Below are 71,665 nucleotides of genomic sequence, written 5' to 3' on the forward strand. Positions count from 1 at the left end.
AGCAAACACTGAAAAGTTGATTCCAGGACAACCTCTCCTTCCAAAACCAAATGGTAATAACTCATTTGGATTTTTCCAATATTTTGGGTCTTTTCCCTAGCATTTTTGCATTGACAAAGACCCTAGTCTTGGATGGACTTTTGTACCCTTCAATTTCACAGCTCTCTATGTTTTCTCTTGGAACTACTTGTGGGTGGAATATAAACCCTTCTTTGATTACCAACTTCAAGTAATCCAGTTTTGGAAGATATCATTTCCCTCCACGTTCCCTTTTCCCTTGGAAACTACTTGTCTTTCCTCATCCATCTTATACTTTTCTCATTGCTGTTGGATTCTTCATTAACTTTGCCATTATCCATTCTAGACTCGATGCTGCCGTATCAGTCCCGGCTATAATAAACATGTCTTGCAACAACCACTTAACAATAATAAAAAATAAAAAAAGGGAAAAACACATTTTGACCTCATAGTCACCCATGTTTTGATATCATGTTGAGTAGTCAACTATACCAAAAGTTTAAGCTAATTATAGCAATAACATTTTTAATTGATAGGCTCATCCTAGGTAATCGACACTAATTAAAATGATTAACTTATATTAATTATTATTGTTTTGCTATCTTAATCAGAAGTATCGATACATATATATATATATATATATGTCATTAATATGATTCATCATGAAATATCATATAGTCGGCATACATCATTTTGAGCCACAAGAAATACCAAATATTGTAGGCCGATATCATTTTGATCCGTCTGTGTGGCTCTTTAATAATACTGAAGTCCATGTTCATGAAATTATTGCTAGGTTGAGGTAAATTGAAAAGAAAGTTCAGTAAACCTAGAATTAGTTAGATTGATAAATATAGAGAAACGCCATAAGATGATGATAAGACCCATGAGTACTTGGGGGTGGGGGATGCATGGGCATTAGGCGTGAACGTGCACTAGGAGTACAAGAGTACTAGCAAACACCCAATAGGCATAGCTAAAACAAAACGGTCTATCGAGTACAATAGGAGTACTAGAAATTTGCTTGTTTTAATTAAAGGTGTACAATTATTTGAACTTTAAGAGTACATTGTAAAACATGTTCAAACCCATCCTTCAAGGCTTGGTTACCCTGTAAAACTTTAAGGCAAGCTCTTAATTAATTTACAAACGCCCCAATCAACAAAAAGAGAAAATAATTTTTTTTTTTTTTTTTGTTTTTTTTGCAATTAGAAACTATAAAACCCTATACTTAATTCTTAGCCTTAATAAATATGTGGGTTTATGATAAGTGAGCTTTAGCTCACTTATTTAGTTTTTTATAGTTTGATTATTTAATGAAAATTGAAGAACATATTGTTATTTTGATATGCTTTATGTACTTGTGTAGGTGAACTCTAAAGTGAAATTAAGATTAATTTACATGGGTTTTAAAGCTTTGGGGATTATCTTGGAAAGGAAGAAGGCTTACCATATCTAAACTAAGTCAAACATGCTATCTGTTATTCATGATTTTAAAAATGTTGATTCTCCATGCCATAATCTCTAATTTTGAGTTTCATTAACTTTCATCAACTTAAGCGAAGTCATGTGAAAGACATGTGCTTTTAATGTAGATATTTGCATATACAAATTATGTAACCTCATTTAAAATAGGAATGTTAGAGTTATGTGCACCTATAAAACTCTTTGATTTTAATTTAAAAATTGGATTTAACCTAAAAGGGTAAGGTTTTGGAGATTATTTTATGAAGTTTTATTTAAATAGCCTATATATATATATTAAAAAGGGAGGAGTAGTGATCATTGTAGATAGTTTGGAGAAGAACTAGAGAGCAACACACCCAATTTAGAGAGAGAGAGAGCTTAGGCTTGAAAGAAGATTGAAGATTGAAGGGATTCCTCTACAAAATTCCTTCTCCTTTGAGTTTTCTCTATCTTTTATCGCTCTCTAAATTATATTTGGATATATTTATATGTGTATATATATATATATATATATATTTTGTATTTGACATGAATTTAATAAGAAATATATATTCCATTTTGGATTAGCATGGATTACTAGATTTATTATCTAGGGTGTTAATGGAACTTTTATTTGGACTATAATTAAACATTGGGTTGATTATTTTTTTGAAATTATATTCTTTTCTTGTGTGTTTCTTGGATTTAATGTTATAATATGCCTAATTATTGTGTATTGGTTAGATCTATAAATTTTTCCTTAAGAAATGGTTATTTAATGGATTCGCCACTAGAATTACACAACTTTATTTTAATTAGAGTTGGAAAGCTTAACCAGGATGTGGGTAACCTAGAACAGGGAAATTAATGAATGGATTCTTAGGTTAATTTAGGAAGGAATTTTTGAATTTCTACTAATTATCCATAGATTCTAATTCTTTTAGGATAGAGAATTGGATTAATTAGAAACTGTTTGGTTAGAGTTAAGAATAGAAATCCAATAGTGATCACCCAAATTAAGTTCAATTATAGGAAGAATAGGAGAAAAATCAATATCCTATAGCTTTAGATCATAATTTTTATCATTTGCATTACTTGTGTGTGTTGTTTCACTTGATTTTTTATCTCATCCCTTTAGTTTAGTGTTATATTAGTTCTAATTTATGTTTATATTAGTTTTAGTCAAATTGAATGCCTAAATAAAAAGAATTAATCAATAATTTTGTTATTTAGTAAAGCTTCAAATATCAATTCTTGAGAAATGATACTCATTCATCACTTCATTACTTGTGTGAGCCATATACTTGCGGAAATAATGCATCAATTTACTAAAATAATTTTGTATATAACATACTTCTTCTATACCAAGCTATGAAATTTCACAGTCCAAATAACATGGTCCTAGCAATACAGCAATTAGTTCATTCATAGTTTATTGAATTGAAAAAATTGAGACAAATTGTCCATATAGCTAAACCATGCTGGTAAATAGGCTCGATATATATTAATTGTTTGACTTATTTTCTAGTAGCTATAGCTTTTGGGATAGACAACAACTTAACATGATATCAAATCTTTGGTAACAGACCATACTATAATAGACTTGCAACCTAATAATGTATATAAATCTTTTTTTTTTTTAATTTTTAATTTTTATGAATATATAGCTATGTAAATGGTTTTTCCTTCTTCTTTTTCTTTTCTTGGTAATCACTATGTAAATGGTGTTGCACATAGGCAAAGAGGGACTTTCTTATGCATTGTGATCCCAAATGCTTCTTCCATATCAAGATCTTCTCTTTTCATCCCATGAGGAAGCTCCCAATCAAAACAATACAAAAGACTAGCCAATACAAGCTCAATATGCAACACTGAAAAGTTGATTCCAGGACAACCTCGCCTTCCAAAACCAAATGGCAATAACTCAAAGTTGTGTCCTCTAAAATCCATTGAGCTATCCATGAATCTCTCAGGTTGGAACTCATTTGGATTTTCCCAATATTTTGGGTCTTTCCCTATCATTATTGCATTCACAAAGACCCTAGTCTTGGACGGAATGTTGTACACTTCAATTTCAAAGCTCTCTGTGGTTTCTCTTGGAACTAGTAATGGTGCTGGTGGGTGGAGTCTAAACCTTTCTTTGATCACGAACTTTAAGTAAACTAGTTTTGAAAGATCATTTTCCTCCACTTTCCCTTTTCTTTCCTTGGAAACTACTTGTCTTACCTCATCTTGTGCTTTCTTCATGACTACTGAATTCTTCATCAGCTCTGCCATTATCCATTCTAGACTTGCAGCTGATGTATCTATCCATGCAATGAACATGTCCTGCATGAACAGCCCAAGGAATTAAGAAAAAACATATTACTACATGTTGGATCATTTGAACTTTAATTAGACCCCACAATAAGTTAATTTATCAACTTCACACATTAATAGACAGCGTGGGGACAGATCAGTGGCTCGTCCGTTATTTCCTTAATCAATAATCCCGAGTTTGAATCTCACTTACCCAATATCTATGACTAATATATATATATATATATAATAAAATAAAATAAATATCAAAGAAAACAAAATTTTGCAGAATGGAGTATAAAATGGTGATTACATACAGTTAGAACAGCCTTGATTTGGTTATTGCTAAGGGCCATTGTGACAGCCCAGACCACCTGCATATAGATATTGTCCGCTTTGGGCCTGAGGAATCCTCTTACAATCCAATCCTCACGGGTTTAAAACGTGTCTACAAGGGAAAGGTATCCATATACTTATAAGCTATGGTTCGTTCCCCTTTCCAATCGATGTGGGACTTCATGATCTTCCCCCCTGGGGACCCAGCGTTCTTGCCAGCACACTGATCCGGGTCTGCCTCTGATACCATCTGTGATAGCCCAGACCACCCGCATGTAGATATTGTCCGCTTTGGACCTGAGAAATTCTCTTACAACCCAGTCCTCACAGGTTTAAAACGTGTCTACAAGGGAAAGGTATCCACACGGTTATAAGCCATGCTTCGTTCCCCTTTCCAACCGATGTGGGACTTCACAGCCATGGTGTAAGAGTCGCATACACCTCCGCATTTTGATTGTAAATACCAAGCCAAGATCATCCAGGGTCATTAGTTAAGCCCATGGTCACTTGCTTGTATTTCTAGCTTTTGTTATACGAAATAGAGCCATTATGATTCCTCAAATATTTTGTTATATATTCCTGTCAGAATGAAAATGGCTCAATAAGCTCTTTAGAGCGGGGTGGCTAATCGGCGAGTTGTTGGGCTAGACCACTGGCATAGGTGAGAACTCTTGATAGCATGCTTGTAAATCTCTCTGCTGTTTTCTCCATCGAGAGCAAATAAAATGAATGCATTTCCATTTCATTGTGTTGTTGCCTTGTTTACTGACCATTTTTAACGATTGTGATTGCATGCTTTATTTTATTGCTTGCTTAGTGCTTGCACAATACTAATATTGTGTGGGTTATTTGCTTGCGAGGGACACTAACGGTTGGCTTACTACCCGTGAGGGGCGAGTAAGCATCGCACGACCCTGTTGTACACTTAGAACGGTGGGACCATGACAGTTGGTATTAGAGAGGGGTTGGGAGTCACTCGCACAGGATGCCGAAGCTGACAAACGAAATGCGGTTCAATACCATCGACCAGCAGCTCGGGGAGCTTGCTAGCGTTGTTGATGCACATATCAAAGGCCACAACTGGCAAGAGATCTTTGAAAAGATGAAGACAATCGATGACATAGCCAGTCGAGTGAGCGCACTCGAGAGGAAAGAAACCCCGTGGGGGAATACTGGACCTTCGAGCTCTACTGCAGGATAGCAAGATGGAGTCGTGGAAGAAGCCATAGAGAGATTGATGTCTACGGTCAACAAACTGATGGAGGACTTTCGAGCCACCGTGGAAGCATTAAAGATGGAAATGGGGCAAATAAATACCAAGCTTGCCATCACCATGCGAGCGGTAGAAAATTGAACCTGTTGTCCCAATGGGCGGGGACTATAGGCGAATGAAAGTGCCTGAGCCCTGAGCGCATGGAGGGGCACGAGATGCGAAAGAACTCAAAAACTTTTTGGTTGACATAGAACAATATTTTCGAGCGATACAACCAGATTCGGAGGAAACGAAGGTGACCATGGCTACAATGTACCTAACCAATGACGCAAAGATGTGGTGGCGATCTAAATATAAAGATATCAAAAATAACTGATGCATCATTGACACATGGGACCAACTACAGAAGGAACTCAAAAACCAATTCCTTCCCGAGAACATGGACTACATTGCCCGGCGACATTTGAGAGAGCTGAGACAGACCGGTAATGTGAAGGACTACGTAAAAGGTTTCTCGGCACTCATGCTCGATATACGTGATATGTCTGAGAATAATAAGCTTTTTTATTTCCTAGAAGGGCTAAAACCTTGGGCCAGGATAAAACTTCAACGATAGAGAGTACAAGACTTAGCCTCAACGCTAGAGGCAGCAGAGCGCCTAATGAACTACTCAACAGAGAGCCCCATCAATAGAAGGCCCCAACCACCTCCTTCGAATGCCAATAGTGGTAGACCCTTCAGGCCTACCAATCTCACAAGACCTGGGGGAGGCGACAATAAGAAACTTTCGAGCACGAGAGAGCCTCCACTGCGGAACCCTAATGCATTCGGATTTAGACCTCGACCTATGACATATTTCCTATGTAAGGGTCCCCACAGAGTGTCCGAATGCCCCCATAAGACCACTCTTAGTGCTCTACAAGCATCTACTCACTCCCAAAAGCATGAGGGAGGGCGAGAGGAGGCAATAGAAGAAGGAGAAGACGGCAAACAAGTGGGAGTGCTGAGATTCTTGAATGCCTTTAATGGACAGGTCGTTCAGGCCAGGAAGACCAACGAATAAGGTCTTATGTTCAAGGATGCGGCGATAAATGGAAAGGCCACAAAGAGTGTGATGGTGGACACAGGTGCCATCCACAGCTTTTGTTCTGAGATTGAAGCTCAAAGGTTAGGCCTACGCTTACAAAAGGACGCGGGGCAAATGAAAGCAGTAAATTCCAAAGCCTTACCTACGGTGGGTCTGGCGAAATAAGTGCCTCTCAAGTTGGGAACTTGGGAGGATCGGGTGGATTTGATTGTAGTACCAATGGATGACTTTGATGTAATCTTGGGAATGGACTTCCTAGTGAAGAAGAAGGCAATCCCTATTCCCGCTGCTAACAGCTTGTTGATCATGGGGGAACAAACGGGAGTAGTTCCTATACAGAGGAAGCAACTGAACAACCCCAAACTTCTATCAACTCTCCAATTCAAGAAAGGGGTAAGACGCAAAGAACCCTCTTACATAGCATTGGTGGTAGCAAGGGAAGGTGAAAATGATGAAACTACCATTCCTATAGTGCTAGATGCGTTGAAATCATTCGACGATGTGATGTCAAATAACTTACCGAGGAACGTACCTCTATGGCGTGATATTGACCACAAAATTGAACTGATACCGGGAGTGAAACCTCCAGCAAAAGCACCTTATCGAATGACCCTTCCTGAGCTGGCAGAACTATGGAAGCAACTCAGGGAACTTTTGGAAGCAGGGTTTCTGAGACCCTCGAAGGCACCTTATGGCGCTCCAGTATTATTCCAGAAGAAGAAAGATGGAACTTTGTGCCTATGCGTAGATTACTGAGCACTGAACAAGGTCACGGTGCGAAACAAATACCCAATCCCTTTAATAGCTGACTTGTTTGACCAGTTAAGTGGAGCCAAATTTTTCACTAAATTGGATTTGAGATCGGGATACTACCAGGTGAGAATTGCTGAAGGAGACAAAGAGAAAACCACCTGCATTACATGATACGGAGCCTTCGAATTCCTGGTGATGCCTTTTGGGTTGACGAATGCACCAGCAACATTTTGCACTCTCATGAACCAGGTATTTCGAGACTTCCTTGACAAATTTGTGATGGTGTACCTTGAAGTCATTGTAATCTTGAGCCCTACCTTGGAAGAACATGTTGAACACATTCGAATGGTATTCTAAAGACTTCGAGAAAATCAATTATTTGTGAAGAAGGAAAAATATGCAGTTGGTAAGAGAAGAATCAAGTTTCTGGGACACATCATTGAGGAGGGGAACATCTGTATGGACATGGAAAAGGTAAAAGCCATCCAAGAGTGGAAAACTCCCGCCAATGTGAAAGAACTTAGATCATTTCTGGGATTGGCAAATTACTACCATCGTTTCGTAAGAGGGTACTCGAAGAAAGCAACTTCCCTAGCAGAATTGCTAAAGAAGGAGGTGCCTTGGGAGTGGAGCAAGGAATGCAAGGGCGTATTTGAGGATCTAAAGGAAGCTATGATGAAAGACCTGGTGTTGGCCCTACCGAACATCACAAGACCCTTCGAAGTCCAAACTGATGCATCTGACTTCGCTTTAGGTGGAGTCCTACTCCAAGATAGTCATCCTGTCGCATACGAAAGCAGGAAGTTGTCAATAGCAGAAAGAAACTATACGGCTTAATAAAAGGCGATGCTTGCCGTAATTCATTGTTTAAGAAGCTGGAGGCACTACTTATTGGGGTCAAGCTTTGTAGTAAAGACTAATAACTCAGCCGTCAGTCACTTCCTTACACAACCAAAACTAACCCCAAAACAAGCTCGTTGGTAGGAATTCATTGTGAAGTTTGACATTCATTTCGAGCACAAAGCGGGGACCAAAAACCAGGCGGCGGATGCCCTAAGTCGTAAGACAGAGCTTGCGGCACTAAGGGTGTTGGCTAACATGGCTGCGAGTACTATCGTGACTTCAATGCGAGAGCTGATAAAGCAGCATCTAGGAGGAGATCAATGTGCACAGAATATCCTCAAACTGTGCAAGGAGGGAAAAACTCGTCAATTTTGGGAGGAGGATGACTTACTGTGGACAAAAGGAAGTAGGTTGTTTGTCCCAAAGGCTGGAAACCTAAGGAAGATGTTAATGAGAGAATGTTATGACACTCTGTGGGCTGGACATACGGGGTGGCAAAGGACGTATGCCTTAATCAAATAGGGATATTATAGGCCATAAATGTGCGACGATATTATGGACTACATCCGAACCTGTTTTGTGTGCCAACAGGACAAAGTTGAGAGGCAGAAACCACCAGGGCTGTTGAAACCTCTATTTGTCCTGTCACGCCCATGGTGTGTCAATCGATTTCATCACCAACCTCTCAAAGATTAGGGATCTTTCGAGTATTTTAGTTATTGTAGATCGATTCTCAAAATATGCAACCTTCATCCCTGCCTCACGAGATCTTTCTGGATGGAACTATTCAAGCTTTTTGGGTCCCAGCTCAACATTTTCTCCAGTTATCACCTGCAAACGGATGGGCAGACGTAAAGATTCAATGGCATGTTGGAGGAGTACCTACGACACTTTGTTAGTGCCAACCAAAAGAATTGGGCACAACTCCTTGATGTAGCTCAATTCTGCTTCAACGCACAAAAGGAATCTCCCACAAGTAAGTGCCCATTCGAAATAGTTAACGGCCAGAGGCCCTTGCTTCCACACACAGTCGATGAGTATCAAGGCAAGAACCCAAAGGCTTTCAACTTCACCAAAGAGTGGAAGAATAACATGGAAATAGCCAGGGCCTACTTGGAGAAGGCGACAAATCGAATGAAGAAATGGGTAGACAAAGACATGCGACCCCTAAAGTTCAATGCGGGGGATATGGTGATGGTTAAGCTAACTCGAGAGCAATTTCGCTGCCTGAGGGATAAAGACCCCAGGTTAATGAGAAAATATGAGGGACCAATGCCAATCATCGCCAAAGTAGGGAGGGCATCGTATAAGGTGGTTACCCCAGGATGGATGAGAGTGCACCCGGTATTCTACGTCAGTAACCTCAAGCCATACTACGTCGACAAGGAGGATCCAGTGCGCAACACTCCAACAAGAGTCAAAGTCAAGACCAAGCTACCGAAGACAACCAAAGAAGTGGAGGAAATCCTTGCAGAAAGAACCAGACGCGTGCATCGACAGCCAGTACGAGGGTACCTCATCAAGTGGAAGGGACTAGGAGAAGAAAAAACCAGCTGGGAGAAGGAAGTCAACTTGGCACCCTACAAGCAGCAAATCGAGGAGTTCAAAGCAGCTGAGTCGTCGAGGGCGTCGATAGAATGAGTGGAGGAGGATGTAAGAGTCGCACACACCTCCGCATTTTGATTATAAATACCAAGCCAAGTTCATTTAAGGTCATTAGTCAAGCCCATGGTCACTTGCTTGGATTTCTAGCTTTTGTTATACGAAATAGAGCCATTATGATTCCTCGTATATTTTGATATATATTCCTGTCGGAATGAAAATGGCTCAATAAGCTCTTTAGAGGAGGGTGGCTAGTCGGCGAGTTGTTGGGCTAAACCATTGGCATAGGTGAGAACTCTTGATAGCGTGCTTGTAAACCTCTCTGCTGTTCTCTTCATCGAGACCGAATAAAACGAACGCATTTCCATTTCATTGTGCTATTGCCTTGTTTACTAACCTTTTTTAATGATTGTGATTATATGCTTTATTTTATTGCTTGCTTGGTGCTTGCACAATACTAATATCGTGTGGGTTATTTGCTTGCGAGGGACACTAACGCTTGGCTTACTACCCACGAGGGACGAGTAAGCACCGCACGGCCCCGTTGTACACTTAGAACGGTGGGACCGTGACACATGGCTTGGTTTGGATCTTTCAAAACTTGAAGCAGCACATCAACAACATCCTGATCATGTTGAAGTTCAGTTCTAGGCCTATTAGGATCAAGGTGATCTTCAATTACTTTGTCATAGAAGCTGTCAAATTCTGTAAAGCACTTGTCCAATCTTGCTTCAAGACCATTGAACTTGTTGAGTCAACCCAACCATGGAAAAAAAAGTGCTAAACAGAACCCTCCTAGCAACTCCTGAGTTTCTCGAAGCATTTCATGGAAGCTCTCACCAATGAAAGCATCATTTCACTGAGATTAATAATCAGACCAGAAAAAGAATGACTAATATCATTATTATTATAAGCAATAATTTCAATCATATTCATAACCTCTTCATCTCTCACAACCTGCCAAGCTTGAACTCTCTTAGGGCCAAATAGTTCCGATACCATAATCTTCTTGATTTCACGCCAGTAATCACCATAAGGTGCAAAAGATACAGTCGCACATTCATAGGAAAGCTTGTTTCCAGCATATAAGACTGGACGGCCTATGTCATGGGCTTTGAAAATCTGCCTTGCCATATCGGCAGAGGAAATTACCATAGTGGGTATTGAACCTAGCTGCAAGTACATCAGGGGTCCATATTCATTGGCAAGGCTTTCAAGGGACAGATGGGTAAATCACCAAGCTGGTGAAGATTCCCAGTGAAGGGTAGCTTTGAAGGACCAGGAGGGACATTGCTTTTCTTCCTGGTTTTGATCAAAATCACAAAAGGTATCACAAAAAGTAGAGCAAAAAATAGCATACAGGGAAGAAGAAAACCCATCACCTAGTTGCTTAATTAGGATAAATGAAAGATGCATTTAGACTAATATATAATAATTAGATATATATATATACATATATACATATACACGTCATTGTTTGGTTGTTGTAGCTCTCATATATAAATAGTGTTAAAGATGGTTAGTGTGAAAGGACAAGAAATGTCAAAGATGAATCTAGCCGACACGTTTGGATATTCCATCACGGGACACTAGCTACTTGAAAAAATATATATATATATATATATATATTAGTTTTTTTGGCCTTTGAATTGTGGCCATATAGAGTTATATGAATTATTTTCTTTTGGCATTTTAGTTTTTGAAATATGTTTTATTTACTTTTTAACAGTTTTGAAACATTCTTTACGCAACATACGCAGACTTTGTGGAATTATCTGGCATGTCTCAAAAGTGCATAAAAAATGGAATTCAAAAACCAAAATGTTTTGTTTCAAGACCAATGAAAATGAAACTTTAAGGCCGAAAAATTAAAAACCAATAATTATAAAGAGGATAAATTATATTTTGATATCTTGAAGTAGATTTGTAAAATTTTGATATCTAATTTTTAATTTGAACGAATTAGATTTTTAAATTTTAAAAATAAAAAATATTTTTTAAAATAAAAATTTTGAAAAAAATATGTTTGTTATTTTTTATTTAGAAAATTATATCCATTCCTTTTTTAGTAACTTAAAATAGCGACAACTATAATTCAAAATTTTTGGACCTAAAATTAGACAAAGAATAAAAAATTAAAATAAAATTGAAAAATTTGTTTTATTAGACCCAAAATTAAAAATAATTTTTTATACCTAATAAAAAAATTAGACCATAATGCCGAAATAAAAATTAGACCAAAAATAAAAATAAAATAAAATAATTTTTTGTGTAATTTTTACCATAATTCATTTTTCAGAAATTAAAAAAAATATTTTTTAAAAATAAATTTATTATTTTTAATTTTATATTAACATAAAAATAAAATTAAAAAAAAAAAAAAAAGGACAAGCAGGCGATGAGGAGTACTTATTAATGGTAGATTGAAAAGCGTCTCTAACACCTACATATATGGTTTTGGAAATGTGTTTTCTTTGAAAATGGTTAATTAAGTAGACGAACGTGGCCTCAACGAACACCTTTCTCACTAGAGACTAGACCACATTAAAATTAATTTTCTTTTGAAAATGAATAAGCAGACGATCAGAGCAGACAGGGAATAAGAAGACTGAACATCTTTCTCACTTATAACCACATATGGGGCTTGGCCTTCATCGGCTGTGATTGATAATTGTTGAATGTCAACATATATATATATATATGCTAATTGAATTGTTGAATTATTAAAATATTTTATTTTAAAAATTATGTTGTCAACGATGATCAAATCATGAAGAAGTTAAATTCTATATATATACATATATGACTTTGAAGATGGTATTGATATTAATGCAAATGAAACTTCATATCACATTATTCCTCATTTTATTCTTTTTTCTTTATTAACTCATTTTCTTCATGTTACACACACACACATATATGTCTATTATGTGAAGCACCTTTAATTATACACTAACTTCTTGTAAATAATAGCTACTTGTTTCTCAAAATTCTTAAAAAAAAAAAAAAAAAACCTAATTAATTTAACACTATTCTTAACTATGTATTGTGTACTAGTAAGATTTTATATAAACAAAAATCCAAGTCCTTCGTTTCAAATTCATAATCAAAATATGAGATTGTAATAATGATATATATATTTTTTTAATTTTACTTTGCTTGAATTAACTCTGTTAAATTTGATCAAAGAAAACCGGTCAATTTATTAATTGTAATGGACACTGTTAACAAAACGACAATAAGATTAATAAAAAATAAAATAAACATTGATTATATTTAAACGGAACAGATAAGAGAACCAACCAAAAATAATCTTGTTCCGGAACAGAATATTATTCTGGATAAGCATATCCACTAAAATCGAGTTACGTCATACATGACACTGTTGACAGTTCGACAGTGGATCAGATTAACTAAATCCGTACCCTTTTCTCAGGGATTACCAGTCCAAGGAGAAGTGTAGCAATGGAAGCTCTAGGACTTCCTTGTCTCAACACTATTTCTCTTTCATGTTGTTCCAACTCTGTCTCTCAGAAGCAAAAACTCAACCATTTCTTTTCTAAAGGAACGTTTTGCAGGAACACTTATGGGTTATCTTCTTCTTCTTCTCCCAAACTCATGCCCACTTATGGAACTCGCCGTTTTGTAAGTAAATTCTTTACCTTTTTCAGTTTCTAATTAAAAAGTTGCGTTTTTGGGCTTGTGGGTGTGTGTGATAGCTGAGAAAAGGAAAGGGAAAAACAACTGAGGAAAGAAAGACTTATTTTATTTTTTTTTAAATTTTTATGTTTTGAGTTTTCTGTTGGGTTTTAGTTTCTTTATTATGTTAGCCACTATTTTTAAGAAAAAGGGATGCTTGCGTTTTCAGTAATTTAAAATTTTTAGTGTTGCTACATTTTCTCAGCAACCAACGAGAGCTTCTCTGTTTTTATTCATTGCCCTTCTTCTTCTAATGTGGGTTTTTATTTTTTATTTTTTATTATTCAGCAATGGCGTACGATTCGTATGCAAGCTGATGATGAAGATTATGAGTTGAAGCAAACGAAGGATATGACTGCTGCCAGGAAGAGATGGGAGGCTTTGGTAATGTGCACGACTCCTGTGAACTAAATCTAGCCGATTCAATGAAAATGTGGGAAAAATAATGAAAACTATATCTTTTTCATTAGCTAGGCTTTTTTATGAGCTATACCTTTGCTAGCTGCTATGGACAATTAATGCCTTACCCGAGTTTGACCAAAAACCAACTACATTGAGGACGGACCCAAAAAAGTATTAAAAAAAAAAAAAAAAAATCACCTCAGTTAATCCTTTAGCAGCCTTTTAGTATTTTCAGGAAATGGTCAGGAATTTTGATGGAATGCATATTTATGCTTAAATCTTTAGGACCATGCATGTTTATGAGCAGTCCAAGGAGATATTATCAAATGCTTCAGGCTTTAAATTTTGAATATTCATTATTTTCCATAGGTCAGGGAAGAAAAAGTTAAAGTTCTTACACCAAGGGAAGCTGGGTATGCAATTCAACTCTCTAATAAAACCTTACTTGATGTTCGTCCCTCTACAGAACACGAAAAGGTGGACATCTTTTCTGATTGTATGTGTGTGTGTGTGTGTGTGTTTAAATAATATTTTTCATGTTTAAATTCAAGCCTTGGTAAAATACTTAATGTACAGAGCTCTTTATCTGAATTGTCTTGCAATTCTGTAACTACTATAAACCATGTTACACTAATTTTGGCTGCAGAAATGGTGATTTGAATCTCTTCTACAAGTCTTTGCCTTTTACTTTATTTTTATTTTTTTACCGTTATCCCTTCCTACTTTTCTCTTAATTGTTACCATGTTCGGTAGGCATGGGTTAAAGGCTCGACCTGGATTCCAATATTTGAAGTTGATAACAGATTGGATCCTGGCACAGTTTCAAGAAAGATCACAAGTTTTGTGATGGGTATCATTAACTTTACCACTGCAAAATTTGGCTTTTCTTTTGAACCTTTATTTGATTATATGCCATAATTCTCTTAATTAGACATATCTTTGTGTAGGGGGTTGGTGGAGTGGTGTGCCTACATTGACTTATGATAGGTATAGAGGAGCCACATTAATCATCTTGTTTATTTAGGTATATTGTTTGTTGTATATCCATTCCTTTCTTTCTTCAACAGCCGATTCTTATCAAAAGTTGAAGAGAAGTTTCCCAAAGAAACAGATCTTATTGTGGCATGTCAGAAGGGATTGAGGTGAGCTTTTGTTTAACTAATAGAATTTGTGGATAGTGAGTTGTTACATGACTAAACCAACAATCAAGTTTGTAGGAGAAAATATAATTGTAATTACAGAATGTGACTATATGTTACACGAGGAACTGATGGGCCATATGAAGTTCTTGGGATGTCCAAATAGTATCAGAAAGTGACTAAAGTAGTTTGGTAAACTAGAAGGGAAGTTATTTTACCATTGTGATATAGATAAACCATCAAATTACTGACCAAGAGCTAGTAAAAGGAGTAAAAAGTGGAGGATACAATGTGATTGAACTTTGAAGTTTAAGTAGTTAAGTTCTTACCTAGTCTTTTTACCATGTTTTAGACTTTCATAGGTTTGTTCCTTGTCCATCCTGGTAGTTTCTTTTCTTGAGCTGCTTCTGAATATTTGGCCCTACCTGGTACTTCTGTTGTGTCTATAAATTATCAAATAAGAAATTACAAGAGTCATCCTTACAAGTAGATAAAACACAAAAGCAACCTCAATTATCAATAATGTTACATAGACTAAAACTTCAATATTTGTGCAGATCTCTAGCTGCTTGCGAACTGCTGTATAATGCCGGCTACAGAAACCTTTTCTGGCTTCAAGGGGGTCTAGAGAGTGCTGAAGAGGAGGTATTTGTGCTTCTAAAGAAAGATTTCGGATTTTTCTCTAGCTGTGGTTCTTATTTATCTCCATTCGCCAGTTGTTTATTTCTCAATCAAATATGGAACAGTCAGTCAATCTTATAATTCTTATGTGGAGCAGGATCTTATCAGAGAAGGCCCCTTGCCTTTTAAGTTTGCTGGAATTGGTGGAGTTTCAGAATTCCTTGGGTACCACAAAACACTCAATATATTGATACTTCAGACATGCATCACAAAACGCTTAATATATTGAATACTTCAGTGCCATGCTACAGAAATGAGGTTTTGCTAATCTTGCTTGAGAAGTGGTGTAAAAACCATCCATTTGATGATTCTAATTGCCATGAGATTAGAAAGTCAGTAGATGCATATAAATTGGATAATATTATGCAAATCATTAACCAAGGTCAAACTTTCTTTGATTCCTTGAAGCATAGGGCTGATTACCCACTGATTGGCATCATATTTCCTGGTGTTATGTCTATGCATAAATTGTCTATGCATAAATTGACTGATGTCTATGGTTTGGTGATTGTACTATTTTTTTTTTTTTTTTTCCCTCTCTCTCCCTATAAATATCTTTGTCTTTGAAGACATGATCTGTTGTAGCCTTGTTTATTAATATACATTTCCTTGTAAGTGAAAAGGCAGTAGACATATATATCTGAAAGTACGCTTTGTCTCAATCCCTTGTGTTCAGTTGGACAGATCAACAAAGAGCTGCTGCTGCCAGAGAAGGGTGGGGTTACCGATTACTGTTCTCTGCTCGTCTGGTAATTACTTCATCTATCATTAAAACAACCTGATGGTTGATCACTTTGAAGAGACTAAACTCATGTTTGATTGTCTTTGAACAGGTTGGAGTCTTTATCGTTGTTGATGCCTTATTCATTGGTGCTCAGCGAGTAGCTCAATACCTTCAGGAACTAAAATCACAATGAGGCTTCATTTGATGCACTTGAATGTATTTGTTTAGGGACATTATCTCAAAGTTTAGTAAATCACAATATAGAAACAAAAGATTTTCCAAGTACAGCAATTTTTGGTCCAGAGTTCTTCACAGGGGCAATCCCTGTTTAACCGTAAATTCTTCCATCTTGTTAAGTGTTTCATGCCTTTCAACCATTTGTACTAGCAGAATTAATCAAGCTGCAATTGGCTCAAAACATTTTTGGTCAAAGCAGTTTTGCCTTGGAGAGAGAAATTAGCTAAGCTGTTCGATTAATTTAGGGTTTTTACATCCTAGCAATGTATATGTTATTTAAATTTTACTGCTTAATGATTAATTCTTTCTTCTTTTTCTATTTTCTTGTGAACGTTGTTTCCTCTTCTTGAGATATGATTACTATCTATAATCATATTTCATTTTCCACTTTTCGTGGGAATGTGACTTATGGATCCCCTATTTGTTCTACTTTTTATGCTTGCCAGTCAATTGAGCAATGAAATGCTACGACTCTAGTCCTTCATTTTTCACCCAGAGAAAACAATTATGTTTAGCTTTTTGGCAGCGATGCAACTCTTGTGTCAATGTGAATTGCCTGTAAGTGTTACCACTGAAATTACTGACAGAACTGTAATATCATTGCAAGTACACAAGGAGAGACCGAAGTTCATGATCTACTACTGTAGTTGGTCTTCGGTATGTTCATTTATTAGAACAGACTAGGGTGGTAGTACTCTTTCATCTATTATACATCTGTTGATTCCATACCTTATTAGGAAAAGTGTGGTTTGGCTAGCACAATCACATCGGCTATCCTGTGCATGGTAATGCCAAAAACTTCTGTCATATCCAAATCTTTAGTTGTAACACCAAGGGGAAGCTCCCAATCAAAGCTATGGAGAAGTTGAGCCAGTGCAAGCTCAATACTTGCAGTTCCAAATGTAATAGCAGGGCAGCCTCTTCTACCAGCCCCAAAAGGTATCAGCTCAAAATCATGCCCTTTGAAATCAATGGTGCTGCCCATAAATCTTTCTGGTTCAAATGTTTCTGGATTTTCCCAACTTTCTTGGTCCCTTCCTATTGCCCAGGCATTGACAAGTATTCGAGTTTTGGCTGGAATATCGTACCCATCAATAATTACATGTTCCATGGATTCTCTTGGTAGCAATACTGGAGCAGGAGGATGCAAGCGAAAGATTTCTTTGATGACAGCTTTCATGTAGTGCATTTGAGGCAAGTCACTCTCTAGCACTACTCTTCTCTCTCTGACAACTCTTCTTACCTCTGCTTGTGCTCTTTCCATGACTCTAGGATTCATAATGAGCTCTGTCATTCCCCAGTCAAGGGTGATGAAAATCGTGTCAGTTCCTGCTGCAAACATGTCCTGTAACAGCAACAACCGTATTTTGCAAGTGGTGATTTTTATGAATGATAATGGTCAAATAATAAGGAGGAGTAGAATTTGTATTTTATGTTTTTATAAGGAAGTCTATAACTGTGAATAAGTAGCGAATATAAATTAAAGCAGCAAAAGATGTTTACTAACCAAGATGCTAGCTTTAACATTATCCATGGTGAGGGGCATTTCAAGTGAACCATTCTTCTGTATATCAAGTAAAACATCCACAAGGTCCTTATGGTCATCGTTTTCTCTCATGGGGTTGAGGTGTTCATTCACAATCTGGTCAAAAAGATGATCAAATTGTCGAAAGGTTTCCTGTAGTCTCGATTTTATTCCTGTTAAACTGTGTATAAACTCCATTGAAGGGAAGAAATCTCCAAGACTGAATCCTCCAAGCAATTCTTGAAATTCCTGCAGCATCTTTTGGAACCCATGCTTGTCGTACTCTCCTTCTTCCGAGAAGTCCCTTCCCAATGCTACCCGGCAAAGGACATTGTTTGCGTACATTCCAAGCATCTTAGACAGATTGGTGGTACCGGGATAAGACTCTGCAATCCGACGAACCATACGAGCAACTTCTTCTTCTCTAACAAAGCCATATGATTGGACTCGTTTAACACTTAATAGCTCATGTGTCCAAATTTTCCGAACATGCCTCCAGTAAGCACCATGAGGTGAGAAACCAAGATCAGTGCAATTGTATAAGAGATGTTTGGCAGAAAAGATTTGTGGACGGCTACATAGAGCAAGGTCATGGGTTTTCAATACCTCCTTGGCCAGTCTAGCTGATGAAACCACCACAGTTGGGATCTGACCGAGCTGTAAGAAAAATATTGGACCGTATTTTTCTGCCAGTCTGCAGAGAGAGAGGAGAGGCATGCTGCTAAGCTGGTGAAGATTACCAATTATTGGTAGTTTTGAAGGGGTTGGTGGGAGATTAAGTTGTCTTTTTGTTGACTTATCCTTAAAGATGAACTTCAGCAACACTAAAATGAAAAGCAATGAAAACAGAAAGATGGGTTCCATTAGCCATTGAAGGAAAGCCATTAGATTTCTCTAAAACAAAACTCAATGCATCTCTCTTATCTATATTCATCCGGATCTATCCTTGCTAGTCTTCATCTGTGTTTCTTTTTTATTCATGGACTTGCCCTATATCAAGGTCTTTTTACATACAAATAATCCACACCAGTCGCTTTCTTCCTTTGAATTTCTGGTGGTCCTACCGAATAGTAAGAACGTGAGAGTTTACCATTCTGGGCACTGAAAATCTGAAAGACCCAAAAGCTGAAAAATTCCTGGATTAAAATCTTTTTTAACTTGTTTATGTGAGACTGATGTTATCCTTGATGTGGGTTATAATGAGTCCGAAAAAGACGATTACATATCATGATGTCATTTGAAGACTTTCTTACTCAATTATTTTTGTAAGCTCCAATCTTAAGTTAAGTAATTGTCTGTATTGTGCTGAAGTTTCTACTTTTGAGAAAGCTCTGATCAATGATAGTCACTAAAATATGATTGTTTTGACTGTAATGGCAAGGTTTTCTCCTCCACACAATAATCCATTATTCTTGCTACAGTAAATAATAATAATTCTTAACCATATTCATAAGGGCAACTTTAATAGATTCTTGACTATGAGCACACGGTTTTGAGCACATGGTTTTCTGTCATTAGACTTTTTATTAGCTCCTGCATTTTGAGGACCAAAGACAATATCTTCATTAATCCTTTAGCAGCCTTTTCTTATTTTCAGGAAATGGTCAGTTATTTTGATGGAAAAATATTTATCCTTAAATCTTTAAAGATTATGCATGTGTATGAGCAGTTCATGGAGATATTATCCTTCAGTTTTTAATTTTGAACTTTTACTGTTCTTATAGGTCAGGGAAGAAAAAGTAAAAGTTCTTACTCCAAGGGGAGATGGGTATGCAATTCAACACTCTAATAAAACCTTAGTTGATGCTTGTCCCTCTACAGGACACAAAAAGGTGGACAAGCCTTGCTAGAATGAAGTAAAAATTGTGTTCAACAAGGACTTCATTACTATACTCCTGCCTGTTATCTCATTTTAATATTCTTCTTGCTGATTGTCATCTTAGTTCTAGTTAATGTAAAATGCACTGAGCTTCTTATCTGAAATTGTTCTGCAATTCTATAAATATCTAGAACATGTAACACTAGTTTTGGCTGCACAGGTGGTAATCCAAATACTTTCTGCAAGTCTTGCCCTTCTACATTTCATTTTTCTTTTTCTTGGTTGAATAACTTTGCTGATATTTCCACCATTATTCCCCCTTTACAACTTTTCTCTTAATTGTTCCCTTGTTCAGGAGGCAAGTGTTAACCGGTCTTACTTGGAAATGTCATTGCTATTTGCTTTGACCTTCTTTTTCTTATATTAAAAAAAAAAAAAAAAAAACTCTCTGATAATATGCCACAATTCTCGTAATTAGACATAATCACTGTATAGGGGTTAGTGGAGCGGCGTGCCTACCTCGACCTATGACAGGTATAGAAGAGCCACATTAATCATCTACTATGGCAGAATTAATCAAGCTGCAATTGCCTCAAAATGTATTTGGTCAAAGCAGTTTTGCCTTGGAAAGAAAAAATAGCCAAGCTGTTCGATTAATATAAGTTTGTGTAGCATGTATATGTTATCTTCATTCTACTGCTTAATGATTAATCCTATTTCTTTATTCTATTTTCTTAGGAACATAGCTTCCTTTTCTTAATATATTGTTGCTATCGATATTTATATTTCCTCTTCCAATTTAGGTGGGAACGTAATGGTGGATCCATTAATTGATCTCCTTTTCATGCTTGATTAGCCAGTTAAGCTATAAAATGATATTACACCTAGTCCCTCATTTTTGCTTGTATGTAAAAACAGTCAAAACAACGCATGTTATAGCTTTTTTGGCAGAGAATGCAATATTGGTGTTGAAACAAATGCATTTAGTATTACTATTTAAATTACTGGACAATGACACGCTGAATTCCATCCAACACCCACCCAAAAATTCTGGCTGATTTCCTGACAGAGTTGTAATATTTACTATTGCAAGCCCATTAGGAGGGACCAAATTTCCATCAACTACAACTGTATTTGGTATTTGGTATGTTGCATTTAAGAGACTAGGCTGTTACATCTATTATGCATCTGTTTATTGAGTACATACCATCTTAGGAGAAGTGTGGTTTGGCAAGGACAATCAGCTCAGCTATCCTGTGCATTGTAATGCCAAAAACTTCTGTCATATCCAAATCTTTCGCTGTAACACCTTCAGGAAGCTCCCAATCAAAGCTATGGAGAAGTTGAGCAAGTGCAAGCTCAACACTCGCTGTTCCAAATGTAATAGCAGGGCAGCTTCTTCTACCAGCTCCGAAAGGTATGAGCTCAAAATCCTGCCCTTTGAAATCAATAGTGCTACCCATAAATCTTTCTGGTTCAAATGTTTCTGGATCTTCCCAACTTTCTTGATCCCTTCCTATTGCCCAGGCATTCACAAAGATTCGAGTCTTCACTGGAATATCATATCCATCAATCTTTACATGTTCCATAGTCTCTCTTGGGAGTAATACTGGAGCAGGAGGATGCAATCGAAAGATTTCTTTGATGACAGCTTTCATGTAGTGAAGTTGAGGCAAGTCACTCTCTAACACTACTTTTCTGTCTCCCACAACTCTTCTTACTTCAGCTTGTGCTTTTTCCATGACTTTAGGATTCACGATGAGCTCTGTCATTCCCCAATCAAGGGTGATGAAAGTTGTGTCTGTCCCTGCTGCAAACATGTCCTGAAACAAAAACAATGGTTCTATAGAGTGATGGTCTTTTATGCTAAAAATAACTAGTGGAATCTATATTCAACATTTGGAATTCCACAGCTGTGGGCAGTGAAACATAAGTTGAAGCAGTAAAAGATGTTTACTGACCAAGATGATAGCTTTGACATTATCCATGGTGAGGGGCATCTCAAGGGAACTATTTTTCTGTATATCAAGTAAAACATCCACAAGATCCTTATGCTCCTCTTTTTCTCTCATGGGGTTGCGATGTTCATTCAAGATCTGGTTGAAAAGATGATCAAATCGTCGAAAGGTTTCCTGCAGTCTCGATTTCATTCCTGTTAAACTGTGTATAAACTCCATTGAAGGGAAGAAATCTCCAAGACTGAATCCTCCCAGCAATTCTTGATACTCCTCCAGCATCTTTTGGAACCCATGCTTGTCATACTCTCCTCCTCCAGAGAAGTCCCTTCCAAATGCTTCGCGACAAAGTACATCATTTGCGTATAGTCCAAGCATCTTAGTCAGATTGGTTGTGCCGGGATAAGAATCTGCAATCCGACGAATCAGACGAGCAACTTCTTCTTCTCTAACAAAGCTATATGATTGGACCCTTTTGGCACTTAACAGCTCAAGTATGCAAATTTTCCGAATATGCCTCCAATAAGCACCGTAAGGTGAGAAGGCAATATCAGTGCAATTGTAGAAGAGGTGTTTGGCAGAAAAGATTTGTGGACGACTACACAAAGCAAGATCATGGGTTTTCAATACTTCCTTGGCAAGTCGAGCTGATGAAACCACCACAGTTGGGATCTCACCAAGCTGCAAGAACAATATAGGACCATACTTTTCTGCCAGGCTTCTGAGAGAGAGGTGAGGCATGCTCCCTAGCTGGTGAAGATTACCAATTATTGGTAGTTTTGAAGGGCTTGGTGGGAGATTCACTTCTTTTTTTCTGGACTTCTTGAAGATTAACTTGAGCAACACCAAAAGGAAAACCAATACATAGAGAAAAGTGGGTTCCTGTACCCATTCTAGGAGAGCCATTGGAGTTCTCTGAAACTCAAATTGTGTACATTTCTACATATACATGGTCCATGTACATATACTTATTGTGATAAGCAATAAGTGACGTTCATCCTGGTTGGTCCTACGGAATGATAAATAAAAAATCATTGGGCAGATCACAATGGGTGGTTTGGTAAGGTTGAAAAGGAAATATAGCATCTTGGGGAAATTAATCCACACCCCTGATTTTCTGTACCATACAAGATCTATAAGTATTGGTCATAGTTTTGTTTTATTTTTTAAGTTTATTATTCTGTCCAACCCAAATTATAGTAATAATAATAATAATAAAAGAATACACATACCATCATGGAAGACAATGTTGCATGCTAAAACTGCATCTATAGAGGTTCCCACTTTCAATATTAAGAAAAGTAAAAAAAAAGAAAAAAAAAAAAGAAAAAATAAATTATTGACGTTGAAACGATAATAATATGATTGGGTTCTTACACACTAAACCGCCAATCAAGTTTATAAAAGAAGCTATATTACCAATCAAATTTATGGGGCTATAAATAACTTATGAAAGAAGATATGTTACCAATCAAGTTTATGTACGTGGCTATAAATAACTTGGGGAATTGATGGGCCATATCTTGTTCTTGGGATGTCCAAACAGTATCAGAAACTGCATATAATTATAATTTCCGAACGTGGCTATAAATTATATTTCTTTTAGGCATGAGTGATCCAAAAAATAATAATAATAATAATAATAAATAAATAAATAATATGTTGAATTTGTAAATGCCATGCTACAAAGTACAGACCTTAATATTAATAATGCATTATTTGGAAGTTATCTATCTTAAAATTATACTCGCCCTTTGCCAAGATTTTCTCAATTTTGATTGAGAAAAATGTCAAATTAAATCATTCATTTCATGATTCTAATTTCGGTGAAATTTAAAATTCCACTAGATTTTTATAGATCGGGTAATTTTGTTTATAAGAAAAAACCAAAGGTCATGCTTTGCCTGATTATAGGGCTGATTAACCATTGATTGGCAACATGTTTCCTAGTGTTCTGCGCATAGGTTGACTAATACCTGTAGTGTGGTGATTGTACTTAAAATGAATGAAAAGGCAGCATACATGGTTTTTTTTTTTTTTTTTTTTTTTTAAAATTCTAAAAGTGCACTTTTATTTATTATTTTATTATTTTTCTTTCGGATGTATATTAAATAGAGAATGGGAGTATTTTTTTTTTTTTTAGATATGGAACAGGATTTGGACTTGGTGGTTAGCATTAGTGGTCATTATCATCTGTCCCAAAGGGACTAGAATGTTTTGTTTCCAGTTGCACAGATAAACAAAGAGCTGCAGCAGCCAAATAAGGGTTGGGTTCAATTGGTGTTCTGTGCTAATCATGTCATTTTCTTCTTCTTCTTTTTTTCTTTTTTTTTCTTTTTTTTTTTTAAATTTTATAATTTTTTTTTTTTTTTTAAAACAACCTGCTGATGAATCACTTTGAAGAAACTAAACGTATGTTTGATTGTCTTTTGGCACAGGTTGGAGTGTTTTTTCTCATTGCTGATGCCTTCTTCATTGTGGTGCTCAGCCAGTATGTCAATATCTTAAGGAAGAAACTAAAGATGGTTATGAGGCTTAGTAGATGCACATGCACTTGAATGTATTTGATAGAGACAATGGTTACAGCTTAGCATATCACAATATAGAAGCATGCAAAAGATCAATCCTATTTCTTGTGAACTTGGCTTTCTCGTCTTGATACATCGTTGCTATCAATAATTATATTTTATTTTCCACTTTCATGGGTTTCATTCTCTGTTCTACTTTTCATGCCTGCATAGTCCATTTTTCATCCAGTCAAAGCAATCATGTTTAGCACTTGGGCAGAGAATGAAATAAAGTTTGTTGATGTGAATTGCCTAAATTTTACTTTTGAAATTACTGACGGAACTGTAATATTTTCCATTGCAAGTCTAAAAGGAGAAACCAGAGCTCATGAACTACAAATATAGTTGGTCTTCATTATGTTGCCATTTATTGAAACAGAGAAAAGGCTAGTAGCACTCTTTCATCTGTTATACATCTATTTATTAACTGCATACCATCTTAGGAAAAGTGTGGTTTGGCAAGCACAATCAGATCAGCTATCCTGTGCAGTGTAATGCCGAAAACTTCTGTCATATCCAAATCTTTAGCTTTAACGCCAAGAGGAAGCTCCCAATCAAAACTATGGAGAAGTTGAGCCAGTGCAAGCTCAATACTCGCTGTTCCAAATGCAATACCAGGGCAGCCTCTTCTACCAGCACCAAAAGGTATCAGTTCGAAAACCAGCCCTTTGAAATCAATGGTGCTGCCCATAAATCTTTCTGGTTCAAATATTTCTGGATCTTCCCAACTTTCTGGATCCCTTCCTATTGCCCAGACATTCACAAAGATTCGAGTTTTGGCTGGAATATCATACCCATCGATTGTTACGTGTTCCATAGACTCTCTTGGGAGTAATACTGGAGCAGAAGGATGCAGTCTAAGGATTTCTTTGATAACAGCTTTCATGTAGCGCAGTTGAGGCAAGTCACTCTCTAACACAACTCTTCTCTCCCCGACAACTCTTCTTACTTCAGCTTGTGCTTTTTCCATGACTTTAGGATTCATGATGAGCTCTGTCATACCCCAATCAAGGGTGAAGAAAGGTTTGTCCGTTCCTGCTGCAAACATATCCTGAAACAAAAACAATGATACTGTTGTAGCTATGAGATTTTTCTAGTATTCTTAAAAAATTATTTTTAGGATTTTACTAATGATTATTTGTTTAGTTTTCATTTTCTAGATTTGTTTTGTTTCCTATTTCTAAATTTTTTTAGTTTTCTTTTTTGATATTTGTTTAGTTTCCCATTCCAAGTTAAATTATTATTATATCCCTGTAATTATAGAATTTTATGTTTAGATTTCTTTTCAGTACACACATTTTATATTTTATTATGTACTCGTATTTTATATTTTAGTAGTACACAAATTTTATTTTAAGTTTATTAAGATTTTATATTTTATTTTGTGTACTGAAATTTTACATTTTATCAAATACAATATTTTATATTTTCTTCTTCAATTTTCTAATTTTCTATTTCTTTCAAAATTTAACAAACTTTGGAATTTTATTTTAATTTCTTCAAGTTTAACATATCTTTGAAAATTTATTTTAATTTTTTCAAAGTTTAATATAATTTTGAAATTTTATTTTCAATTTTACTACATTACAATTTTATTTTAATTTTACTGCTGCAACTTTGTTTTCAACAGTAATAGCAAAGTCTATTTCCAATTTAAACCCTGTTTTTAACATATAGTGTTTAGTGGTGGTGTTTATGCAAAAAGTAACTAATGGAATTTATATTCAATATTAGATGTGGTCTTGTGCAATGCACGTGGATAATTATTTAATAAAGTTTTTTAACCACTACAAATTATAGTGGTTTTTTCAACTAATAAAATAGAATTAGATAAATAATCTATCATATGAAATTATCTATAAAATTAAAAACAATTTTCATTTCCAAATTATGCAATGATTTCACTTTGCATTCTAATATTTAAAATTTATCACATTGCAACCTAATAAATTATAATTTAGTATAATTATTAACATTTTGGAACATTTGAATGAAAAAATTCACATAATTTCTTTTGAAGGAAAAAGAGAAAAAGAAAAACTTCAAAACAGATGAAAAAAAAAAAAGGATAAGAGCACATATTTTTATTAATTCATAATATCTAAAAATTATATTAAAGAAGACTCTAAAAATCAATAAATAAATAAATAAAACAATTGAAGAAGTCTTTCCCAACACTTTATTTATTTATTTATTTATTTTTACATGTATTAAAAAGCAGAGATTCACTAAATATATATATATATATATATTAAAAAGCGAGTGATAATTTTATAATTCCATATAAAGCAATTATATATTCCTTACCTATCATTCATTTCTTCGATCATATCGATTATAAAACATAAAATTGTTTTATAATTTTAGGAGTTTGAAAATTGGATAATTTAATGAACCAAATTTATCTTAATACTCTTGTTGTTAATTGAAAAAAAATAAAATAAAATTCAATGGCATATTAAATTTTTTAAAAGTAAGGGTATTTAAAAATAAAACTAACGCAAAAGGACTATTTTGTAGTTTTATTTTGTAATTTTAGGGCTGAAAGTTGTACAAATTGTGGACCAAATTTACTTTAATACTCTTATTGTTTATTAAAAATTAAATAAATAAAAACTTCAATGGCACGCTAAATTCTTTAACATGGTATTGCAAAAACCACTGCTTTAATGGAAACAGGACAGCTGAGGTGCGCAACCACTTTTTGACACGTGACCAAAAAACAAAAAGGGGCAAAACGCATGGTGAAGTGCTTTTTTTGAGCCAAAATAAACAGTTAAAATGGGATCAAAAACTGCTCATCTTTCAGCATGGACAAAGAATTTTGAACTCCAAACCTGTGAGTGATTAGTGAACATAATAAATTGAAAGAGTAAAAGATGTTTAGTAGTTTACTAACCAAGATGATAGCTTTGATATTGTCCATGGTGAGGAGCACTTCAAGTGAACCATTCTTCTTTATGTCAAGTAAAACATCCACAAGGTCCTTATGCTCCTCTTTTTCTCTCATGGGGTTGAGATGTTCGTTCACAATCTGGTCTAAAAGAAGATCAAATCGTCGAAAGGTTTCCTGCAGTCTCGATTTCACCCAGAGAAAACAATTATGTTTAGCTTTTTGGCAGCGATGCAACTCTTGTGTCAATGTGAATTGCCTGTAAGTGTTACCACTGAAATTACTGACAGAACTGTAATATCATTGCAAGTACACAAGGAGAGACCAAAGTTCATCATCTACAACTGTAGCTGGTCTTCGGTATGTTCATTTATTAGAACAGACTAGGGTGGTAGTACTCTTTCATCTATTGACTCCATACCTTATCAGGAAAAGTGTGGTTTGGCTAGCACAATCAGATCGGCTATCCTGTGCATGTTAATGCCAAAAACTTCTGTCATATCCAAATCTTTAGTTGTAACACCAAGGGGAAGCTCCCAATCAAAGCTATGGAGAAGTTGAGCCAGTGCAAGCTCAATACTTGCAGTTCCAAATGTAATAGCAGGGCAGCCTCTTCTACCAGCCCCAAAAGGTATCAGCTCAAAATCATGCCCTTTGAAATCAATGGTGCTGCCCATAAATCTTTCTGGTTCAAATGTTTCTGGATTTTCCCAACTTTCTGGATTTTCCCAACTTTCTTGGTCCCTTTGAAATCATTGACAAGTATTCGAGTTTTGGCTGGAATATCGTACCCATCAATAATTACATGTTCCATGGATTCTCTTGGTAGCAATACTGGAGCAGGAGGATGCAAGCGAAAGATTTCTTTGATGACAGCTTTCATGTAGTGCATTTGAGGCAAGTCACTCTCTAGCACTACTCCTCTCTCTGACAACTCTTCTTACCTCTGCTTGTGCTCTTTCCATGACTCTAGGATTCATAATGAGCTCTGTCATTCCCCAGTCAAGGGTGATGAAAATTGTGTCAGTTCCTGCTGCAAACATGTCCTGTAACAGCAACAACCATATTTTGCAAGTGGTGATTTTAATGAATGATAATGGTCATAATAATAAGGAGTAGAATTTGTATTTTATGTTTTTATAAGGAAGTCTATAACTGTGAATAAGTAGCGAATATAAATTAAAGCAGCAAAAGATGTTTACTAACCAAGATGCTAGCTTTAACATTATCCACGGTGAGGGGCATTTCAAGTGAACCATTCTTCTGTATATCGAGTAGAACATCCACAAGGTCCTTATGGTCCTCTTTTACTCTCATGGGGTTGAGGTGTTCATTCACAATCTGGTCGAAAAGATGATCGAATCGTCGAAAGGTTTCCTGTAGTCTCAATTTTATTCCTGTTAAACTGTGTAGAAACTCCATCGAAGGGAAGAAATCTCCAAGACTGAATCCTCCAAGCAATTCTTGAAATTCCTGCAGCATCTTTTGGGACCCATGCTTGTCGTACTCTCCTCCTTCCGAGAAGTCCCTTCCCAATGCTACCCGGCAAAGGACATTGCTTGCGTACATTCCAAGCATCTTAGACAGATTGGTGGTACCGGGATAAGACTCTGCAATCCGACGAACCATACGAGCAACTTCTTCTTCTCTAACAAAGCCATATGATTGGACTCTTTTAACACTTAATAGCTCATGTGTCCAAATTTTCCGAACTTGCCTCCAGTAAGCACCATGAGGTGAGAAACCAAGATCAGTGCAATTGTATAAGAGATGTTTGGCAGAAAAGATTTGTGGACGGCCACATAGAGCAAGGTCATGGGTTTTCAATACCTCCTTGGCCAGTCTAGCTGATGAAACCACCACAGTTGGGATCTGACCGAGCTGTAAGAAAAATATTGGACCGTATTTTTCTGCCAGTCTGCAGAGAGAGAGGAGAGGCATGCTGATAAGCTGGTGAAGATTACCAATTATTGGTAGTTTTGAAGGGGTTGGTGGGAGATTAAGTTGTCTTTTTGTTGACTTATCCTTAAAGATGAACTTCAGCAACACTAAAATGAAAAGCGATGAAAACAGAAGGATGGGTTCCATTAGCCATTGAAGGAAAGCCATTAGATTCTCTAAAACTAAACTCAATACGTCTCTCTTATCTATATTCATCCGGTATTCATCCGGATCTATCCTTGCTAGTCTTCGTCTGTGTTTCTTTTTTATTCATGGACTTGCCGTATATCAAGGTCTTTTTGCATACAAATAATCCACACCAGTCACTTTCTTCCTTTGAATTTCTGGTGGTCCTACTGAATAGTAAGAACGTGAGAGTTTACCATTTTGGGCACTGAAAATCTGAAAGACCCAAAAGCTGAAAAATTCCTGGATTAAAATCTTTTTTAAATTGTTTATGTGAGACTAATATTATCCTTGATGTGGGTTATAATGAGTCCAAAAAAGACGATTACATACCATGGTGTCATTTGAAGACTTTCTTACCCAATTATTTTTGTAAGCTCCAATCTTAAGTTAAGCAATCGTCTGTATTGTGCTGAAGTTTCTACTTTTAAGAAAGCTCTGATCAATGATAGTCACTAAAATATGATTGTTTGACTGTAATGGCAAGGTTTTCTCCTCCACACAATAATCCATTATTCTTGCTACAGTAAATAATAATAATTCTTAACTATATTCATAAGGGAAACTTTAATAGATTCTTGACTATGAGCACACGGTTTTGAGCACATGGTTTTCTGTCATTAGACTTTTTATTAGCTCCTGCATTTTGAGGACCAAAGACAATATCTTCATTAATCCTTTAGCAGCCTTTTATTATTTTCAGGAAATGGTCAGTTATTTTGATGGAAAAATATTTATCCTTAAATCTTTTAAGATTATGCATGTGTATGAGCAGTTCATGGAGATATTATCCTTCAGGTTTTTAATTTGGAACTTTTACTGTTCTTGTAGGTCAGGGAAGAAAAAGTAAAAGTTCTTACTCCAAGGGGAGATTGGTATGCAATTCAACACTCTAATAAAACCTTAGTTGATGCTTGTCCCTCTACAGGACACAAAAAGGTGGACAAGCCTTGCTAGAATGAAGTAAAAATTGTGTTCAACAAGTACTTCATTACTATACTCCTGTCTGTTATCTCATTTTAATATTCTTCTTGCTGATTGTCATCTTAGTTCTAGTTAATGTAAAATGCACTGAGCTTCTTATCTGAAATTGTTCTCAATTCTATAAATATATAGAACATGTTACACTAGTTTTGACTGCACAGCTGGTAATCCAAATATTTTATGCAAGTCTTGCCCTTCTACATTTCATTTTTCTTTTTCTTGGTTGAATAACTTTGCTGATATTTCCACCATTATTCCCCCTTTACAACTTTTCTCTTAATTGTTCCCTTGTTCAGTAGGCATGGGTTAACCGGTCTTACTTGGAAATGCCATTGCTATTTGCTTTGACCTTCCTTTTTTGATATCAAAAAAAAAAATAATAAAAAATAAAAATAAAAAATCTCTGATTATATGCCACAATTCTCTTAATTAGACATAATCACTGTATAGGGGTTAGTGGAGCGGCGTGCCTACCTTGACCTATGACAGGTATAGAAGAGCCACATTAATCATCTACTATGGCAGAATTAATCAAGCTGCAGTTGCCTCAAAATGTATTTGGTCAAAGCAGTTTTGCCTTGGAAAGAAAAAATAGCCAAGCTGTTCGATTAATATAAGTTTTTTACAGAGTAGCAAAGTATATGTTATGTTCATTCTACTGCTTAATGATTAATCCTATTTCTTTATTCTATTTTCTTAGGAACATAGCTTCCTCTTCTTGATATATTGTTGCTATCGATATTTATATTTCCTTTTCCAGTTTACGTGGGAACGTAATGGTAGATCCATTAAGTGATCTACTTTTCATGCTTGATTAGCCAGTTAAGCTATAAAATGCTATTACACCTAGTCCCTCATTTTTGCTTGCATGTAAAAGCAGTCAAAACAATGCATGTTATAGCTTTTTTGGCAGAGAATGCAATATTGGTGTTGAAACAAATGCATTTAGTATTACTATTCAAATTACTGGACAATGACATGCTGAATTCCATCCAACACCCACCCACAAAATCTGGCTGATTTCCTGACAGAGTCGTAATATTTACTATTGCAAGCCCATTAGGAGGGACCAAATTTCCATCAACTACAACTGTAGTTGGTATTTGGTATGCTGGATTTATTGGAAGAGACTAGGCTGTTACATCTATTATGCATCTGTTTATTGACTACGTACCATCTTAGGAGAAGTGTGGTTTGGCAAGAACAATCAGATCAGCTATCCTGTGCATTGTAATGCCAAAAACTTCTGTCATATCCAAATCTTTCGCTGTAACACCTTCAGGAAGCTCCCAATCAAAGCTATGGAGAAGTTGAGCAAGTGCAAGCTCAACACTCGCTGTTCCAAATGTAATAGCAGGGCAGCTTCTTCTACCAGCTCCGAAAGGTATGAGCTCAAAATCCTGCCCTTTGAAATCAATAGTGCTACCCATAAATCTTTCTGGTTCAAATGTTTCTGGATCTTCCCAACTTTCTTGATCCCTTCCTATTGCCCAGGCATTCACAAAGATTCGAGTCTTCGCTGGAATATCATATCCATCAATCTTTACACGTTCCATAGTCTCTCTTGGGACTAATACTGGAGCAGGAGGATGCAATCGAAAGATTTCTTTGATGACAGCTTTCATGTAGTAAAGTTGAGGCAAGTCACTCTCTAACACTACTTTTCTGTCTCCCACAACTCTTCTTACTTCAGCTTGTGCTTTTTCCATGACTTTAGGATTCATGATGAGCTCTGTCATTCCCCAATCAAGGGTGATGAAAGTTGTGTCTGTCCCTGCTGCAAACATGTCCTGAAACAAAAACAATGGTGCTATAGAGTGATGGTTTTTTATGCTAAAAATAACTAGTGGAATCTATTTTCAACATTTGGAATTCCATAGCTGTAACTAGTGAAACATAAATTGAAGCAGTAAAAGATGTTTACTGACCAAGATGATAGCTTTGACATTATCCATGGTGAGGGGCATCTCAAGGGAACTATTCTTCTGTATATCAAGTAAAACATCCACAAGATCCTTATGCTCCTCTTTTTCTCTCATGGGGCTGAGATGTTCATTCAAGATCTGGTTGAAAAGATGATCGAATCGTCGAAAGGTTTCCTGCAGTCTCGATTTCATTCCTGTTAAACTGTGTATAAACTCCATTGAAGGGAAGAAATCTCCAAGACTGAATCCTCCCAGCAATTCTTGATACTCCTCCAGCATCTTTTGGAACCCATGCTTGTCATACTCTCCTCCTCCAGAGAAGTCCCTTCCAAATGCTGTGCGACAAAGTACATCATTTGCGTATAGTCCAAGCATCTTAGTCAGATTGGTTGTGCCGGGATGAGAATCTGCAATCCGACGAATCAGACGAGCAACTTCTTCTTCTCTAACAAAGCTATATGATTGGACCCTTTTGGCACTTAACAGCTCAAGTATGCAAATTTTCCGAATATGCCTCCAATAAGCACCGTAAGGTGAGAAGACAATATCAGTGCAATTGTAGAAGAGGTGTTTGGCAGAAAAGATTTGTGGACGACTACACAAAGCAAGATCATTGGTTTTCAATACTTCCTTGGCAAGTCGAGCTGATGAAACCACCACAGTTGGGATCTCACCAAGCTGCAAGAACAATATAGGACCATACTTTTCTGCCAGGCTTCTGAGAGAGAGGTGAGGCATGCTGCCTAGCTGGTGAAGATTACCAATTATTGGTAGTTTTGAAGGACTTGGTGGGAGATTCACTTCTTTTTTTCTCGACTTCTTGAAGATTAACTTGAGCAACACCAAAAGGAAAACCAATACACAGAGAAAAGTGGGTTCCTTTACCACTTTTCTAGGAGAGCCATTGGAGTTCTCTGAAACTCAAATTGTGTACATTTCTACATATACATGGTCCATGTACATATACTCATTGTGATAAGCAATAAGTGACATTCATCCTGGTTGGTCCTACCGAATGATAAATAAAAAATCATTGGGCACATCACGATGGGTGGTTTGGGAAGGTTGAAAGGGAAATATAGCATCTTGGGGAAATTAATCCACACCCCTGATTTTCTGTACCATACAAGATCTATAAGTATTGGTCATGGTTTTGTTTTATTTTTTAAGTTTGTTATTTTGTCCAACCCAAATTATAGTAATAATAAAAATGAAAGAATACACATACCATCATGGAAGACAATGTTGCATGCTAAAACTGAATCTATAGAGGTTCCCACTTTCAATATTAAGAAAAGTAAAAAAAAGAAAAAATAAAAAATAAATTATTGACGTTGAAACGATAATAATATGAATGGGTTCTTACATACTAAACCGCCAATCAAGTTTATAAAAGAAGCTATATTACCAATCAAGTTTATGTACGTGGCTATAAATAACTTGGGGAACTGATGGCCATATCTTGTTCTTGGGATGTCCAAACAGTATCAGAAACTGCATATAATTTAATTTCAGGACGTGGCTATAAATTATATTTCTTTTAGGCATGAGTGACCCAAAAAAAAAAAAATAATAATAATAAATAAATAAATAATATGTTGAATGTGTAAATGCCATGCTACAAAGTACAGACCTTAATATTAATAATGCATTACTTGGAAGTTATCTATCTTAAAATTATACTCGCCTTTCGCCAAGGTTTTCTCAATCTTGATTGAGAAAAGTGTCAAATTAAATCATCCATTTCATGATTCTAATTTCAGTGAAATTTAAAATTCCACTAGATTTGTATAGATTGGGTAATTTTGTTTATAAGAAAAAACCAAAGGTCATGCTTTGCCTGATTATAGGGCTGATTAACCACTGATTGGCAACATGTTTCCTAGTGTTCTGCGCATAGGTTGACTAATACCTGTAGTGTGGTGATTGTACTTAAAATGAATGAAAAGGCAGTATACATGTTTTTTTTTTTTTTTTTATTCTAAAAGTGCACTTTTATTTATTATTTTATTATTTTTCTTTCGGATGTATATTAAATAGAGAATGGGAGTATTTTTTTTTTTTAGATATGGAACAGGATTTGGACTTGGTGGTTAGCATTAGTGGTCATTATCATCTGTCCCAAAGGGACTAGAATGTTTTGTTTCCAGTTGCACAGATAAACAAAGAGCTGCAGCAGCCAAATAAGGGTTGGGTTCAATTGGTGTTCTGTGCTAATCATGTCATTTTCTTCTTCTTCTTTTTTTCTTTTTTTTTCTTTTTTTTTTTTAAATTTTATAATTTTTTTTTTTTTTTTTAAAACAACCTGCTGATGAATCACTTTGAAGAAACTAAACGTATGTTTGATTGTCTTTTGGCACAGGTTGGAGTGTTTTTTCTCATTGCTGATGCCTTCTTCATTGTGGTGCTCAGCCAGTATGTCAATATCTTAAGGAAGAAACTAAAGATGGTTATGAGGCTTAGTAGATGCACATGCACTTGAATGTATTTGATAGAGACAATGGTTACAGCTTAGCATATCACAATATAGAAGCATGCAAAAGATCAATCCTATTTCTTGTGAACTTGGCTTTCTCGTCTTGATACATCGTTGCTATCAATAATTATATTTTATTTTCCACTTTCATGGGTTTCATTCTTTGTTCTACTTTTCATGCCTGCATAGTCCATTTTTCATCCAGTCAAAGCAATCATGTTTAGCACTTGGGCAGAGAATGAAATAAAGTTTGTTGATGTGAATTGCCTAAATTTTACATTTGAAATTACTGACAGAACTGTAATATTTTCCATTGCAAGTCTAAAAGGAGAAACCAGAGCTCATGAACTACAAATATAGTTGGTCTTCATTATGTTGCCATTTATTGAAACAGAGAAAAGGCTAGTAGCACTCTTTCATCTGTTATACATCTATTTATTAACTGCATACCATCTTAGGAAAAGTGTGGTTTGGCAAGCACAATCAGATCAGCTATCCTGTGCAGTGTAATGCCGAAAACTTCTGTCATATCCAAATCTTTAGCTTTAACGCCAAGAGGAAGCTCCCAATCAAAACTATGGAGAAGTTGAGCCAGTGCAAGCTCAATACTCGCTGTTCCAAATGCAATACCAGGGCAGCCTCTTCTACCAGCACCAAAAGGTATCAGTTCGAAATCCAGCCCTTTGAAATCAATGGTGCTGCCCCTAAATCTTTCTGGTTCAAATATTTCTGGATCTTCCCAACTTTCTGGATCTCTTCCTATTGCCCAGGCATTCACAAAGTTTCGAGCTTTGGCTGGAATATCATACCCATCGATTGTTACGTGTTCCATAGACTCTCTTGGGAGTAATACTGGAGCAGAAGGATGCAGTCTAAGGATTTATTTGATAACAGCTTTCATGTAGTGCAGTTGAGGCAAGTCACTCTCTAACACAACTCTTCTCTCCCCGACAACTCTTCTTACTTCAGCTTGTGCTTTTTCCATGACTTTAGGATTCATGATGAGCTCTGTCATACCCCAATCAAGGGTGAAGAAAGTTGTGTCCGTTCCTGCTGCAAACATATCCTGCAACAAAAACAATGATACTGTTGTAGCTATGAGATTTTTCTAGTATTTTTAAAAAATTATTTTTAGGATTTTACTAATGATTATTTGTTTAGTTTTCTTTTTCTATATTTGTTTTGTTTCCTATTTCTATATTTGTTTAGTTTTCTTTTTTTATATTTGTTTAGTTTCCTATTCCAAGTTAAATTAGAATTATATCCCTGTAATTATAAAATTTTATGTTTAGATTTCTTTTCAATACACACATTTTATATTTTATTATGTACTCATATTTTATATTTTAGTAGTACACAAATTTTATATTTTAAGTTTATTAAGATTTTATGTTTTATTTTGTGTATTGAAATTTTACATTTTATCAAATGCAATATTTTATATTTTCTTCTTCCATTTTCTAATTTTCTATTTCCTTCAATATTTAACAAACTGTGGAATTTTATTTTAATTTCTTCAAGTTTAACATATCTTTGAAAATTTATTTTAAGTTTTTCAAAGTTTAACATAATTTGAAATGTTATTTTCAATTTTACTACTTTACAATTTTATTTTTATTTTACTGCTGCAACTTTGTTTTCAACAGCAATAGCAAAGTCTATTTGCAATTTAAACCCTATTTTCAACAGATAATTTTGAGTGGTGGTGTTTATGCAAAAAATAACTAATGGAATTTATATTCAATACTAGATGTGGTCTTGTGCAATGCATGTGGATTAATATTTAATAAAGTTTTTATACCACTACAAATTTTAATGGTTTTTTTGACTAATAAAATAGAATTAGATAAATAATGTATCATATGAAATTATCTATAAAATTAAAAACTATTTTCATTTCCAAATTATGCAATGATTTCACTTTGCGTTATAATCGTTAAAAAGTTTTCACAGTGCAATTTAATAAATTATCGTTTAGTATAATTGTTAACATTTTTCAACAGTTGAATGAGAAATTTCACATAATTTCTTTTGAAAGAAAAAGAGAAAACGAAAAACTTCAAAACAGATTAAGAAAAAAAAAAAAGGATAAGAAAACATATTTTTATTAATTCATAATATTTAAAATTTATATTAAAGAAGACTTTATAAATTAAGGTGGTGAAAGTTAAAACTATAAATTTCTAATAAACAATAATCCAAATTAAAATAAAAAAAATAAAAAATAGATAAATAAATAAAGCAATTTAAGAAGTCTTTCCCAACCTTTTTTTTTTTTAACATATATTAAAAAGTAGGCATTCACCAAATATATATATATATATATATATTAAAAAGCAAGTGATAATTTTATAATTTGGTATAAAGCAATTAGATATCTAACCTATCATTCCTTTCTTCTTTCACATATCGATTATAAAATAAAAGATTATTTTGTAATTTTAGGAGTTTGAAAATTGGATAATTTAATGGAACAAATTTATTTCAATACCCTTGTTTTTAATTGGAAAAAAAAAATTCAATGGCATATTAAATTCTTTAAAAGTAAGGGTATTTAAATAATAAAACTGACGCAAAAGGACTATTTTATAGTTTTAGAACTGGAAATTGTACAAATTGTGGACAAATTTTCTTTAATACCCTTATTGTTTATTAAAAATTAAATAAATAAAAAATTCAAAGGCATGTTAAATTCTTTAAAAGCAAGATATTGCAAGGGCATTTATATAATAAAGTCAAAACCACTTTAATGAAAAACTGGTAGTTACGGGGTGGAACCAGTTTTGACACATGAAAAAAAATAATAATAATAAAATAAAAAAAGAAGAAGGCAAAACTCATGGTGAAGTACCTTTTTTGAACCAAAATGAACAGTTAAAATTGGATCAAAAACTGCTCATCTTTTCACTTTTTAGTATAGACAAAGGATTTTAAACTCCAAAGCTGTGAGTGATTAGTGAACATAATAGACTGAAGGAGTAAAAGATGTTTACTAACCAAGATGATAGCTTTGATATTGTCCATGGTGAGGGGCATTTCAAGTGAACCATTCTTCTTTATGTCAAGTAAAACATCCACAAGGTCCTTATGCTCCTCTTTTTCTTTCATGGGGTTGACATGCTCATTCACGATCTGGTCAAAAAGATGATCAAATCGTCGAAAGGTTTCCTGCAGTCTCGATTTCATTCCTGTTAAACTGTGTATAAACTCCATTGAAGGGAAGAAATCTCCAAGACTGAATCCTCCAAGCAATTCTTGATACTCCTCCAGCATCTTTTGGAATCCATGCTTCTCATATTCTCCTCCTTCCGAGAAGTCCCTTCCAAATGCTACCCGGCAAAGGACATCATTTGCGTACACTTCAAGAAACCTAGACAGATTGGTGGTACCGGGATAGGAATCTGCAATCCGACGAATCAGACGAGCAACTTCTTCTTCTCTAACAAAGCTATATGATTGGACCCTTTTGGCACTTAACAGCTCAAGTATGCAAATTTTCCGAATATGCCTCCAATAAGCACCATAAGGTGAGAATGCAACATCAGTGCAATTATAGAAGAGGTGTTTGGCAGAAAAGATTTGTGGACGGCTACACAAAGCAAGATCATGGGTTTTCATTACTTCCTTGGCAAGTCTAGCTGATGAAACCACCACAGTTGGGATCTCACCAAGTTGCAAGGAAAATATAGGACCATACTTTTCTGCCAGGCTTCTGAGAGAGAGGTGAGGCATGCTTCCTAGCTGGTGAAGATTACCAATTATTGGTAATTTTGAAGGGCTTGGTGGGAGATTCACTTCTCTTTTTCTTGACTTCTTCAGGAAGAACTTGAGCAACACTAAAAAGAAAACCAATGCAAAGAGAAAGTAGGGCTCCTTTAGCCATTCAAGGAGACCCATTGGAGTTTCTGAAACTCAACTAAGTACACTTCTGTATATATTTACATATAAACAAAGAACCACCTCATATGTTGTGAGCGAAAAAAAAAAAAAAAAAAAAAAAAAAAAAAAAGGAACAGCTCATATGCATATTAATTCTGACATGTGACAATTAATGCCCATCCTGGTGGGTCCTACTGAATGATACAAGTAAGGAAATGTTTGATAAATCTGAAAGATCCAAAAACAGGAAAGATCTTGGACCAGTATATCAATAAAGGACAGATCTATCTACTAACTGTTGATGGTGACACTCTATCTGCCTCAATTGATCTGTTTGAAACAGGATTGATTAAATTATATTTTTAAATCCACTCCAATCAAATTATTAATAAAAAAAAAAAAGTTTTCCGTAAGAAATTTAGTCCACAAGATATATTAACAATCAGTTGAAAAAAATGAAAAAAAAGAAAAGCCTGTTGAAGACTTTTTTTTTTTTTTTTTCTCTTTTTTACTTTGAGAGTGGCCTCACAAAATGTGATTGACATGTAGGGATGAAAAATAGTATGGTTTTCGTAATTTAAGAGAATTCAATAACGTGGGGAGATTTCCTTTTTCCAAAGAAACAACATTGGGCACAGATCATTGACAATGGTTTTGTGAGGTTGAAAAGGAAATATAGCATCTTGGGGAAATCAGTCCAGACCCTTGATTTTCTGTACCATACAGACTGTATTGAGTGTTGGTCATGACTCATTATTTTGTTTCTTTTCTTAGTTTTCCTTTTTTTTTTTTTTTCTCTCGTCCCAAAATAAAAAATAATAATAATTGTAAAATTATACACAAAGCATAATGGAAGAAATTGATGTATACCAAAACTGCAGCTATAAAGGTTCACATACAAATGGGTTATTTATTACATGACTTGATCACCAATCAAAGTTTAGAGGAGAAGATATGTTTCAGAATGTGGCTATAACTTACATGGGGTACTGATGGGTCCTATGATGTTCCTGGATGTCCAAACGGTATCAGAAAGTGCATCTAATTGTATATTTAAAAATAATAATAATAATAAAATAAAATAAAATTACTACTTGAATATTTCTATGCCATGCTACAGAGTACAGACTTTAACAATGCATTACTTGGAAGTGACACATGTAAAGATTATTCTCGCCAAGGTATTTCAATCTTGAACAAAAAAAAGTGTCAAAATCATCCATTTCATGATTTGATTTCTATGAAATTGAAAAGTCCACTATATCTATATGCCTATCGGCTGGATAATTCTGTTTATAAGTCAAAAACCAAGGTCAAGCTTTCCCTGATTATTGAAATGCAGGTCTCATTAAACACTGATTAGCAACATGTCTCCCAGTGTTTCTATGCATAGATTGACTAATGTCTGGAGTTTGGTGATTGTACTTCTTTTCCTATTTTTTCCTGTATATATCTTTGTCTTTTCAGAAATGAATGAAAAGGCAGTAGACATTTTCACCAAAAAAAAAAAAAAAACCTTTGTTTATTATTTTTATTTCCGATGTATATTAAATTGTGGAGGGGGATTTTTTTAGATATTGAACCTAGAACGAGGGGATTATCACTCCTTGTCATTGTCATCTATCCGGCCGTTTGGTAATTATGTAATTTTTTGTTGAAACAACCTGCTGATGAATCACCTTGAAGAGACCAAACTCATGTTTGATTGTCTTTTGGCATAGGTTGGAGTCTTTTCTCATTGCTGATGCCTTGTTCATTGGTACTTAGTTACTAGGGGCAATATTTTCAAAAAGAAACTAAGATCACAATGAGGCCTAGTAGATGCAGATGCACTTAGATGTATTTGTTTCGAGACAATGCTCACAGCTTAGTAAATCACAATATAGAAACAAAAGATTAGTCCTATTTCCTTAAGTCCATTTTTCTTGCGAACTTAACTTTCTCTTCTTGATATATTGTTCATATCAGTAATTATCAATGTAAAGACTATAGGCCTTCATTTTTTATCCAGTTAAAACAATTATGTTTAAGCTTTTTGACAGAGAATACAAGAATGGTGTTGGTGTGAATTGCCTAAAATGTTGCACCATTGAAATTACTGACAGAACTGTATTATTTTCCATTGCAAGTCTAAAGGGACAAGCCAGAGTTCGTGAATTACAAAAGCGGTTGGTCTTCATTATGTTATATTTATTGAAACAGAAAAGGCTAGCAGCAATGTTTCATCTATTATATATCTGTTTATTAACTTCGTACCATCTTAGGAAAACTGTGGTTTGGCAAGCACAAACAGATCAGCTATCTTGTGCATTGTAATGCCAAAAACTTCTGTCATATCCAAATCTTTCGCTGTAGTGCCTAGAGGAAGCTGCCAATCAAATCTATGGAGAATATAGGACGATACTTCTCTGCCAGGCTTCGGAGAGAGAGATGAGGCATGCTGCCTAGCTGGTGAAGATCACCAATTAGTAGTAGTTCTGAACGGCTCAGTGGGAGATTCACTTATCTTTTTCTTGACATTTTGAAGATGAACTTGAGCAACACCATATGGAAAACCATTCCAGAGAGAAAGGTGGGTTCCCATAGCCATTCAAGGAAAGTCATTGGAGTTCTCTGGAACTTAACTGTGTACCTATGACAAGTGACGTCCATCTACTGAATGATAAGAGTTGAAGAGGTTTAACGTTATGTACAGAAAATATGAAATATCCAAAAACTGGAAAATCTTGGACCAGTAAATCAATAACGGACTCAATGGAGACACACACTCTCTCAAGTGATTGGTCTGGAATATGAGACCAAACTTCAGGATATAACTGAAACGTATATATATATATATATATACATATATATATACTCCAAACGAATTGAATTAAATTTAAAAACCCAGTTTTCAGTAAGAAATTGAGTTCACAAGATTTATTTATAAAAAAAAAAAAAAAAAAAAAAAAAAAAAAAAACTGCGAAGACTTGTTTACTTTTGAGAGTGGCCTACACAGAATGTGATTGACATGTGGTGAATGAAATAGTGTGGTTTTGGTAGCTCTAAGATAATTCGATAACGTGGAGAGATTTTCTTCGCCAAAGAAAACAACATTGGACAGATCACATAGGATGCTTTGGTGAGGTTGATAGCATTGTAGGGGAACAGAGAATCAATCCATACCCTTTATTTTCTGTACCATACAGATTTTACAAGTATTGGTCTTGATTTTGTTTTATTTTTTGTTATTCTTTTTATTTCTTTATCTTTATTATTTTGAGTCGTCCCAATATATATATAAATTAATAAATTTGAATAATACAACACACCATCATGCAAGAAAATGTTTGTATACCAAACTGCATCTATAATAGTTTGAATTTTCCAACTTTCAACATTAAAAAATAACATAAAATAAAATAAAATTATTGAAGGTTCTTTTCTTCTTTTTCTTTCTTTCTTTCTTTTTTTTTTTTTTTTTTTTTTTTTTAATGAATTGGGAAGGAAAATTTTGAAATCTGCTTTTGAACTAGGACCTATAGATTTTCAACGATGGTGATTGCATCTAGGCTGTCCCAATAAAATAAAATTATATATTGAAGTTGAAACTTAGAAACAGTAATAATACAATACAAATGGGTTACTACATGACTTAACAACCAATCAAGTTTATAGACTTATAGTAGAAGATATATTCAGGATGTGGCTATAAATTACATGGGGAACCGATGGGCCATGTCATGTTCCTCGGATGCCCAAACAGTAAAAGATAGTGAATGTAATTGTAATTTTAATTGTAATTTCAGATTGTGGCTTATAAATACATTTCCTTTAGACATGAATCTCAGAAAAAAACAATTAATATGTTTAATATTTCAATGCTGTGCTAGAGAATGCAGAACTTAATATTTCATTACTTGGAAGTGACCTATCTTAAGGTTATTCTCGCCAAGGTTTTTCTGTCAATCTGGATTGAGAAAGGTGTCAAAACCTTCAATTTCCGTGATTCTAATTTCCATGAGATTGGAGAATCCACTTGATGCCTATAGATTGGATAATTATGTTTATAAAGTCAAAAACCAAGATCAGGCCTTGCCTGATTAATTATTGAAATGTATGGCTGATGAACCACTTGTTTGCAACATCTTTGTTGGTGTTCTATGCAAAGATTGACCAATGTCTGTAGTTTGATGATTGTACTTCTTTTCCTATTTTTTACCATACATATCTTTATCTTTTCAGAAATGAATGAAAAGGCATTAGACATTTCTTCTTCTTCTTCTTTTTCAATCAAAAGGTGCACTTCTATTTATTATGTTTTATTATTATTGTTATTTTATTTTGATGAATATTATTTTTAATATAGAACACAGGATTTGGGGGTTATCACTCGTGAATAGTGATCATTGTCGTCCCAAGGAAACGTCAGTTTCTTGTTTTCAGTTGGACAGATCAACAAAGAGCTGCAGCAGCCAAAGAAGGGTCGGCTTATCGATTGGTGCTCTCTGCTTGTCTGCTAATTATGTCGTTTTCTTGTAAAACAACCTGCTGATTAATCACTTTGAAGAGACTAAACTCATGTTTGATTGTCTTTCGGCACAGGTTGGAGTCTTTTGCTCATTGTTGGTGCCTTCTTCGTGTGGTGCTCAGCTGGATGGTCAATATCTTCAGGAAGAAACTAAAGATCACAATGAGGCTTAATAGATGCACATGCACTTGAATGTATGTGTATAGAGACATTGCTCACAGCTTAGTAAATCACAATATAGAAACAAAAAAATTAATCCTGTTTCTTCACTCCATTATCTTGTGAACTTAGCTTTCTCTTCATGATATATTTTTTGTTATCAATAATTATATTTCTTTTTTCACTTTCATGAATTTTCATTTTTGTTCTCCTTTTCATGCTTGTATAGTCAATTGCGTGATGAAATGCAATGATTCTAGTCCTTCATTTTTGATCCAATCAAAACAACTTTGTTTAGCTTTTTTCGCAGAATGCAATATCAGTGTTGATGTGAAATGCCTAAAATGTTACCTTTGAAATTACTGACAGAACTGTAATATCTTCCATTGCAAGTCTAAAGGAGAAACCAGAGCTCATGAACTACAAATATAGTTGGTCTTCATTATGTTACCATTTATTGAAACAGTGAAAAGGCTAGTAGCACTCTTTCATCTGTTATACATCTATTTATTAACCGCATACTGTCTTACGAAAAGTGTGGTTTGGCAAGCACAATCAGATCAGCTAGTCTGTGCATTGTAATGCCGAAAACTTCTGTCATATCCAATTCTTTAGCTGTAACGCCAAGAGGAAGCTCCCAATCAAAACTATGAAGAAGTTGAGCCAGTGCAAGCTCAATACTTGCAGTTCCAAAAGCAATACCAGGGCAGCCTCTTCTACCAGCACCAAAAGGTATCAGTTCGAAATCCAGCCCTTTGAAATCAATGGTGCTGCCCATAAATCTTTCTGGTTCAAATATTTCTGGATCTTCCCAACTTTCTTGGTCCCTTCCTATTGCCCAGACATTCACAAAGATTCGAGTTTTGGCTGGAATATTGTACCCATCGATTGTTACGTGTTCCATAGACTCTCTTGGGAGTAATAGTGGAGCAGGAGGATGTAGTCTAAGGATTTCTTTGATAACAGCTTTCATGTAGTGCAGTTGAGACAAGTCACTCTCTATCACTACTCTTCTCTCTCCCACAACTCTTCTTACTTCAGCTTGTGCTTTTTCCATGACTTTAGGATTCATGATGAGCTCTGTCATTCCCCAGTCAATGGTTCTGAAAGTTGTGTCTGTTCCTGCTGAAAACATGTCCTGAAACGGTAACAATGATTCTAATGAGTGGTAATTTTGAAGCCAATAATAATAACAAGTGGAATTTCTATATAGTCAACTTTTTTTTTAGTATGGAAGTCCAAAGCTGTGAGTTTGCAGTGAATGTAAATTGAAGCAGTAAAAAATGTTTGCTGACCAAGATGATAGCTTTGGCATTATCCATGGTGAGGGGCATTTCAAGTGAACGATTCTTCTGTATATCAAGTAAAACATTCACAAGGTCCTTGTGCTCCTCTTTTTCTCTCATGGGGTTGAGATGTTCGTTCACAATCTGGTCTAAAAGAAGATCGAATCTTCGAAAGGTCTTCTGTAGTCTTGATTTCATTCCTGTAAAACTGTGTATAATTTCTTCCATTGAAGGGAAGAAATCTCCTAGACTCAATCCTCCAAGCAGTTCTTGAAACTCCACCAGCGTTTTTTGGAGCCCATGCTGGTCATACTCTCCTTCTGAGAAGTCCCTTCCAAATGCTACCCTGCAAATGATGTTGTTTGCGTACGTTTCAAGAAACTTAGACAGATTGGTGGTACCGGGATAAGAGTCTGCAATCCGATGAACCAAACGTGCAAGTTCTTCTTCTCTAACAAACCTATATGATTGGACCCTTTTGGCACCCAGCACCTCAAGTATGCAAATTTTTCGAATATGCCTCCAATAAGCACCATAAGGTGAGAATGCAACATCAGTGCAATTATACAAAAGGTGTTTGGCAGAAAAAAATTGTGGACGGCTACATAAAGCAAGATCATGTGTTTTCAATACTTCTTTAAGCTAGTCTAGCTGATGAGACAACCACAGTTGGGATCTGACCGAGCTGTAAGAATAATATGGGACCGTACTTTTTGGCCAGGCTAAAGAGAGAGAGGTGAGGCATGCTGCTGTTGAGCTGGTGCAGATTACCAATTATGGGTAGTTTTGATGGGCTTGGTGGAAGATTAAGTTGTTTTTTTGTTGATTTTTCCTTAAAGATGAACTTCAGCCACACTAAAAGGAAAAGGAATGCGAAGAGAAAGATGGGTTCCTTTAGCCATTGAAGGAAAGCCATTAAGGTTCTCTAAAACTAAAATCGGTATATCTCAACAGGGCTTCACCTTTTTTCTGTTCCTCTCTCTATATATAGAGTTATGCTCACATAAGGTTGACTTTTTTATTTTTATTTTTATTTTTTTATGAATTTTTGGAGTGTTTCAAAAGTTAAAATTCAAAAATGCATTAGTAACATCATATGGATCCAGCAAACCACTATTGCATTTTTAGTTCATGATGGTTCCACTATTAGATGGACCTAACCTTGACAAGATATCATCCTACTAGTTTAGTTGGTATTTTCCCTTTCATTCTAGAGCAGCAGTATACGGTATATCTATCTTGTTCCTTTCCCATACACCTAAACCACAACAGCACACATTTTCTTCCAATTTGTGATGGTCCTTTTCATGGTAAGATTGGGAGTTTATATCGTTCAGGGTACTGAAAATATGAAAGATCCAAAAACCGAAAATCATGGAGCAATGTGCAGATGAACCTATCTCTAACTTGTTTATGTTGGACTCTTCGTACTCTAATTTTTGTAAAGTTCCAATTCTAAGCACTTGTTTGTGGTGAAATGAAGTTTCTATTCTTGAGAAAGCTCCAAATTTCCAATCAATGGTTTCATTCATTGAGACATATTGTCCAACTTGCCACCGTCCATCCATGTACTTAAGTATTACCATTGAAAATAATTCATGTATTAAAGTGGTTGAAAATGACAGTTTTCTAAGTTTATATTTTCAAAATAATATCAACTTAAAGTAATAAATTAATAAGTAAATAATATACGTAAGGTTAATGGTATTTAGAAGGATAAGTTGGATGACTAATAATTCATGAATTTTTCTTTTTTTGGCTGAATATCAGAAAAAAAGTTGGATGACAAATAAATAAATAACTATGTGACTCCACATGACCAAAAATAAAAAGGGACAAATGCATTTTGGTACCCTTTATAATCACGAAAGTTTCAATTAGGCTTTTTAAAATTAATTTGGACACATTCATATCCTGTAAGTGTAAGAAAATTTCAATGTGGTTCAATTAGGTTAAATGTAACGGAACCATCCAATTGGGGCACGTGCTTCTCACGTGATCTGAATTTTCCCTTTTTTTTCCATTTATTTATTTTTTTCCCAAAATTTCGAGTGGCCAGAGTAAAAAAAGAAATAGAGAACAAAATATTATATCTTAACTTAGGTTTACAACATCATGGCTTAACATTGGAGTTGTGTCGTTGAGGAAGAGCAACTCGTGAGGAAGAAGAGCAACTCTTGAGGAAGAGCAGTTCATGAGGAAAAGCAACTCGTGAAAAAGAAGAAGAAAATTTCTTCTAGCAACTTAGTTCCTTTAACAAATTCAGATTTGCTATGCAATTGTGAAACATCAAGGTCAGTTGTGGTTAGAACATCAAAGACTAGTGTCAATTCCGGGAGGAAATTTTACAGTTGTGATACACACAAGGTATTTTGTTGAAACATTTGGAATTTAGGGGATTTAGCTCACATTAGTTTGTATTTATTTCAAAGTTCGAAAAATATAGTCATGTTAGAGCTATCTCAAAAATGCTAGAATTGTAAAATTGTATAAGAAAGAATTGTAAAAAAAAAAATATTTGATCAGAGGTAATGTTTTCTATTTTTTATAAATGTTTAGGATTAAAATATAGCAATTTGTTTTATTAAAGGGAAAGATGTGAGAAACATGGGCTTGAATACATTGTATATGTTTGTAGGAAGCTGGAGGATGCAGATTCTTCAAATGGATTGACGCACCCATGTTAGACAATTCTAGGAATGCTGTTGATCAATTAAGACATAAAATACATAATCTAGAGGATGAGATTCGAGCCTATAAGCAGCAAGAGACCTATGACAAACTAATGATAGAAGAATATAAATCAGAGGTAGAAAAATGGATGGCTTGTACTAAGCATGTGGAGAAGATGTGTGTGAAACTTGAGGGGAAATTGAAGGTCTATGTATACAAAATTAGAAAGATATACATTGTCTTAATTGCAGGTTTAATATTTATGATAATTGATTTATGGAGTGGTTGTGGATGCAAGGGTAAAACAATGAATGGTTATTTATATTTACATTAGCAGGGAGTTGGACAGTGGATGATATGATGCACCTTATGTTTGTACTTAAAGCTCAATAGAGTATGATGGACCTCATAATCATATTAGGGTTTGCAATATGTTACTGGTAGCAATGTAATATTAACGATGTAAATCAATTCCCCATTATATTATAAAGCACTTAAATCTATTTGTTATGATATTTACTTTCAGTATCTATTTGCATAACTAAAATAATAAAAATGATGCAAATCAATTCCCCATTATATTATAAAGCACTTAAATCCATTGTTTAATATCAATTCAAAAAATATATAATACTCTATTAACCTTTGAAGCTAACGTGTTCAAGAGTTTTAACTCTCAGCATAAGAAAATATAAAAAATATTGCTGCCCTAACAAGCCAACCATTCAAAAAATACAACTATGTAATAGCTTTTCAGCTTGTTGATATGGCTAATACATATGCACAAAAAGAGCCAAATACACACACACACACACACACACACACACACACACACACACACATATATATATATATATATATGTATGTTACTAAACCCTAAACAAATATATACTATTTTCTAGTATCTGATTTGTCTTTCTTAATTCATATTAGTCGTGAAAGGTGGTGGGATTATCTTTTGCCTTTTCCTTTATCTGCAGATGGTGGTTGACTGGTTGGTGGTGGTGATAGTTGAGTACTGGTGGTTGGTGGTGATTGATTGCTAGGTGGTGGTGATAGTTGAATACTGATGGTTGGTGGTGGTTGTGGATCATCCGTGGCATTGAATCTTCCCACTTGGTGTTGTCCTCTTCCTTTTCCTATTCCTCACCCTGCTAGTCCTTTTGCTATACCCTGCATGACTCTGCATGATATTCGTAAAACCTATTAATAGCAATTTGACATTAACACACAATGTACAATATGTTATGATACATACAAATTCAGATAGAGTCAAAGATGCATGTGCAAGTTAAATGAAGTGTCTTGTGCCCTGTTTGCAGTTTAGGAGCAGCCTTCCATCTGAGGTTGTATAAAAATGATATTTCACAAACTGAAACTTTATAACAACAAATATCATAACTTTAATTAGCAACATCAAAGAGGAATGGAAAAATTATACCACATTTGTGTTAGGGATGTCGTCTATAGGCTCTATCACATGATCTCTCCCAATGTGCCAATCGTTTGGTCTTAATGTCGCAGATTTATTGCAAGTCCTTCTATTGTGCCCCCATTCCCAACAATTTTTGCATCTAATTGTTGGCCACTTTGTAGGTCTTTCCTTTTCAGATGGATCTTTTCTTCTAACCTTTTTTGGCCTTCCTGGAGCTTTCTTATAAGGGGGAAGGTATATAGCTTCAAAAGAAGTCCTAACCCACATGTCTTATCCATCTAACGGAAAAATCATTGGTTCATAAGTCTTCATATATGCAACCTTACTGTATTAAGTATCTATGTACTTTTCAGGGTTCTGCTTCATATATAAAATGCAAGATACTGCATTGGCCACAAGATATCCCACTAATATTCCACTTCCTACAGCTGCATTTGTGTTCTTTCAAGTTAACAATGTATATGTTTAGATGGTCATCAACCTAAAAAATCTCACAACCTGCATATGTTGGCAAACTGCTCCTGCTGTCTACCTTCATTTGCTCCAGCTTCTTAAGAGGTTTACGGCATATCTCCTTATTATGCTTCCTTATCCGCTCCTTCATTTCCCTCATCAACACCATCAATTTTTTCCTAATATGTTCCAACATCACTAAAATGGGTTTATCTCTACCTTCTCATATGCATGCATTGAAGGACTCATTGATGTTGTTAGTCAACAAATCACATTTCAATTCCTCCTTGAATGTGTGTCGACTCCAGTATGTTGTCTTCAACTTCATTAACCATTCAGTAGCCTTGCTGTCTGCCGTCCTTAATACATCCATTTTTTTAGTAAATTCAGCAGCATTCCATGCTCTAGTTGCATTCCATAGCATGTCCTTGAACCTCTATCCTCGATATAACTTACTGAAGTTGGCATATAGATGTCTCACACAATATCGATGGTCTACATTTGGCATCAGCCCTTCAATTGCAGGAATCAAGCCCTGCAATACATAACAATAACAATGGACACATATATTATGTAATGACTATGCCTTGTAATATAAAAGACTAAACATTGTAACTAAATAGAAAATAGATGAATGGATAAGGCATACATTTTGTTGGTCACTCATGAATGTGAAATTTTTATCATTTGTATATTTAATATTCTCCATTAAATATTGTAGAAACTAGCTCCATGAGTCTTTGTTCTCAGTCTTAACCATTGCATAGGCAATGGGAAACATTTACCTATTTGTATCCCTACCAACAGTAGTCAACAGTTAGTCTTCATGTTGACCATTCATATGACATTTATCCAGCCCAATAAAAGGGATACAACCAGCCTTGAATCCCTCTTTACATGCAGTTAAGCAAATATATATCCTTTGGAAAATAGATTTTCTAGACTCTTTATTTATCTTCAATCTACATGTGCCCCCAGTATTTGATCTAACAATTTCTACACAATAATCCCAAAGGCGACTGTATTGCTCAGCCACATCACCTACTGCCATTGAATTGCCTTTCTCTCCAGCTCTATAAGCTTGTGATCTTGTTATGTTGACTATAAGATCTTATTTAACCTTGTCTTGAAAAGTAGACAACTTCATCTTTGGATTTGCTCTGAAGTCATTAAAGTACCTCTTGGCTAACCATTTTGATTTCGTGAACCTATTAGTGAGTGACCTAGTACATGTGTGCTCTTCTTACAACGTCTTAATTTGAAAAGTTTCTTGTGCTTGCATATTAGAAGCACGTACTCTCCAAGGGCAACTTTCCTCACACACTACTGTAACCTTCCAAGATGCATTTTTTGTGAATCTGATATTCCAGCCGCCAGACAAAGCATAATTGACCAAGTATTCCTTAAATTCAATGTGACTAGCAAACTTCATTCCAACATGCATTTCCAAATTGGCACCCTTTGTGCTATAAGCAGGAATGTGGGTATTCACTTCATCTTCATCAGAGCTACTTGGCAAGCTAATAAGTTGATCAGAATCATAAATCACTTTATATTGGCTTACATTCCCTACCAAATCAGGTCTATGTACTGCACTTCAGCCTCATTAGCTATATCTGCCAAGCCAACTCTAGTGGCACCTATATCATCATTCTGTACAGAAACAGCATCATCATCTGCCAATTTGGCTTCATCGTCTGCCATGCTAGAATATATTACACCACCTCCATATGATGAACAAGTAGCTAAATGATCTGCCGTGGTTGCACATTCTTGTAACCAATCATGATCATCTTCATTAACATCTATGTCATACAGATCTCTAGTGTGTACCCTTCCCACACAACGACTGCTGATTGCTATATCATCCATTGCATTCACATGAATGTCATGTAGGTCAGCACATTCATAGTCAATACTTCTTTCACTACTAGTGTTATCACATATTCCTTCAATGTCAGCTAATAAAGGATTGACTTCAGGATGCTCCACATAAATATCAATTACTTTAAATCTACTACCCAAGTCAGCATTGCATCATTATCGTCTTCCATTTGTCTTAATCCATAATTTACGAACGTACCAGGTGACGAATACCATAGCTTCTTAAATCCATTGTATCCTAACTCTTGTACCATGTTTGCCAACACTATCATACTCTACTTGTCAGGATCACGGTTATCAAAATGGGCCAACTCTCCATCCACATATTGTCTAGATGGAGTGAACTCAAAATGTACTCCATTCCAGATTCGAGTAGTAAACAAAGCCATAGATCTATAACAATATAAACCAAAATTCAAGATTCTAATACCACCTATACCACCTAAGATGTGTTAAATATGTAAGCTTCTATCTAAGTTGACAAGAAACTAATAAGTTGAAAAGAAACTAAGAAGGAACATATTCATATAGTACAACATATTGATACTTTTTGTACCAAATAGTGCACTACATTATACCATATCAAAGAACCGTTCCATGACATGATATATATATATATATAATACATCACGAGTTAACTACTACATGTGGCATGCTGGTATAAGGAATCAAGGTAAACAGTTACTGTTTAATATAAGCAATATAACACAAGTTTACATGCTAAATGTCCAACAATGATATAAAAAAATGATGTTAACGACTTTCCCACAAGTGGATAATGTCTGTAGGTCATGATATGTTGATAATATCTGCTACAAGTTTCAAAACACAAGATATGCTAAAATACGTTCAGACAACATAGTAAGTAGGTATTATAATACACAAATAGGTTTACATCTCCAATATATACATATTAAAGTAGATTGTCAATATTTTACATCATCCTAAGGCAAAAGCTGTCGTATTGGGTATATCATTATCAATTTAAACAATTTAAACCGGAAGAATCTCGAACCATATAAAACAACATTGTCATTATCAAAGCACCATTTACACATCAACCATATAAAACTCACATTACTCTGAAAACGACCAAAAAAAAAAATGAAAATGAAAAAACTAGTGTTTTACACACCAATACTACTTCGGGTGACAACATGACCCATACAATAGTACAAACAAAAAGTTATCACCAACATAACATGACCCACCAAAATAAATAAATGAATAAATAAGCCTTTAAAGATATAGGTTACCTAACTTGACTGCACATATCTTTCCCTTCTGTTGTGTCCCCACACCTTTTTTTTCCTCTCTCTTTTCTTTTACAAAAAACGTAATCTCTGTCTCTTTCACTCTTTGCTCCCTCTCTTCTTTCAAAAAAAACCCAGACCCGCACACCTTTTTTTTCCTCTCTTTTCTTTTACAAAAAACGTAATCTCTGTCTCTTTCACTCCTTGCTCCCTCTCTTCTTTCAAAAAAAACCCAGACCCTTTGTGGCTTCGAACTTTGCTTCGTAACCTGAGTAATCGAAAGCAATGGCTCGATTTAGATGCTAAATCACAATGCTGAGCTCGATTAAGATGAACAAGAGTGAAATGAACAAGAAAATGTCCCTTTCAGACAAGAAAATCACAATACGAACGCAGTATCGTTTTCAAGGGTTGAGATGGAGAAGTCAGTGCATTTTAAAATCCTTTTAATTCTGACCACTCGAAATTTCAGGAAAAAAACAAATAAATGACAAAAAAAAAAACAAAAAAGGAAATTGAGATCACATGAGAAGCACTTGCTCTAATTGAACGGATTCCGTTACATTTAACCTAATTGGACCACATTGAAATTTTCTTATATTTTCAGGATATGAATGTGTCCAAATTAATTTTAGAAAGTTTAATTAAAACTTTCATAATTATAGAGGGTACCAAAATGCATTTGTCCCAAATAAAAACATAAAACAAAAACAAAATAAAGAATCACTTTCCTCCATGAATTGCCAATCAGTTCAAACTAATCCCTATTGACCCTTTCAAATGTCAGCTCAAACAGGTTCAAGCTTTGAGCCAAAACAACACCATCACATGTATTATTACGTTCGAACCCAAAAAAAAAAAAAAAAAAAAAAAGTTATTACTATGTCTTTACCACAATCAAAAATTTCATAAAGGACTAAACATCTCTTCAAATATCAGAATTACATTACGATTGTTACAGAACCAAATTCAAGTATTCAAGTATTCAAGCAAAAAAAGTTGTAAAACAGCTATTTTCTATCTCCTGCTAAAAAACAATCAGAATGGAATAAAACACAAATAGGGAAAAATTGCTACCAATAAGTCGTGACAATAATGTGAACAAAAATTTCTTTTTTCTCTGTATTTCTCAAATATAAAGACTGATGCACAAAATTATACCACTAAAAGTACATCTCCCCTAGTTATTTTTCCTTGCCATGAATTGGCAACTTATCTTAAAATATCCGTACGGCTACCAGTTCAACTCAATCGACCACACTCCTCAAGAAGACACCATTGTTGAATCAGAAATTATTCTTGACATGCAAGGAAATGCTCCAGCATTTTACAGATGCGCCATGGAACAAGCTTTGATAACACCCTGTGCTAACTTGACGTAAAAGAAGAACAGTCCACGGGGCTAATCTGCAGATAGACATGTTATGAATAAAGAGATTAAAGCATTTTCCAAGATAGATACTTTAAGCCACTATTCTTCTAATTATCATAATTATCTTTTAAATTTGGTTCTGATGATTGATTGAAATAAATAGTTCCATGGTTAACCACAGTATATTTCATTAGGTATTAAATGTTGCCAGGACAAGGCATCGAATGTGTTAAAAAAAGAAATCTTTTGAAGTTCGTTCCAAACATCAACTAATTGTCAAAGTCAAACAAGAAACATTACCAGCATACCTTATGGGTTTTGCTGGACTTGTCGGTGTAGTTGTAGAATCCAATCAACATAGCCATTGGTGCCTCCCATATGGTCCTCAACAAGATTTGAAAGGAGAAGAATGCCTTCTCGAGGCTGTTCACCTTGTCTTACGAGATGACATAATTGATAATATGAGGGGTCGCTTTCTCTCATTTTCTTGAGAATCTTCATTAGCTTCCTTGACATTTCATTATCACGCTCAGTAAGGGAAACCTGATTCTCAACACAACAAGAAAGAAGCAGCGGTGAATGTCGATTACAGCCTGTTTAAGAAATAGCATCTTAGAAATAAAGAAAAACTTCGCCAGATAAATAAGAGAAAAGACAATTGTCCGGCAAATATTTAATAACAGACTTTCAGATTGTTAGGGTCATAAAGACCTGTCTAACAATATTCTAAACTGACAAGTGAGCACACAAGAGCAGCACCAGTTATAAAAATTCAGAACCATACAAGAGTTCCCAAATAAATGTTATCTTTTGAAGTAAAACAACCCATGGAAGGAGTTGCTCCCAAGTGAATCTAAAGGCTCTGGGAGCAAGATAATTTAGTCATTTGCGGCCAAGCCAACCACTTTTACATTTTAATCTCTTATAGGATGCCTTTTCTGGTATACATGGAGGTTCAAATGTACTTGGTAAAAACAATAAAAGCATGGTCTGCAAAATAAGAATATTAGCGTATAGAGTACATATGTGCAGATCTGCTTTGCAAATTTTCCAAAACCTGTTAGCAAACTATGATAGAGCAAGTTGAAGTCCATTCGAGACAACTACGGACCCCATGAATAAACCAAAAGATTCCTCTAAGTTCCTAACTGCGAATAAAGACCATTATAGCCCTTTCATCTTTAACCCTTTAGCCATCTTTAATTCTTTAATATACTTCTTTTTCCTCTTTTGTTTGAAGGAATGTGTCATACCTTTGACAATTCTGCAGCACATTCTGGCCCAAGTAAATTCATAGCTATATCAGGTGCAAGTACTCTACCGAACCATAAAATGAAACGAAAACCATCATCATATATATAAAGGCCCCTGGGATCTAAGCTCTCAGCAGCCAATGGCAACCTTATCTCAACACTTTTGGGGCCGTCATGAGCAGGTGACTGCATATTTAAAAAGAAGAAACAATTTTAAGCATTTCAAAACAAAGACTGCTATAGATAAATGTTCTATTAGGGGTTTTACCTTCAAAAGATGCTCATCGAGTCGAATTAAGCAAGGATACAAAAGCTTCAACAATTTTTTAACCGGCAAAGTCATCATTGTGTAACCTGCTGCACAGCGTTCATCGAGTGCAGCATCGGCATATCCTCCACGGAGAGGTGTTGATTTATAAAGAGCTAATGCATACAAAGGCAAGAATTTTAAAGATTCTGGATATATCATCCTCCCTCCCAATCGATGTTGCACAGAATACAGATTTCGATATTCTTTGAGAGCTTTGATGATTCTTAATTGCAAAGCGTTTCGAGCATCTTCCAGCTTGTGGGACAATGTTTTCTCAATTGCTGCCAGTTATTTCAGATAAAAAAAAGAAACATCAAAATTTTAAAATAAAGATCTATAACTGCACACAGAATCATTAGGATGTTACCCACCTAGCCTAGTAAGCAGGGTGACAACAGCACCAGTATCAGCCTGACGATACATCTCTCCAAGATCTTGCACCACTGGGGCTGCTGCTGTATGTACTCTAATACGTCTCTCACCACAAGATGCCGTGTATCTTTACATGGTTAAAGAAGATTAACTTTAAACATATTCACTTCAAAAAGATTTCTCTGATAAACTACTTGAAACTGGTCAGTCACTTCACCAGTACAACAAACAGACAAACAATTACAAGAACATTCATAATTGAAATTGAAATATAGAAAAGAATTAATCAAAGAAACATTTTGTATCAGGAGGTGCCAAAATTCATGAGAAATATAACGCATAGTTCACATCACACATCCAGTGAAAAGGATACAGCAAAGCAACTTGGAAATACACCGTCTGAGTAGTTAATAGAGTCTCTTCAAGAGACATCTGCATTGCAAATGCTTTATCACAATCTACAGCAGGAAGCGCTAATAAATCGGTGGACCTTAGCATAAAGTTCCCATGATATGATGTGAAGCGAACTCCTAAGAGCAAAAACGAAAAATAAATAAATATCAGAAGATCTCAAACATAAATGCACATGTGCATTTGCATTGAAAATCAAAGAAACATCAAACCAAAAATAAATAAATATCAGAAGATCTCAAGCATAAATGCACATGCGCATTTGCATTGAAAATCAAAGAAACATCACAGATAGCCTGACCTTTTCCACATCGTACACGCATGACAGCTTCCCAAGCAGTTTCCCTAGTGAGGTCTCTAGCTAACTCATGTCTCAATTTCTCTCCATGAGTGGCAGATTGGAAGTTTGGATAATGATATACCTGACCTCCACTATATTTTGCCAGAGTACCTACATGGAAAGTTCAAAGATAAAACCAAGATACTGATTACCTATCATTCAAATATCATATGACTTGCTATATACTAAAGAAAAAAAAATTTCAGCTTCCTAAAAGCTGGAAAGGTTTAAAAATATGTGAACACTTCCCAAACCTGATCAAACAAACAAACAAGCATACGAGCACATGCAGACATGGATACAAACACACACACTCACACACCACGAGATTAAACAGGAAAAATACAAAAGGTGCATAGAAAGAAAAACGTGTACTGTAATCAACATTTACGATTTACTAAATAATCAAACCACATAAAATAAGGAATAACAGAAATATCGACCAGAGGCAGCTTCCATCTGAAGTTCAACCTCAAATTGAATCTCTAAGTAACACTCACACCATGGATATAAAAGAAGGGTATGAGCAGTGGAAATAAAAAGAAAATCTCCCCAGAATTTGTTTTTTTTCAATTTATAAATACTATTTTCACCGAGCAAAAAAATAAGACAATAACCATCTGAAAAACGACACTGACCCATCAACCATCATGCGCAGCATCAAACAGCTTCAGTGGCAAATAACACATGCACTACAAACAAAGTACTCAGATAATGAGAACATGCAAATTTAGGGTCTTTTAGACACAATAGATAATGCTAAAAAGCATATTAAGAAGATATTTTCTCACACATGCAGGTCCTGTGAACGTAACATATTGACAAAGAATAATCACCCCAACTCCAACATTAACTTTAACTTGGTTCCCTGAAAATAAAACTAAGTTAAGATCACTGTACCTAATGATGCTATATCAGTGTACTTGTCACTGAATGCATATATATTAACCCCTATCTGGAACTTGGTAAATTCTGCAGCCATCTGCTTGTAGAATGGATCTTCTGGTAGTCTTAGTGCATGCTCTTTATCTGTCCCATAAACACGAAGGTCATCTCCACGCAACTTTAAGCGGCCAACACCAAGAGAGGGTAGTGTGTTTTGGAAAATCAACAATTTCCCCCCAAGTTGGCTCTGCAACACATACACATAAAAATATATAGATATTGAATTTAGCAAGACATAAATGAACAACTAAACTTCACCAAAAAAATACAAAAATAAATAGATTAGTAATTCAAGTACCATGGTATGCTTGAAGGACAGAAAGAGAAATAATTTAGAAGTGATTGATTGATTGCAAACATACAGGGTTCAATTGGTGTCAATAAGAAAAAAAATAACCCACCATAAGCATGAGTGACGCTTTAAGAGCTGGACCAAAAGCAGATTCAATATTTATATTGTCCTGAAACATGGTAGGCAAGCTATCTAGGAATGCATCCACCACACTTCTTGATTCTGATAAGTTAACAAGGAGATCATCTGGCAATGGCACAAATACATCATCCAAATCTGAAACCACCATCATTTGGGGCTGTGTCAAAGATGACTGCACCAGCATAACCCACATGAGTTAGCAATTTCTGATTGCTGAAGCAGGAAAGAATAAAAACTTATTAACTGGTAGTAACAGAAAATACGTACCTTCATATTATAAAAATGTATTGTGCTGTCAAAAGTTGCAAATCCAATTTGTGTTCTAGGGAAGCCAGGCAGATCATCCAAACATGATTTGATGGTTTTGGCCACAACCTGAAATGAGGTACACATAACATTCAACCATGAACAAACCAAGAGAGGGAAAAAGACTAATTCTAATGCAATAGAAGCAGCCAAAGAAAGGAGACACAGACCACAAATTAGTAGTTAAAATCGAAGACCTAGAAAAGAAAAGGTGTTAGCAAGTGGTCATACTCAAGACTAGGCATTTGACTAAGGCAACTGTTTTGTCATTTGCAAAGTTAAACAAAACATACACTACATCTAATTTTATACAAGACTACCAGGCATTGTTTTGAAAGTTTGTCTTTTTTTTTTTAAGACTAAAACTTTCTGTAATTAAGAATAAGCTGCATCTTATAATAAAAATCTTTGTATAAAATAAAAACGCATTTATCTAATATCAGGCATAATGATCCTCAAGCTTTCTTAATTGTTTCTGAGTTATTTTCTGTACAAAAAAAAAAGCACATTTCATTATCAGAGAGAGATGAATTACAGAAAATCATAGCTAGATCCAGGAAGTACTTACCTCAATCATACCACTTCTAACTGCAGATATAGAAACATCAATGAGGAAAAAATACAGTGGCGGCATAGGTGGTCGCACCATATATTCAGTTGGAGCAACAAATTCCACACTACCCTGTGTAAGCTCAGGTCGCTGATCCAGATCAATTCTTCTGCCAGTGGCATCCAAATGGGCAAAATAATCACCAGGAACTGAGCATGGGAGTTGGCAAAAATCAGCAAATATGCCATATAAAAGAATTAAGTATATGTGCAACAAATCGACTATCTAACCACTGCACTATGAGATCATAGCAACCAAAATACACTAGGTTCATGCAGAAAAATATCATGAAGGCAGTTACAACCTATAATATTTAAATTTAGTTTGAGATCTTGTCCACAAGTGAAAATCATATAGTTAGTACAAAGAAGAGTTCAACATCCTCAACAATATCAAACGTGTCATTTTTTTCTTGAAAAAAACACATTCTTTTCGGATAGAAGGGTGTTCGAGCTAGTGGAATTTACCATCGTTTAGTAAAGAACAAATGTTGCAACGCCACTTTCTTCCAGCATCTGTAAATGTCACATAAGGATTCACATATGTACGACACCTTCTACAGCGAATAATGCCAGTAGAAGCAAAATTAATTACTGGAACTTCCTCCTGAATGATGAAGAACAGAAACAACAAGGTTATCATTGTACACCAAACATCAATCAATTATGATCATATGAACACTAACCCCATCAGGTGCTTCTGCAAGTGGACAAACAACAGCTCCAAGAGGCAAGTGCCACCTCGAAACTAAGGACTGCGAACTTGGTATTGCGCTGGTAGTAAGCCGCAAATATCTAGGATTGCAGTTCATAGGATACATTTCAGTATATGATTTTGGCTCAACATCACCATCCAATGGCCTCGGGAGTGTTTTAAAATCAACTCCTGTTTCAATTGATCCAGGAATAGATCCAATAGAAAGTGAGTTGAAGTCCTCCACCAAGCCTTGGATAGCACCAGTAGGAGGTGCAGCGCCCGGATGCTGCATTGACTGCAAGCCCAGAGGAGCTGCAACAGATGGAGATTGAACATAACCTCCTTGGTGACCAACAAAAGGGGATGATGCCATTGGTGGTGCAGGGAAATTGCCTCCTTGATTAGCTAGATATGGAGACTGGAGAGGCTGAACTTGTGGATCTGCACTAGATTGTTTACGGGCATATCCAGGTAAGAAAGGCTGGAGATTAGGCCTGGCAGCTGGAAATGATGGATCTGATGGAAGCTGAGCATTTACATTTGATGATGCATAATTTACATGTTGAGGAGGGGACCCCATTGGCACGGGAGGTATCTGCTGCTGTGGACGAAATGGAACTGGTGGTGACAAACCTTGACTTACAGGAGGTTGAAATGGCGGTTGACCTATCGGTGGAGCACGCGAAGGGAATGCTTGAGTAGTTGAGGGAAGTGGGGGTGTTGGAAAGCGTGAAAAAGGTCCAACAGACGGTGGGGCATTAGATGTTGGTGGAGGAGGCACAGAAGGATCATTGAACCTAACTGGTGGAGGAGGTCTAAAACCAGAGGCCTCGGAGACTAGAGGCCCAGATGACAATGAAGACATGGTACTCTGTGGAGCAACTGGTGGAGTAGGCCTAAAGCCAGAGGCATCTGTGCCAACCGCAGGCCTAGGTGATGAAAAAGGTGTTGTAGACTGGGGAATTATTGGTGGAGTAGGTCTGGGACCAGGTTGATTGGTTCCAACCACAGGACCAGATGAAAAAGGTGTCATAGTTGGAGTGACTGCATAAGGTGCAGCTACAGGTCTTGCGGCAAAATTTGGACGACCAGGATTTTCAGTTCCCATTGGTTTCTTCAATATCACTTCCTATATTTATGGTAGTAGTACCTGTATGACTGAAGCCAGCCACGATAAGCAAGTATAAGAATTTTAATAGTTTATACAAACTGAAAGAGGTTATGTCACAACTTAACTGACATTCATAACATTAAATAACTTAACTGACATTCATAACATTAAATAAATAACAAGACATGAGAGTACAAACAACCAAGGTATCTGACAGCCAACAAGGAGGGAACATCCAACAAAGGAATATACTTAGGCTTAACTTGATCAGTTATAACTATAATGAGTTGTGTTAGTGTGCATTGTATTAGGATGATAAACATTAGTGTCCATAACACTCCTTAATTTTTCTAGTTTTTATCTTTTCTATTGTTTATACTTTAACGACATTAAACATTTATCTTTTGGGAAAAAGGGATAATATTTTATAATGTTGCTGATTGTCTTCATTCCTAGATTTGATTCTTGTCTTGAATTAGCTGTTTTTTAACCCCATTTAGAATGCAACAAGAAAGATTGGTACTTGGTAATTGCTTCTTAAGTAGCTAAAGTAAAGAAAAAGAAGAAGAAGAAGAAGCAGCTCATGCATACATTATCCTCTTGCAGGATAAAGAGAGAACGGGGCAAACACACAAGCAAATCAACACAAAAGGAATTCTGTCCAACAAAGAGGGAAAAGGGCAGGTTTGTGCATCTGAGGAGCTAGGTTTTGCTAGAAAAATCTCCCAATTTCCATGTGATTATAAAGCATGAGGGAGATAAAACCAAGCTGGGAACAGAAAGGCTATGAGAGGCATAGATGAAAAGAAGTATTACTGTTTGACTAGAATTCGATGGCCATTTACTCCATCATCATGGAAAGGAGATAGAAGAGGGAAGAGGATGATATAAATGCCGCTGAGAAGTAAAAAAGCAGTAGCCCATTGTGATTGCACCATGCAAGTAAATCTCACATAGCCACATAAAAGAGTACAAGCACAACATCTATAACAGAGAATACCTCTCAGCATGGAAAACCTAACCCAATGAGATTACCATTAAATGCTGAACAAGAAAATTACTATCTTTATCAGTCTTCTTAAGCTTAGGCAATTCTTCAACATTAAGGGCCTAAAAAAAAAAAAAAACACCGTTTTACCAGCTAATCTACACAAGTTGGATTGCTTACCATTACCAACAAATTATATACTAAAACTTACAACTAATTTTCTTTTTTACATAATGTTCATTTAATCAACTAAATAATAACTTTACTGCCTCAGTTTGCATAGAAAAATCGTTTCGACCCAAATATATTAGAAATGTAAAAAATGGGGTGTGGTCTTGGATTAACACGACAAAACTTGACATTGACAAAAAAGAAAACGATTTTATCAAACAGGTTGTTAAATTAAAATTGACCCAGATAACAATTTCATCCATATTAAGGCAAAACTACCCTGTTTCATTTTTCCAACAAAGTGTAAAAGACTATTATCTAATTAAGCTTTTGCATCAAGAAATAAAAGAAAAAAAAAAAAAAAGAATTCCAATTCGATAAAAGAAAAACAATCAAATCCAAAACTTACCCTTTTCAACAAAGCTGACGCCGGATCTCAGCAAAGCCAGTGGTGGTTGCGTCGTCGTAAGCTGGTGATTCGGTTTTTTTTTCTTTTACTGTGCACAGGCAGCGACTGTGCACGCGAGGAGCTTGGGGATTTCTTGGGTGGGGGATCGGCAATCCAGTGGGGGATCGAATCCAAGTGTGATCGGCCGGTGAGAGTAATTGACCGGAGATAGTGACGTGGCCCGGAGGTTGATGGGTCGGATCGGAGAGTCTCGGTGGGTGGTACGGAATCGGGTCGCCGTGGAGATTTGGTCGTCCAAAAAAGTGTTATTAGCAGGCGAATTGGGCTCACGGCCAAGGAGGGCTCTCCTTGCTTTCCTTTCGAATCTTAGAATGCCTTACGTTTTTTTTTTTTTTTTTTTAAATTATATTTTTATTTCTTTATTTTTTAATCTGCTTTTGTTTTCTTTTCCTTTTTTGTATTTTCTTTAAAACTTATTAACTCTTTTTACGACATATTTAATAATAATAATAATGACAATAATAATAACAAATAAAAAAATAAAAAAAAGGAAAGTTCGTCAATGAAGTTGCTGTACTGATATTTTTGACGATGTATTACAGTCCAATGCTATAAACCCTTTTTATAAGGGGAAAATATTATTAATTTTTTTATTTTTTTGATAAATTTTAAAATTATTAAAATGTTTATTAAATTTATTTATTAAATTATATGGTAATATTAAATTTATTTATTTTTTATTTAAAAAGTATACTTTTTACATATTTAAATTATATAAATATATTAATTAATAATATATTAATACATATAATTTGATAAATTTAATATTTGTAATATTATTATTGTAAAGCCATTTGTATTATCTAAAACAATATATTTTAGATATTCAAAAATTTATCAAATAATATGAAAAAAATGATATATTATTTTTTTATTTGTTCACAAATATAAATAAATTTATTTTAAATTAATGAACCTTTTTATAAATAAATATAATTAAAAATAATCAAATCAATAAAATAATATAAAGTAAATATTATTATAGCCGCTCATATTTTGCTATTTTTCAATATTATATTTCTATTAAGAAAAATATCAATGCAACTTTCCAAATTTTATTTTTCTTTCAATGCAGTATTATTTTTTAAAACATTTAATAATTAAGTTAAAATGTGACTTATAATTTTTCTTAAATATAAAGAATAAATGAAAATTAATAAATAAAAATAATATAATTAAATTAATAATTAACTCTTTTTTAAAAAAATAGTTTTAAATATATTAAGTGTTTTTTTTTTAATACAATCATGGTTATTGCATATATATTTTTTTTTTTCGATAAATTGGGAAAAGAGAATTTTAGCACCATTGTTTTAAAGATTTAAAAATTTTAAAAGAAATATGTATATATATTAGAGTGTGTGTGTGTGTGTGTTGTTTTAAAGATTTAAAAATTTTAAAGGAAATATGTATATATATTAGTGTGTGTGTGTGTGTGTGTGTGTGTGTGTGTGTGTGTGTGTGTGTGTGTGTGTGTGTGTGTGTGTGTGTGTGTTGGTTGTTTGTTTTTTTTCTTTTTTTCAAAATTCTAAGAAATATAATATATATATATATATATATATATAAGTGAAATAAAGGTTAAAGAAATGATATATATATATATATATATCTATACTATAAGTCTATACTATAAAGGAGAAGAGAAGTGGTTTTTGGTCCTTTTTTACTGTTCATTTTGGTCCAAAACGAACCTGTTTTTGGTCCCTTTTTACTGTTTATTTTTTCCTCATATTGTTATTTATTTTAGTTAACTTTTTTTTTGGCCGCGGGGGGGGGGGGGGGGGGAATAACTTGTATGGCCTTAGCTTGATTTCAATGTTTACTCTTACTATTAAATTTGTTTAATTCAGATCAATAATGCCTATGTCATTTATTTTATTTACAATATTAAACATAATTACAAGTAAGATGATAATATTGTCTATTTCAAATTTTATTTAATTTTGTCAAAATAAAAAGGAAGTGTATAATTTTCACTTTTTGATATATGGAAAGGAATTTGAACTTTAATAACTTAGCAAGTTTTTTAGTTGCACTCAATTAAACACTAATTCATCAAAATATGTTTAAATCATTATTTTAATATAATAGTGGTGCTAACATGATAAAAAGCAAATAGTTATGGTAAAATACAATGGATATGCACATAATATGATAATAGTCATACATAAGAGTTAGACATTATTTCAACATTAATACAAAATCAGGTTCAAATATTCATTTTATGGTTTGGGTGAAAAAAGTAATATATAATAGGAGTGTTATTAGTAATGCAAAAAAATAGAAATAAATAAAAAGAGTAAAAACAAAGGGAGTACTGTTAGTAAGAGTTGGATAATAAAGCCATAGATTTATATTTCCATATTTTATAATTATATATCATTTTATTCTAAATAAATTTTAAGGATTTTTATAAAAAAAAAATCAATAATAAAATTATTGCTTTTTAAACATTAATTCTTAATTCAGTAAAGTGTTACCTCAAACAACATTTATAACCATATAAATTAGAAAATATCACTGAAGTATTACATTTTGACTACATTTTGGATTTGATATTTACCATATTTGAGTATTGAAGTTCTATGAGGACAATCAAGTAGCTCTCCTCACACATTGTTTTTTCAAGATCAAATTCCCCAACTCCAATAAGAAATTAAAAAAATCAAAATTTTTATTCAGTAAGTTACTTGAAAATAAAAAAAGTATAATATAACGAATAAAATATAAAAGGAAGAGAAATCAATGGCTTAGTTAAGTTAATAGAAATATAACAAATATTAATATTTTTATCTTTTTTACTATATGATGAAAACATAATCCATAATATATGCAAACATCTCTCTTACAGTATGATAAGAGTAGCGAGAAAAAGTTTGCTCAGCATAAAGACAAACAAAGAATGCTTAATTGGCTATCATGAAATATTCTTTACGTCAATATTGGAATGATAGACAATTGTAACTTTTTGTATACTATTACAAAATACTTTATTTTTAATATCCTACAATAATAGCACTAACATTAATATTTTGTAAAATGCAAGATGTAATAGAAAATAGTTTAAATATTACATATTTTTCTATTAAATCTTGCAATTATCTTATAAAAGTATTAATTGTGCTAAAATATAATCATTTATAATGCAAGTACTTTGTATTTTTACTGTTCATTTAATTTTTTGCTTAGTAAAAGACTGTTCTATTTTCTACAAAAATAAATCACTCTTCATGAAATGCTTTATATGATTATTTTATTCAAATAAATTTTCTCATTTCTATTAATATAAAATTAAAAAAATAATTAATAAATAGACGATTTTCAAATTATTGTATCATAGCAATCATAAAATTATTTTAATTAGAAATATTTTATATAAACTATTAGATATCCAAATTTTATATTAAACCACGTGCGATGCACGTGGCCAGACCTAGTATATATATATATATATAAGTGAAAAATAAAGGTTAAAGAAATGATAAATAAGTTAAAGTCTAATTCTAACTGCAAAACTTTTAAAAAATAATATTATAATGAAACAAAGATAAAATAAAAAGGGCGGAAATGAAATTTTTTACAATAAAGATGTACTACTAAAAAAATAATAAATTATAGGATACTATAATGATTTTCAACCGATAATATATTACATTAGATTAGTAAATTATTTAATAAATTTTTGTATGCTTATAAAATTATGGCATCTAAAAAAGAAAAAGCAAACAATATGTGGATGAATTTATATGATATCAAAAAGTATAAAATTATATTGAGTTATTGTGGGTGCAAAAAATTATATTGAGTTATTATAACTTGAAAAAAAAAAATATTGCTATCAAAAAGTAAAAGATTAAAAATAAAAAATAAGAAAAAAATCAAAAAAATATTTAATACATCCTTTATTACTTTTTTGTTTTTTTGGCTTTTGATAGCAATCTTAATGGGATTCGCATATTAGTTATGTGTCATATATATGTAGAAATTTTATTTAAAATCGGCAATTGTTTTGTGTGAACTTCGTGCGCCTGCTTTTTATCCAATATATATGAAAAATGCCCTTTTTTTTTTTTTTTTTTTTGAAAACCATGAAAAATGCATACTATCTCTCATATAGTTTCAAATATAATAAAATTGAAAGCCTTCGCAGAAGGGAAAATAGGCATACTAAAAAATAAATAAATAAATAAAAAAACCACGGCCTAGAGTTCCAAGTACGTACAAATTAATGTTATATGGGACGTATAACAAGATGAAGCATCCTACACTGTGTTTTCTTAGGGTGCGTTTGGAACGCAGGACATGTTCGGATCGGACAGGACAGGTTCGGATCGGACAGGATAGAATAGTGCAGTCCTGTGTTTGGTATAGTTTCGGACTGAATGATGGACTAGCTGTTCCAAGTTTGGTGCAGGATTAGACTGGATTGGACTATTTTAAAATTTTTTAATTTTTTTTAAAAGAAAAATTATAAAATTCTATTTATAATTACAATAAAAAATAATGTACTTAACTAATATTGGAAATTGATATAAAGTTTATTTACATATTTCATTTACCATTTTTATTACATCCACAAACTATATTAATTTGTAATTTTAAAATTAAATGAAAATTAAATTATAACATAATATTTTATAAATAAAAATTAATGAGAAATAAAGTTAAGTAATGAAATTTTGTAATTGTAATTTTGTTTTTACATTGTAATTAAATTGTAATTTTTTTACACCCACAAATTATGTTAATATATGGTTTTCATAACAAATTAAAATGATATTATAATATGTTAAATCATATGTACAAATAAATAAAGTTAACATCATATTTAATTAAAAACTTGTTGATAAGTACGATTTCACATACTTGTCTCCATACAAATGTATATATTTGATTTTACACCAATAATCTACTTATATGCCAAATAAGTAAATACACCCATTGATAGTAATCCAAATAAACAGCCGATTATAAAACCATTACACCACTCATTATTCAAGTTGGCATGTATATGTGCGGTGATATGTTGTATTGGATTTGCCTCATTTAGATTCCTCATCATTCGTTCTACATACTCAGCATATGCTATTTCAGCTTCTTCAGTTGTATTATAGGCTTGATATAAATTATCCTTAAATCCTTGCACCTGTTGATGACATTCAGGCCAAGAATTATATATTTCTGGTTGTCTACCTTCAAATACAACATAAACTCTTCTCCTTGCCATTTAATGTTCCTGCATATTATAATAAATTATAACATAATATGATAAGATAATAATAAAATTAGACAAAATAACAATTAACTAAATCAATTAGGTGCATATTAATACACTAAAATATAACACATGCTTCATATAAGTGTCTTTACATACATAATTAAATACTAACATCTATTACCATACCACATGTCCATAAACGACCATACAACATATGTCCATAAAGTTCACATCCAAGTGTTCATAGTTATTATCCCCTCATACATAGTCTTAAATATATGATACACAGCAACACCTAGTAATTTAAAAATTTTCTAGCAAATTCAATCTTGCCCGTATCCGTTCTAATAATCTTAAAAGCCTCAACGTTCGATGGATCCAATCCCATTGCCTTAGAGATTTTGAGATTGTCATCAATAGAGAAGCCTAACCTGTCTAGCTCCATAGCTAAGTATTGTGGATAATTGGCTTCCGATTTATCTAACTATGCAGCCAATTTATCAAACAATTTCTCTGCTACATTGCCAAACCCGCTCACAATGTCATCATCCTTCAATCCAGATTTTCTCTTACCTCTTGATTTGGGTCGGGTAGACGGTTCACTATGGATTTCATTCACAGACATTGGAGAACATACATCATTAAATTGTTCATTTCCACTCCCCAACTTCAAATCATTGACCATATCAATTGGAGTTTGTGCTCCATGTCCCGTTGCCCGATCCTTTCCAAAAATACTAGCAAGCCTCTCATATAGCGGAAACGGTTTACTTCTCCATGCCTTTGCACTTGGGTTACTCTAAAATAAAAAAACAAACTTTTAATTGTAAACAATAGAAAAACATAACTTCATATATCAAGTGAAAAAATTCAATGAAAACTCATGTCCAAAGTTTCCAAATCTGCACATATGCTTTCCAAACTTTGTCACTATTAACTTCCACACATTTAAGAGAGTCATTCCATCCGAAGCCACTTTTGTTTAGCATATCATATATTATACCGTATTGTTTCTTCCACTTTTTCAGCTTTGACTCAATGTGTGTATTTGCTCGCAAGCCCGAATTAGGGCATATCTCAGCCAATCGCCTCTCAATCATAGTAATTGTGCCAAGCTTGAATGATTTGGTGTCACACCGCTGCCCTCTAGCTATAACCTCATCTAAAATAAGCAGCAAAGAATCTTCCTCCCCTTTACTCCATGTACGTCTAGATTCAATCCCTCGGATATCGTGACTGCTACCTCCAACTTCCATTTCTATTAAAATACAAATTTTTATGATTTCAACAATATAATAACAGCAAGCAAATAACAGCAAGAAAATAAGAAAAAATCATTCACATATGACAATAATGGCATATAATATAAATTGGTTTTCATACAAATGATCCAAGATGTTTAACAAACAGTATAAAATAAAACAATTACAAGAGTATTAAAACACTCGACCACTAATGTCCATGACATCTCCTCTCAGCAAACATTTGCTTAGCTAAATCATCTCTCCAGTTAGTCCATTGGTCCGAGGAAGAAATCGATCCTATAATGTCATCGTCGGTACTAACGGCAACATCTTCACTCCTATCAAACTCAACTTCCCCAGGATCAATTATCATTTATCTTCTAATAAGATTATGTATAAGGCAACATGCGGTAATGATCTTGAATTGTTTTGCAATAGGATAGAAAGATGGACTTCTTAAAATTGCCCACCGCTTTTTAAGAACCCCAAAGCATCTTTCTATGACATTCCTAGCAGATGCATGCTTCATGTTGAAATACGCTTCGTGATTTATGGGTGCACAACCATCTCTCCACTCAGAAAGGTGATATCTTATTCCTCTATATGGTGCAAGAAATCCTTCACCATTAGTATAACCAGCATCCACTAAGTAATAACAACCTAAAAAGCAAAAACATATCTCCTATTAGTGTATGCAATGTTGGTTACTACAATTTAAATGTTGAGAATTAGCCTTACCGGTTGGTACTCTTAACCCATTTGGCCTACTTAATGCATCACGGAGTACTCTTGAATCTGAAGCGGAACCTTCCCAACCAGGTAATACAAATATAAATTCCATATTTGGATTACATACACCTAAAACATTTGTGGTTATCTCACCCTTTCTTGTATGATATCTTGGCTTATCGATTTCTGGTACATTCACCTTAATGTAAGTTCCATCTAAAGCTCCCAAACAATTCTACGCCATTAACAAAGTTACTAACATCAGATAATGTTCCAACTAATTGAACTATAATATTAATAACGAAGCTATTCCACAAACGTACCTTAAATACTTTCCATCTATCATCCAAACAATTATCTGATACAGGTTTTGGAGGGCTCAACAGAATTTTATGTAAGCGCAGTACTCCATGCAACACAGAATTGAAATATCGACTTATTGTCTCTCCCGATCTAAAAAATCTAGTGATAATTGTACGGTTCTTGGTATAGTGAGCAATTATGTGCAGAAATATACACACTTGCTCTTGCAATGTAACAATGCCATCACTTTTAACATATTCATCATCGTCTAATAACTGACATAAAGTATCAAATGTTCTCCTATCCATCCTAAGCTGACTAATACAATTAACATCATTGTCTAGCAGACTATTTAGAAAAGACATATGCAATTCTGCATTCCTAGGTAATTGATTTCTATAACCTCTAACATTTCGCCTTATATATGCCCAGTACATATACATAAGCAAAAGTAACATAAAAGTTGTACAAAAAGACTCTAATTGTGAATCATTTGGAAGTAAAAGGAATGCAGCGACTTTTCTTTGATCCATATGTACTACAAAAAAATAAAAAAAATAAAATAAAAAACAAAAAAATGCTTCAAGAAAAATAAATAAATAAATAAATAAATAGCATATTAAATTTGAGATACATAAACTACTTTGGACTAAACAACGCAAATCAATTCCAAGATACATCTATTTGTATGAAACAATGCAAATCAATTCCTTCCGTTTGCCATAAGATGAGTATGACTAATCAAAATTTAATTCCACTTGTCATATATCAACTATGTAGCAAACCAGGATTTTCATTTACCATTTTTCAAGTATGAGCAAGCATATTCCTAATAACATGTGTCGTTTAACAAGCTGACTAATCCAATAAATCATGTTCGTGTCAAGCATTTTTCAACTTACAAAGCATTTCTCATTCCATTTGTCATCAACCAAAGCACATACCATGTTTAAGAAATTGTAACTTAATATATTTTATGTCTAAAACACTAAAACAAATGTAGGGTTAACACACATATTTTATAACTAGGATATCACATGTAATAATGCTCCAAAATTGATCCAATATTTATGGTCGAAAGACCAAAATGCTTATAATTTTTTAAAACCCAAATCATCTAATAGAAAATAACCTGATTGCCCTTAAAACCTGTGTCTTAAATGTTTCCATCTCACAAGGTAAAAAAAAAAAAAAAAATTATAAAAACAACGAATTATCTATTTTTTATTTAGTTTGGAGGCCATGTAAATTTAGTTGATTAGTAAGGTTGCACTAATTTGTAATGACATTCACAAATAATCCTTACAAATTAAATCTGTTAATTTTGCAATCTTAAGCAAAAACTTATATTCAATAATGTAATTTAAAAGCCTTCATTGTTAAAAAAACAAAATTAGCTGAATAAATCTCAACCTAAAGTTTGAAAGCTTGTTCATATATATTAAGTGCGTACTTAATATAATATAAAGTTGATTTTCTTTTTGGTTTTTGAACAGATGGTTGTTGGCATGCCAATGGAAAACACCAAATGAGCAAACATGATAGATTTTCCAAACATCATTCCCAAATTTCAACTGTTGCCACACATCATCAATAAAATGCTTCAAGATGGATTTTAAGATTTTCTTCAATGAAATACAAAGATAAATACTTAGCAGGGAAACCAACAAACAATATCTAAAACATTTTATCAACACCACTATTAAGATGCACTGTTCATCTAACCAAGCTTTTTTGGCTGTTAGGGATCGAAGTTTCTCAATCACAAATTGCACTGCCTCTTTGTCCGACCGATTCAAATCACAAGATAATCTCTGAACTGCACAATAAGAAAGACATAATGAATAAAAGATAAGATATAAACTACACAAAAAGAAAGGTAATTCCATGACAGATAAGCATATGCAGAATAGATGTTCCAACAGCACACGTTAATATTGAAATTGAACGGTTTAAGTACATGAATATAATGCATTTTCAGGAGCTGCTCCTCCTGTTTCAAACTTCGCACTGCATTATTTTTGCAATCTTTGGTCATTCCCAGATTAGCTGAGGCAGTAAATATACCAGTTTAATGGGAGAACTGTTAAAATGACTTATAT

At 34.4% G+C, this 71,665-nt stretch overlaps 7 protein-coding genes, 1 long non-coding RNA gene and 2 pseudogenes across 12 annotated transcripts; 2 read left to right on the top strand and 8 right to left on the bottom strand.

Moving 5' to 3' along the window:
- Positions 1-2,822: 2,822 nt before the first annotated feature.
- LOC107418212 (cytochrome P450 71A9-like) lies at positions 2,823-4,086 on the bottom strand. Its single transcript, XM_060814709.1, has one exon. The coding sequence runs from the start codon at positions 3,796-3,798 to the stop codon at positions 3,178-3,180; it is 621 nt and encodes a 206-aa protein (XP_060670692.1). The 5' UTR covers positions 3,799-4,086; the 3' UTR covers positions 2,823-3,177.
- Positions 4,087-12,930: 8,844 nt separating this feature from the next.
- LOC107418237 (rhodanese-like domain-containing protein 11, chloroplastic) lies at positions 12,931-16,797 on the top strand. 3 transcript variants are annotated; one of them, XM_016026919.4, is made up of 10 exons: positions 12,941-13,241; positions 13,584-13,679; positions 14,067-14,174; positions 14,451-14,547; positions 14,645-14,684; positions 14,765-14,839; positions 15,394-15,481; positions 15,615-15,682; positions 16,194-16,266; positions 16,351-16,797. In XM_016026919.4, exons 1-10 carry the CDS (start codon positions 13,062-13,064, stop codon positions 16,432-16,434), a joined length of 909 nt encoding a protein of 302 aa, XP_015882405.3. In that variant the 5' UTR covers positions 12,941-13,061; the 3' UTR covers positions 16,435-16,797. The 3 variants fall into 3 exon arrangements, with proteins under 3 accessions (XP_060669997.1, XP_048330893.2, XP_015882405.3); XM_060814014.1 differs by lacking the exon at positions 16,351-16,797 and having other exon boundaries at positions 12,931-13,241; positions 15,615-15,775; XM_048474936.2 differs by lacking the exon at positions 14,067-14,174 and having other exon boundaries at positions 12,937-13,241.
- A 244-nt stretch (positions 16,798-17,041) lies between these two features.
- Positions 17,042-19,025, bottom strand: LOC107418235 (cytochrome P450 71AP13-like). Its single transcript, XM_016026916.4, has 2 exons — positions 17,986-19,025; positions 17,042-17,823 (listed from the first exon to the last, which is right to left on the bottom strand). The coding sequence occupies exons 1-2, from the start codon at positions 18,886-18,888 to the stop codon at positions 17,212-17,214; spliced, it is 1,515 nt and encodes a 504-aa protein (XP_015882402.3). The 5' UTR covers positions 18,889-19,025; the 3' UTR covers positions 17,042-17,211.
- Positions 19,026-19,216: 191 nt separating this feature from the next.
- On the top strand, positions 19,217-19,986 carry LOC107418238 (uncharacterized). Its single transcript, XR_001581470.4, has 2 exons — positions 19,217-19,606; positions 19,728-19,986. It is a non-coding gene; the product is annotated as an uncharacterized LOC107418238 (long non-coding RNA).
- An 804-nt stretch (positions 19,987-20,790) lies between these two features.
- Positions 20,791-22,896, bottom strand: LOC132799104 (cytochrome P450 71AP13-like). Its single transcript, XM_048474935.2, has 2 exons — positions 21,784-22,896; positions 20,791-21,645 (listed from the first exon to the last, which is right to left on the bottom strand). Exons 1-2 carry the CDS (start codon positions 22,681-22,683, stop codon positions 21,034-21,036), a joined length of 1,512 nt encoding a protein of 503 aa, XP_048330892.2. The 5' UTR covers positions 22,684-22,896; the 3' UTR covers positions 20,791-21,033.
- Positions 22,897-24,673: 1,777 nt separating this feature from the next.
- Positions 24,674-29,441, bottom strand: LOC125422776 (cytochrome P450 71AP13). The gene is given in 6 exon segments (XM_060814955.1): positions 24,674-25,395; positions 27,244-27,535; positions 27,664-27,961; positions 27,964-28,166; positions 28,168-28,283; positions 28,444-29,441. Coding segments are annotated over 6 exon segments (2,472 nt in total). The 5' UTR covers positions 29,395-29,441; the 3' UTR covers positions 24,674-24,783.
- A 1,831-nt stretch (positions 29,442-31,272) lies between these two features.
- On the bottom strand, positions 31,273-33,244 carry LOC107418236 (cytochrome P450 71AP13-like). The gene is made up of 3 exons (XM_060814956.1): positions 33,241-33,244; positions 32,277-33,193; positions 31,273-32,138 (listed from the first exon to the last, which is right to left on the bottom strand). Exons 1-3 carry the CDS (start codon positions 33,242-33,244, stop codon positions 31,527-31,529), a joined length of 1,533 nt encoding a protein of 510 aa, XP_060670939.1. The 3' UTR covers positions 31,273-31,526.
- A 1,744-nt stretch (positions 33,245-34,988) lies between these two features.
- On the bottom strand, positions 34,989-38,728 carry LOC107418224 (cytochrome P450 71AP13-like; annotated as a pseudogene).
- A 4,917-nt stretch (positions 38,729-43,645) lies between these two features.
- Positions 43,646-45,594, bottom strand: LOC107418226 (cytochrome P450 71AP13-like; annotated as a pseudogene).
- A 7,613-nt stretch (positions 45,595-53,207) lies between these two features.
- On the bottom strand, positions 53,208-62,415 carry LOC107418239 (protein transport protein SEC24 A). 3 transcript variants are annotated; one of them, XM_016026922.4, is made up of 14 exons: positions 62,010-62,415; positions 59,320-60,480; positions 59,102-59,240; positions 58,593-58,783; positions 57,986-58,093; positions 57,687-57,890; positions 57,241-57,472; positions 56,302-56,451; positions 55,963-56,119; positions 55,589-55,716; positions 55,176-55,498; positions 54,908-55,093; positions 53,963-54,197; positions 53,208-53,689 (listed from the first exon to the last, which is right to left on the bottom strand). In XM_016026922.4, exons 2-13 carry the CDS (start codon positions 60,436-60,438, stop codon positions 53,964-53,966), a joined length of 3,171 nt encoding a protein of 1,056 aa, XP_015882408.2. In that variant the 5' UTR covers positions 60,439-60,480; positions 62,010-62,415; the 3' UTR covers positions 53,208-53,689; position 53,963. The 3 variants fall into 3 exon arrangements, with proteins under 3 accessions (XP_015882408.2, XP_015882407.2, XP_015882406.2); XM_016026921.4 differs by having other exon boundaries at positions 53,955-54,197; positions 59,320-60,488; XM_016026920.4 differs by having other exon boundaries at positions 59,320-60,488; positions 62,010-62,414.
- Positions 62,416-71,665: the final 9,250 nt, after the last annotated feature.

The sequence above is a fragment of the Ziziphus jujuba genome, chromosome 2 (assembly GCF_031755915.1).
Source record: "Ziziphus jujuba cultivar Dongzao chromosome 2, ASM3175591v1".
Lineage (NCBI taxonomy): Eukaryota > Viridiplantae > Streptophyta > Magnoliopsida > Rosales > Rhamnaceae > Ziziphus > Ziziphus jujuba.

Coding starts and splice junctions, on each gene's coding strand:
- LOC107418236 (XM_060814956.1), bottom strand. Junction 32,139..32,276: donor ATGTCAAAGCTATCATCTTG/GTCAGTAAACAT, acceptor TTTTTGTTTCAG/GACATGTTTGCAGCAGGGAC.
- LOC132799104 (XM_048474935.2), bottom strand. CDS start 22,683: ATGGCTCTCCTAGAATGGGTACAGGAACCCACTTTTCTCTATGTATTG. Junction 21,646..21,783: donor ATGTCAAAGCTATCATCTTG/GTCAGTAAACAT, acceptor TTTTTGTTTCAG/GACATGTTTGCAGCAGGGAC.
- LOC107418235 (XM_016026916.4), bottom strand. CDS start 18,888: ATGGCTTTCCTTCAATGGCTAATGGAACCCATCTTTCTGTTTTCATTG. Junction 17,824..17,985: donor ATGTTAAAGCTAGCATCTTG/GTTAGTAAACAT, acceptor TTGCTGTTACAG/GACATGTTTGCAGCAGGAAC.
- LOC107418212 (XM_060814709.1), bottom strand. CDS start 3,798: ATGCAGGACATGTTCATTGCATGGATAGATACATCAGCTGCAAGTCTA.
- LOC107418237 (XM_016026919.4), top strand. CDS start 13,062: ATGGAAGCTCTAGGACTTCCTTGTCTCAACACTATTTCTCTTTCATGT. Junction 14,548..14,644: donor GATCACAAGTTTTGTGATGG/GTATCATTAACT, acceptor ATCTTTGTGTAG/GGGGTTGGTGGAGTGGTGTG. Junction 14,685..14,764: donor CCTACATTGACTTATGATAG/GTATAGAGGAGC, acceptor TTTCTTCAACAG/CCGATTCTTATCAAAAGTTG.
- LOC107418239 (XM_016026922.4), bottom strand. CDS start 60,438: ATGGGAACTGAAAATCCTGGTCGTCCAAATTTTGCCGCAAGACCTGTA. Junction 57,891..57,985: donor TACATTTTTATAATATGAAG/GTACGTATTTTC, acceptor ATGCTGGTGCAG/TCATCTTTGACACAGCCCCA. Junction 55,094..55,175: donor TCGATGAGCATCTTTTGAAG/GTAAAACCCCTA, acceptor TTAAATATGCAG/TCACCTGCTCATGACGGCCC.